At 41.1% G+C, this 55509-nt stretch overlaps 1 protein-coding gene across 2 annotated transcripts; it reads right to left on the bottom strand.

Annotated features, from left to right (window-relative positions):
* Positions 1-23422: 23422 nt before the first annotated feature.
* LOC100978318 (glycine N-acyltransferase-like protein 1) lies at positions 23423-37850 on the bottom strand. Of its 2 annotated transcripts, XM_034932668.3 has the most exons (6): positions 37727-37850; positions 32661-32780; positions 31861-31968; positions 24933-25059; positions 24476-24653; positions 23423-24219 (listed from the first exon to the last, which is right to left on the bottom strand). In XM_034932668.3, exons 2-6 carry the CDS (start codon positions 32736-32738, stop codon positions 23802-23804), a joined length of 909 nt encoding a protein of 302 aa, XP_034788559.1. In that variant the 5' UTR covers positions 32739-32780; positions 37727-37850; the 3' UTR covers positions 23423-23801. The 2 variants fall into 2 exon arrangements, with proteins under 2 accessions (XP_034788559.1, XP_057155137.1); XM_057299154.2 differs by lacking the exon at positions 37727-37850 and having other exon boundaries at positions 32758-32780.
* Between the last annotated feature and the right edge of the window lie 17659 nt (positions 37851-55509).

Genomic DNA, 55509 nt, shown 5'->3' with positions numbered 1-55509 from the left:
ACTTAGCCAATGATTTTTTTCCTCCCTAGGTGCACACACACACACACACACACACAAAACAAAGGGGGTAGAATACAAAAATCCCAGCGAATTGTCAAAAGTTAAATTTTATAACTCCTGTAAATTGCTGCTTACTACCAGTTTCTTTCTGACTGAGTGAGACATAAATGGCATCTAACTGGATCCAAGCCAGTTAATTCCCAGATCAAATCCGTTCCTAGACCCAGTCCATTTTCTGTTGCAACTCCAAACCCACTTTGGATCAGAAATTTGCTCAAAGAAACTCAGCTCCAAACACAAATGTGTGAAGCTCCAAAATGTGAGATTAAGCTTACCTGTGATTCTCAGCCACTCTGAGAGATCAATGGACACAAGTGGATCCTGCAGGTACCTTCCATGTTTACTAAGTGCTCCTGGGTATACTAGAAACTCCACTTCGGATTCGCTTCTGACATAATCTGATAAAATAAAAACTTCAGCTGAATTAAATTTAAAGGAATATAATTGAGCAATGAACAATTTGTGAATCCGGCAGCCTTCAGAATCACAGCAGATTCACAGAGCCTCCTGGGGTGCCTCATGGTCAAAACGAATTTATAGACCAAAAAAGGTAAAGTGACGTACAGAAACAGGAAGTGAGGTACAGACACAGTGAGATTGGTAACAACTGGGCATTTGCTTTATTTGAACACAGTTTGAACATTCAGCAGTCTATGAATGGCTGAAGTATGGCTGCTGGGATTGGTTAACACTCAAGCATTGTCACAAGTGCACACTACTAAATTAGGTTTTCAATTTTGTCTGACTATTAAGGTAGGTTACAGTTCCCCCATGAGGACTCAAATGCAGAAGTACAGAGTCCTTCTGAGGCCGTATTTAGTTTGCTTTAACACTTTGTGGCAAAATTCACTGAAAGGATTGTCTATACATGCTATCTCCAATCCCCCTCCTAAACTTATCTAATTGGGATTTTGCTGCTACCATTCTACTGAAACACTTTTTAAAGCCTATGTTGTTAAATCCAAGAGTCAATTATTGTTTCTCATCTTAATAGCTCATCCTTTAAAGAACTTTCTTCACTTGCTTTCCAAGAAAACACACTCTCTTGGTCTTCTTTTAGCTTCACTTGTTACTTCTTCTCAGTCTCCTCTGTGGACCCTTCTTTTCTCCCCAATTTCTTAATTTTGGATCACCTCAGAGTTCAATAATTGGCCCTCATTTTTATCCACACTTACTCCCTGGTTATCCCATCTGATCCCATGCCTTTAATATGAATCTACCTGCCAATGACTAATACATTTATATTATTACTCAAACTCATTTCCAAACTCAAAACATATTTATCTAATGGCCTGTTTGACATCTCCTGGATTCCCTCCAGTAGCCATCTCAAACTCATTATGTCTCAGATCGAACTCCTTATCCACCCTCTCCACCCAGCCTGCTTTACCTGTAGTCTTTCTCAACTTAGTTGATGGCAACTCCATCTTTTCCCTTGTTCAAATGAAAACATTTGGAGTTATTCTTAAGTATCTGTTCCCCTCCCACTTTACATCCAATCCATTATGACATCCTGATAATTCTGGTTGGGGGAAAATTCTTCATGACCTCTCACATTTCTGCATATCTTATGAGCAGAGACTTCGACAGTCTTTGCTCCTGACTAGCTTTTCAAGGATGTTTGTAAAGAGGACAGCTTGGAAGCTAGAGATACTGTTTTCTTCTGAAGCAGAGGGCAGGTTTGCTTACTGTTAAGTATAAAAAAGATAATGTCTTCCTCTGGAGCAAAGTTAAGATAGGTTTGTTTGCAGTTCATTATAAAACATACATGTTCCCTAAATTCAGGGTTCCTTGGCTGCAACACACAACTATTGCATTTGCAACATTAATCTGCTGTTCTGTATTACCTCTGCAGGAGTTGTGGAGCAAGGATGACTGACACAAACACAAAAATCATTCTGCCTGTTGAATGAATCATAAAATACTGTCTTTGATCCAGGAGGCTTGTGTCATCTGCCAGCATTTATGAAACTGTGCTCCAAGTAGGGTAAGCTTTTAGATACTTCAGAGTTCCTGGCAGTCTTTTCTGGATGGAGAATGTCTTTAGTCTTTTCTTAATGGAAAAACAGAATGTTCCTTTTAAAACAAAAGCCAGATTTTGTTATTCCTTTGTGCAACCCCTGCTACTGCAGGGGTAACACCCAGTCTCATTCAGAGAGACACAAATTCTTTGTAACAGCCCCTCTAAGTTCTCCATGACTTAGACCCCAGTCACCTCCCTGACATCCCTGAGTGGGAGGCACCTGGCGGTTTCGCGCTTTCCCCGCGTTTTGTTTGTGCCAGAGCAGAGCGCTGGCGGGAGCTGCAGGGCAAATATCCCGCCCCGGTGCCTTGGTGTGTGGCACTTGCTGCCATTCTGCCGCTGTGGGGTGAGCGGCGGTGGCGGGACTAACACCCAGGCGGGATCCGTTGGCAGCAGCAGAGAGAGCTCAATCCTGATGATGCAGAAGCCCAGACTCCAGCCTACTGCAAGTTCCAGAGCAGGCTGTACCCGCGCCTGCGTGAGGGCTAGAGGGACTTGGCCTGCTCCGCAAATGATCCAACTTCCCGGACGGGCTGGTGAACACAGACAATGCCAGCCTGGATAAGGAAGCGGCCAGCACTGCTTAGGCCGTGTTCTCAGGACGCGCATTACTGAGTGTGGAACTTTACCCTCCTGATGAAGACGCCAGAGTTGGGTATCCCCAACGTGATGATCAAAGAAGTGCTTTGCATGGGGCTTGAGAAAACATCTTACTGTTTAAGAACAGAACGTCTTACTATCTAAGAACCTGAATAGAAGGAGATGCCTTCAGTATTGGGTGTTTGAAAAGTTGGTCAAAGAAGGGGAGACGATGGTTGATTAAGGGGGGGATGGTGACAATTATTTTGTAACTCATGGACAGATGTTTATGTAAAAGTTGATGGTTTTGGTGGAATAATCAAGAGCATGTTTCTGAAATTAATGTAAAATATAGAGAGACCCCTGAAATCACTGCTTAAATTACACGGGTGTTGTGGTGCTTGGAAAGAGAAAACTTTGGAAGTATAATTGTAAAAATAATACTATACAGAAAAAGAGAAGAGAAAACTTAAGGACAGCTTTCTCAAATCGCTGTTATTCTTGAATCATCTGAAAGCAGTATAAGTGACTGGCACCAATATACATCGGAGAGTAAATCATTGCACAAGGAAACTTGATTTTCTTTTCATTATAGAATCTGGAGAAAAAAAGCTATGAAGAGCAAGAGGTGGTAGAGAATGGTGTTGTTGAAATTGCCTGACATCACTGGAGATAATTTGCCCTGGAAAGAAGCACTCCTTAGGGAGGAGCATCTGCACATTCCATTAGCATAAAGCACCTGGTCGGCCATATGAAGAAGTCTGGATTTTGTTTTAAATGTGAAATTTATTTTAAATGGAGGATTTGAAACAAGGGAGTAATATAACCTGACATATTTTAAAAAATCACTCTGGCAGCTGCGTGGGGGACAAACTCTGGGAGGACAAGAGGAGATGTGGAAGGGAGAAGGCGGCTAAGAGTCTGTCCCAGGATTGCAAAGATTTCGGAGCCCGGCCTCAGGTGGTAATGGTGGAGGTGTTAGAACTGGCTGGATTCCACATATATTTTGAAAGGCCAGCACATGGAATTTGCTTATGGATGGTCCATAAATAAGAGAAAAAGAGGGCTCAGTGATGATTCCTGGGCTTTTGACTTAAGCAACTAGAAGGATAAAGTCTCCATTAACTGATATGGGGAAGACTGAGGAAGGAGACGCTGTGTATGCCAGGATTGGGCTGTGTGTGTGTGTGTGTGTGTGTGTGTGTGTGTGTGTATCAGTAATTCTACTTTTGACCTGTTGACTTGGAGATGCTAATCCATGCCAGTTAAAAAATAAGGAGGGAAGTGGACATTCAACACGTGAGGGTGAATGCCCACGGAGCCTTAAGAAGGGGCCAGAGGGTGAATCTGGGAGAGAAGAACATAGATCAAAATAAAAGACACGTGGAGGGAGAAAGAGAGGGAAGCTAGGACTTATGATGGTAACAATGTTGTTCATTAACTGAGAAGTCTTTTTTTTTTTTTTTTTTTGAGACAGAGTCTTGCTCTATTGCCCAGGCTTTTTTTTTTTTTTTGAGACAGAGTCTTGCTCTATTGCCCAGGCTGGAGTGCAGTGGCATGATCTCAGTTCATTCGGGTTGATTCCATTCCATTCCATTCCATTCCATTCCATTCCATTCGGTTTGATTCCATTCCTATCCATTCCATTCCATTCCATTCGGGTTGATTCCATTCCATTCCATTCCACTCCATTCCATTCCATGCCATTCCATCCCATCCCATTCCATTCCATTCCATTCGGGATCATTCCATTCCATTCCAATCCATTCCATTCCATTCCATTCCATTCCACTTCATTCCATTCGGGTTGATTCCATTCCATTCCATTCCATTCCATTCCATTCCATTCCATTCCATTCCACTTCATTCCATTAGGGTTAATTCCATTCCATTCCATTCCATTCCATTCCATTGCATTCCATTCCATTCCATTCCATTCCATTCGGGTTGATTCCATTTCATTCCGTTCCATTCCATTCCATTCCATTCCATTCCATTCCATTCCATTCCATTCCATTCCACTCCATTCCATTCGGGTTGATTCCATTCCGTTCCATTCCATTCCACTCCATTCCATTCCATTCCATTCCATTCCATTCCACTCCATTCCATTCGGGTTGATTCCATTCCATTCCATTCCATTCCACTCCATTCCATTCCATGCCATTCCATGCCATTCCATTCCACTCCATTCCGTTTGGGTTGATTCCATTCCATTCCATTCCTTTCCATTCCATTCCATTCGTGTTGATTCCATTCCATTCCATTCCATTCCATTCCATTCCATTCCATTCCATTCCATTCGGGTTTATTCCATTCCATTCCATTCCATTCGGGTTGATTCCATTCCATTCCATTCCACTCCATTCCATTCCATTCCATTCGGGTTGATTCCATTCCATTCCATTCCATTCGGGGTGATTCCATTTCATTCCATTTCATTCCATTCCATTCCATTCCACTGCATTCCACTCGGGTTGATTCCATTCCATTCCATTCCATTCCATTCCATTCCATTCCATTCCATTCCATTCCATTCCATTCCACTCCATTCCATTCGGGTTGATTCCATTCCATTCCATTCCACTCCATTCCATTTGGGTTGATTCCATTCCATTCCATTCCATTCCATTCCATTCCATTCCATTCCACTCCATTCCATTCGGGTTGATTCCATTCCATTCCATTCCATTCCATTCCATTCCATTGCATTCCATTTGGGTTGATTCTATTCCATTCCATTCCATTGCATTCCATTCCATTCCATTCCATTTCTTTCCATTCAATTCCATTCGGGTTGATTCCATTCCATTCCATTCCATTCCATTCCATTCCATTCCATTCCATTCCATTCCATTCCATTCCATTCGGGTTTATTCCATTCCCTTCCATTCCATTCCATTCCATTCCATTCCACTTCATTCCATTCGGGTTGATTCCATTCCATTCCATTCCACTTCATTCCATTAAGGTTAATTCCATTCCATTCCATTCCACTTCATTCCATTCAGGTTAATTCCATTCCATTCCATTCCATTCCATTCCATTCCATTCCACTCCATTCCATTCCATTCCACTCCATTCCACTCCACTCCATTCCATTCCATTCAATTCCACTCCATTCCATTCGGGTTGATTCCATTTCATTCCGTTCCATTCCATTCCGTTCCATTCCATTCCACTCAATTCCACTCCATTCCATTCGGGTTGATTCCATTCCATTCCGTTCCATTCCGTTCCATTCCATTCCATTCCATTCCATTCCATTCCACTCCATTCCATTCGGTTTGATTCCATTCCATTCCATTCCATTCCATTCCATTCCACTGCATTCCGTTCCGGTTGATTCCATTCCATTCCATTCCATTCGTGTTGATTCCATTCCATTCCATTCCATTCCATTCCATTCCATTCAGGTTTATTCCATTCCATTCCATTCCACTCCATTCCATTCCGTTCCATTCCATTCGGGTTGATTCCATTCCATTCGATTCCACTCGATTCCATTCCATTCCATTCGGGTTGATTCCATTCCATTCCATTCCACTCCATTCCATTTCATTCCATTCGGGTTGATTCCACTCCATTCCATTCCATTCCATTCCATTCCATTCCATTCCATTCCTTTCCATTCCATTCCATTCCATTGTGGTTGATTCCATTCCATTCCATTCCATTCCATTCCATTCCATTCCAGTCGGGTTGATTCCATTCCATTCCATTCCATTCCATTCCATTTGGTTTGATTCCATTCCAATCCATTCCATTCCATTCCATTTCATTCCATTCCATTCGGGTTGATTCCATTCCATTCCATTCCATTCCATTCCATTCCATTCGGGTTGATTCCATTCCATTCCATTCCATTCCATTCCATTCGGGTTGATTCCATTCCATTCCATTCCACTCCATTCCATTCCATTCCACTCCATTCCGTTCAGGTTGATTCCATTCCATTCCATTCCATTCGGGTTTATTCCATTCCATTCCATTCCATTCCATTCCATTCCATTCCATTCCATTCCATTCCATTCCATTCCATTCCATTCGGGTTTATTCCATTCCATTCCACTCCATTCCATTCCATTCCATTCGGGTTGATTCCATTCCATTCCATTCCATTCCATTCCATTCCATTCCATTCCATTCATTTCCATTCCATTCCATTCGGGTTGATTCCATTCCATTCCATTCCATTCCATTCCATTCCATTCCATTCCATTCCATTCCATTCCGTTCTATTCCATTGCATTCCACTCCATTCCATTCGGGTTGATTCCATTCCATTCCGTTCCATTCCATTCCACTCAATTCCACTCCATTCCATTCGGGTTGATTCCATTACATTCCGTTCCATTCCGTTCCATTCCATTCCATTCCATTCCATTCCATTCCACTCCATTCCATTCGGTTTGATTCCATTCCATTCCATTCCACTGCATTCCGTTCCGGTTGATTCCATTCCATTCCATTCCATTCCATTCGTGTTGATTCCATTCCATTCCATTCCATTCCATTCCATTCGGGTTTATTCCATTCCATTCCATTCCACTCCATTCCATTCCGTTCCATTCCATTCGGGTTGATTCCATTCCATTCGATTCCACTCGATTCCATTCCATTCCATTCGGGTTGATTCCATTCCATTCCATTCCACTCCATTCCATTTCATTCCATTCGGGTTGATTCCACTCCATTCCATTCCATTCCATTCCATTCCATTCCATTCCATTCCTTTCCATTCCATTCCATTCCATTGTGGTTGATTCCATTCCATTCCATTCCATTCCATTCCATTCCAGTCGGGTTGATTCCATTCCATTCCATTCCATTCCATTCCATTGCATTCCATTTGGGTTGATTCCATTCCATTCCATTCCATTGCATTCCATTCCATTCCATTCCATTTCTTTCCATTCAATTCCATTCGGGTTGATTCCATTCCATTCCATTCCATTCCATTCCATTCCATTCCATTCCATTGCATTCCATTCCATTCCATTCCATTGCATTCCATTCCATTCCATTCCATTCCATTCCATTCCATTGGGGTTGATTCCATTCCATTCCATTCCATTCCATTCCATTCCATTCCATTCCATTCCATTCGGGTTTATTCCATTCCCTTCCATTCCATTCCATTCCATTCCATTCCACTTCATTCCATTCGGGTTGATTCCATTCCATTCCATTCCACTTCATTCCATTCAGGTTAATTCCATTCCATTCCATTCCATTCCATTCCATTCCACTCCATTCCATTCCATTCCACTCCATTCCACTCCACTCCATTCCATTCCATTCAATTCCACTCCATTGCATTCGGGTTGATTCCATTTCATTCCGTTCCATTCCATTCCGTTCCATTCCATTCCACTCAATTCCACTCCATTCCATTCGGGTTGATTCCATTCCATTCCGTTCCATTCCGTTCCATTCCATTTCATTCCATTCCATTCCGTTCCATTCCATTCCACTCCATTCCATTCGGTTTGATTCCATTCCATTCCATTCCATTCCATTCCATTCCACTGCATTCCGTTCCGGTTGATTCCATTCCATTCCATTCCATTCCATTCCATTCCATTCCATTCCACTCCATTCCACTTCATTCCATTAGGGTTAATTCCATTCCATTCCATTGCATTCCATTCCATTCCATTCCATTCCATTCGGGTTGATTCCATTTCATTCCGTTCCATTCCATTCCATTCCATTCCATTCCATTCCATTCCACTCCATTCCATTCGGGTTGATTCCATTCCGTTCCATTCCATTCCACTCCATTCCATTCCATTCCATTCCATTCCATTCCATTCCTTTCCATTCCATTCCATTCCATTGTGGTTGATTCCATTCCATTCCATTCCATTCCATTCCATTCCAGTCGGGGTGATTCCATTCCATTCCATTCCATTCCATTCCATTTGGTTTGATTCCATTCCAATCCATTCCATTCCATTCCATTTCATTCCATTCCATTCGGGTTGATTCCATTCCATTCCATTCCACTCCATTCCATTCCATTCCACTCCATTCCGTTCAGGTTGATTCCATTCCATTCCATTCCATTCCATTCCATTCCATTCCATTCGGGTTGATTCCATTCCATTCCATTCCATTCCATTCCATTCCATTCCATTCCATTCCATTCGGGTTGATTCCATTCCATTCCATTCCACTCCATTCCATTCCATTCCACTCCATTCCGTTCAGGTTGATTCCATTCCATTCCATTCCATTCCATTCCATTCGGGTTTATTCCATTCCATTCCATTCCATTCCATTCCATTCCATTCCATTCCATTCGGGTTTATTCCATTCCATTCCACTCCATTCCATTCCATTCCATTCGGGTTGATTCCATTCCATTCCATTCCATTCCATTCCATTCCATTCCATTCCATTCCATTCATTTCCATTCCATTCCATTCGGGTTGATTCCATTCCATTCCATTCCATTCCATTCCATTCCATTCCATTCCGTTCTATTCCATTGCATTTCACTCCATTCCATTCGGGTTGATTCCATTCCATTCCGTTCCATTCCATTCCACTCAATTCCACTCCATTCCATTCGGGTTGATTCCATTCCATTCCGTTCCATTCCGTTCCATTCCATTCCATTCCATTCCATTCCACTCCATTCCATTCGGTTTGATTCCATTCCATTCCATTCCACTGCATTCCGTTCCGGTTGATTCCATTCCATTCCATTCCATTCCATTCGTGTTGATTCCATTCCATTCCATTCCATTCCATTCCATTCGGGTTTATTCCATTCCATTCCATTCCACTCCATTCCATTCCGTTCCATTCCATTCGGGTTGATTCCATTCCATTCGATTCCACTCGATTCCATTCCATTCCATTCGGGTTGATTCCATTCCATTCCATTCCACTCCATTCCATTTCATTCCATTCGGGTTGATTCCACTCCATTCCATTCCATTCCATTCCATTCCATTCCATTCCTTTCCATTCCATTCCATTCCATTGTGGTTGATTCCATTCCATTCCATTCCATTCCATTCCATTCCAGTCGGGTTGATTCCATTCCATTCCATTCCATTCCATTCCATTGCATTCCATTTGGGTTGATTCTATTCCATTCCATTCCATTGCATTCCATTCCATTCCATTCCATTTCTTTCCATTCAATTCCATTCGGGTTGATTCCATTCCATTCCATTCCATTCCATTCCATTCCATTCCATTCCATTCCATTCCATTCCATTCCATTCCATTCGGGTTTATTCCATTCCCTTCCATTCCATTCCATTCCATTCCATTCCACTTCATTCCATTCGGGTTGATTCCATTCCATTCCATTCCACTTCATTCCATTCAGGTTAATTCCATTCCATTCCATTGCATTCCATTCCATTCCATTCCACTCCATTCCATTCCATTCCACTCCATTCCACTCCACTCCATTCCATTCCATTCAATTCCACTCCATTGCATTCGGGTTGATTCCATTTCATTCCGTTCCATTCCATTCCGTTCCATTCCATTCCACTCAATTCCACTCCATTCCATTCGGGTTGATTCCATTCCATTCCGTTCCATTCCGTTCCATTCCATTCCATTCCATTCCATTCCGTTCCATTCCATTCCACTCCATTCCATTCGATTTGATTCCATTCCATTCCATTCCATTCCATTCCATTCCACTGCATTCCGTTCCGGTTGATTCCATTCCATTCCATTCCATTCCATTCCATTCCATTCCATTCCATTCCATTCCATTCCACTTCATTCCATTAGGGTTAATTCCATTCCATTCCATTGCATTCCATTCCATTCCATTCCATTCCATTCGGGTTGATTCCATTTCATTCCGTTCCATTCCATTCCATTCCATTCCATTCCATTCCATTCCATTCCACTCCATTCCATTTGGGTTGATTCCATTCCGTTCCATTCCATTCCACTCCATTCCATTCCATTCCATTCCATTCCATTCCATTCCATTCCACTCCATTCCATTCGGGTTGATTCCATTCCATTCCATTCCATTCCATGCCATTCCATGCCATTCCATTCCACTCCATTCCGTTTGGGTTGATTCCATTCCATTCCATTCCTTTCCATTCCATTCCATTCGTGTTGATTCCATTCCATTCCATTCCATTCCATTCCATTCCATTCCATTCCATTCCATTCGGGTTTATTCCATTCCATTCCATTCCATTCGGGTTGATTCCATTCCATTCCATTCCACTCCATTCCATTCCATTCCATTCGGGTTGATTCCATTCCATTCCATTCCATTCGGGGTGATTCCATTTCATTCCATTTCATTCCATTCCATTCCATTCCACTGCATTCCACTCGGGTTGATTCCATTCCATTCCATTCCATTCCATTCCATTCCATTCCATTCCATTCCACTCCATTCCATTCGGGTTGATTCCATTCCATTCCATTCCACTCCATTCCATTCGGGTTGATTCCATTCCATTCCATTCCATTCCATTCCATTCCACTCCATTCCATTCGGGTTGATTCCATTCCATTCCATTCCATTCCATTCCATTCCATTGCATTCCATTTGGGTTGATTCTATTCCATTCCATTCCATTGCATTCCATTCCATTCCATTCCATTTCTTCCCATTCAATTCCATTCGGGTTGATTCCATTCCATTCCATCCCATTCCATTCCATTCCATTCCATTCCATTCCATTCCATTGCATTCCATTCCATTCCATTCCATTCCATTCCATTGGGGTTGATTCCATTCCATTCCACTCCATTCCATTCCATTCCATTCCATTCCATTCCATTCCATTCCACTCCATTCCATTCCATTCCACTCCATTCCACTCCACTCCATTCCATTCCATTCAATTCCACTCCATTCCATTCGGGTTGATTCCATTTCATTCCGTTCCATTCCATTCCGTTCCATTCCATTCCACTCAATTCCACTCCATTCCATTCGGGTTGATTCCATTCCATTCCGTTCCATTCCGTTCCATTCCATTCCATTCCATTCCATTCCATTCCATTCCATTCCACTCCATTCCATTCGGTTTGATTCCGTTGCATTCCATTCCATTCCATTCCACTGCATTCCGTTCCGGTTGATTCCATTCCATTCCATTCCATTCCATTCGTGTTGATTCCATTCCATTCCATTCCATTCCATTCCATTCCATTCCATTCCATTCCATTCCATTCCATTCGGGTTTATTCCATTCCATTCCATTCCACTCCATTCCATTCCATTCCATTCCATTCGAGTTGATTCCATTCCATTCGATTCCACTCGATTCCATTCCATTCCATTCGGGTTGATTCCATTCCATTCCATTCCACTCCATTCCATTTCATTCCATTCCGGTTGATTCCACTCCATTCCATTCCATTCCATTCCATTCCATTCCATTCCATTCCTTTCCATTCCATTCCATTCCATTGTGGTTGATTCCATTCCATTCCATTCCATTCCATTCCATTCCATTCCAGTCGGGTTGATTCCATTCCATTCCATTCCATTCCATTCCATTTGGTTTGATTCCATTCCAATCCATTCCATTCCATTCCATTTCATTCCATTCCATTCGGGTTGATTCCATTCCATTCCATTCCATTCCATTCCATTCGGGTTGATTCCATTCCATTCCATTCCATTCCATTCCATTCCATTCCATTCGGGTTGATTCCATTCCATTCCATTCCACTCCGTTCCATTCCATTCCACTCCATTCCGTTCAGGTTGATTCCATTCCATTCCATTCCATTCCATTCCATTCGGGTTTATTCCATTCCATTCCATTCCATTCCATTCCATTCCATTCCATTCCATTCCATTCGGGTTTATTCCATTCCATTCCACTCCATTCCATTCCATTCCATTCGGTTTGATTCCATTCCATTCCGTTCCATTCCATTCCATTCCATTCCATTCCATTCCATTCCATTCCTTTCCATTCCATTCCATTCGGGTTGATTCCATTCCATTCCATTCCATTCCATTCCATTCCATTCCATTCCATTCCATTCCATTCCGTTCTATTCCATTGCATTCCACTCCATTCCATTTGGGTTGATTCCATTCCATTCCGTTCCATTCCATTCCACTCAATTCCACTCCATTCCATTCGGGTTGATTCCATTCCATTCCGTTCCATTCCGTTCCATTCCATTCCATTCCATTCCATTCCATTCCATTCCATTCCACTCCATTCCATTCGGTTTGATTCCATTCCATTCCATTCCACTGCATTCCGTTCCGGTTGATTCCATTCCATTCCATTCCATTCCATTCGTGTTGATTCCATTCCATTCCATTCCATTCCATTCCATTCGGGTTTATTCCATTCCATTCCATTCCACTCCATTCCATTCCGTTCCATTCCATTCGGGTTGATTCCATTCCATTCGATTCCACTCGATTCCATTCCATTCCATTCGGGTTGATTCCATTCCATTCCATTCCACTCCATTCCATTTCATTCCATTCGGGTTGATTCCACTCCATTCCATTCCATTCCATTCCATTCCATTCCATTCCTTTCCATTCCATTCCATTCCATTGTGGTTGATTCCATTCCATTCCATTCCATTCCATTCCATTCCATTCCAGTCGGGTTGATTCCATTCCATTCCATTCCATTCCATTCCATTTGGTTTGATTCCATTCCAATCCATTCCATTCCATTCCATTTCATTCCATTCCATTCGGGTTGATTCCATTCCATTCCATTCCATTCCATTCCATTCCATTCCATTCCATTCCATTCCATTCCATTCCATTTGGGTTGATTCCATTCCATTCCATTCCATTCCATTCCATTCCATTCGGGTTGATTCCATTCCATTCCATTCCACTCCATTCCATTCCATTCCACTCCATTCCGTTCAGGTTGATTCCATTCCATTCCATTCCATTCCATTCGGGTTTATTCCATTCCATTCCATTCCATTCCATTCCATTCCATTCCATTCCATTCCATTCCATTCCATTCCATTCGGGTTTATTCCATTCCATTCCACTCCATTCCATTCCATTCCATTCGGGTTGATTCCATTCCATTCCATTCCATTCCATTCCATTCCATTCCATTCGGGTTGATTCCATTCCATTCCATTCCATTCCATTCCATTCCGTTCTATTCCATTGCATTCCACTCCATTCCATTCGGGTTGATTCCATTCCATTCCGTTCCATTCCATTCCATTCCTTTCCCTTCCATTCCATTCCACTCCATTCCATTCGGTTTGATTCCATTCCATTCCATTCCATTCCATTCCACTCCATTCCGTTCGGGTTGATTCCATTCCATTCCATTCCATTCCATTCCATTCCATTCCATTCCATTCCATTCCATTCCATTCCATTCCATTCGGGTTTATTCCATTCCATTCCATTCCATTCCATTCCATTCCATTCCATTCCGTTCCATTCCATTCGGGTTGATTCCATTCCATGGAATGAGCTATGGGTCCAGAGTAGAGCTCTAGCTTTGCGTTTCTCTTTGCAGCTGTGCTCTGAGAGATTTGATGCAATCCCACTGCAATTTGACATCAGCGACAGCGTACGGGTGCTCAGGGAGTCCTTTGAGCCACCAAGGAAGCCTCACTTCCAGCTAATACTTATATGGGGCTGTGGAAGTTGTCTCACAGTCCTGGGGACAGTGTTTGCCCTGAAAAGGAACGTTCACTTGCCACAAAGCATCTTGTTGGCTAGATTTGATTATAATGTGACAAGAATTCTTTTGGCCACATAACTGGTGGTTGGGTCATTTTGTGTTTTTCAAACCAATAAGAAGAAAAGGCCTCTTACATGGTCAGGAGAGGTGGGAATGGATGAAGCACTAAGGTCAGGTCTGGTGAAGTTAGGGAATAAGGCCAGCATTTATGGGAAGTGATTTCCCCATGAACTCCTAAAAGATGCTCCTGAACCCTAACAGTAGGCTGATGTCTGTATTTAGAGTTGCAAACAACATGTTCTGGGAATACAGAGGAAGGCACCACTGCCTCTAACTTGCGAGTATATCACAGAGAAAGATTTATATTTGGGCTTGATGGATGAGAGATGAGTAGGAGTTTGATAGAAGAGAAGAAGGGAACCATCTGGATGTACAATGGAAGAAGTGGCAGGAAGGGCTAAGGAGAATTGGCTTCTGGGGATGGGTTAGAGATAAGGGCCTGGGCACCACATTCTGGAGCTTGCAATGGGGTATGTAAAAGCTTATATGGGATGCTCGTTTTCTCTCCTCCCATGGGTTCATAGAGGGCTCACCTCACTCACTCTTGCTAACAAGCTGCCCTCATTTTAGAGAGAGCTGGAGTGGGGTCTCTAACCCTCCAGCAACAGCTTAGGAGCCAGACCTGAAGCCCTGGCAGCCAACACTTTCCATATAGACCCTGTTGTCCATCCTATCTTAGGAAGACAATGCACTCAAGAGGAAGGTAACACATACCTTCGGACTCCAGAGGCTCCAAGGAGCCTCTCTCTCTCTTCAAGACAGGCTTCACCTCCACCTTCATACAGTGGTACTGGGAGATGAACAGGGGTAGGGCGATCAAGATTTAGTTCAACCTGTAGTTCCAGTCGGGTGGTGCTTGGTAGTTGACTCATTTTGGTCCCATTTGATATTTGCAGCCACCTGCTGGGATAGGTGTAAGTGTTGCTCCTATTTCACAGATTAGGACAGGATAGTTTGCTAGAGGTCAGAGGACGAGTTGCGGGAGGGAATGGTTATCAGTTAGGTTTTTAACCTTAGAGCCTCATGTTTTCTTAGGATCTTGCAGGGAGACCTTGGGCAAATTCCTTTTCCTCTTGGGGGGTCTTCATTACCTTTTTGTAAGTTAAAGAGTTCTGCCAATTTGTGATTCTCTGTACTTTAATGTTCAAACTTATCACTTGGATAGGTTTTTTAAAATGGGGATTCTGGGTACCCCCAATATATTTAATTTCTCTGGGGTGAGGCCGAGATTCATCTTCGCTGAGCTACATCTGTAGAGATTCTGTTTTGATTCCGTTGGTTGGACTATGGCTCGGTAATTTGCATTTCTCTAAAGTGAGTCCAGTCAGCTGGTCAACCGCCCCGCCTGTCTCTCTGTGACCCCTTCCGGGCGTCCGCGCTGCTTCTGTACTTGCATCTTGTGGGAATGAGATTGGCGCAAGCAGCCCTCTTTTAGTACCGCCGGGGGCACGCTAGCCAAGCCTTTAAAAACCACGCCGAGCCCTCGGTTTGCAGGTATTCAGGGCAAGCTAAGGCGCGTTTCTGCGTTTGGTATGTTCCCGAGTGCGGCCAGCAGATGACGAGAGAGAACTAGCCAGCAGAATAGGAAGGGGCAAGGAGGCCAGGAAGAAAAGCGGTGGGTGAAGATTGACATTCGCTAAAACCAATGGTAGCTTCCGTTCTCCGACTCCCAAGCTTACCTTAATGGTTGACATCCATTAAGGCCAATGGTAGCTTCCGTTCTGTGACTCCCAAACTTCCCATTCTCTTAAGAGGCTGCGTTTGTGGCGCTAAATGGAAGGATGGGCGTGGGGACATGTGCTGGGACATGTGCTCGCTGAAGATACACCTGTTAGTCCAAGGTTGCTGCTGCTCGTAGTGGCTCAACCCTCTTTGACGATTAACCTTCCTCTCAGTTTACTAAGGCTGCCTCAGCTGTGTCTAGGCAAACCTACCCCCCATCACGCTGGGTTTTTGGAGTTTTTTAAAGCGTCGCAGGGTAAAGCCAGCATTGCACTTTTCGTTTTCTTAGCAGATAACTATTTCTGGTGCTAACAGCGAGGAGCTGCCGGGCGGGAGTAGGGGTGAAGAGAGAATAGGGTGAGAGATAACAGGTGTGAAGCGTCCCTTAATGCCAGGCATCCTGCTTTGGCACTTTTTATAGGTTTGTCTCAATTATCTTTTTATTTAATTCATTTTCTGTTTCACAGATTATGAAACTTCAACTAAATTGCCCAAGGACAGCCCTTGAATAATTTTAACTTCTGTCAAACGCCAAAGCCTAAGGTCTTTTATTTTGCAGAGGCTGCTTTGTCAGGATTTCAATGCATGCAGGTCCTGCGAATCGCTGTTCCTCACTCACTGATCCATCTCGCTGTCCACGCATTCATTCACCCATTCATTTCTTAGGAGCTCATCTGCAAGGTGTGGGGCTAGTTGCTACTAAAAATAAAAAAGAAAAGGGACTCTGCTATAAAGTAGAAGAGATTTTTTTTGAAAGATTTACACAGAATTCCGGTGCTCAGCATGGTTTCGATCTTTCCCCCCAACATACTACTGATACTTATTATGTTCCACATAATATGATGGATTCTGAAGATACAGAGATGGGTGAGATGTATCCTTGCCTATCAGGAGCTCCTTGCCATAGGCAAGAGTAATCTATGAGCTTTAATTTTACATACCTAATTTTTAACGATTTGAGCATCAACTATATATATATATATATATATATAGTTTTGAAATTAACATATTAAATAAATATCAGGCACATTTAATTTCTTATTTTTTAGATGAAGGTAAATCTAACTGGTGGTTCAAGTATGTTCTTTGTTCACCCTAGTGGACCATCTTGGGTGCTTCCTGGAGTGCTTCCTCAGACTGCAACCCTACCCCCCTGGTATGTGCTTGGCTCTCTTCATTCTGCAGCACTCTGTCAAATGCCAGGCTTTTAGGGAGGCCTGTTCTGACCCCTTCCTGTTTCCTCTCCCTTTTATCTTCTCCTATCTGGAGGCTCTTTTCCTATTTATTTGCTGTTCTTTCTCCCTCCATCATCTTCTCTTCCTGAATCATGTGTTGTTTTTTCACATACTACATCTCAGTATGTAGGAAATATGTTTACTGGGTTTTTTTTTTTTCAAATTTTTTTTCAGTTTCTGTCTCCCTGCTCCAGAATGTAAGCTTCAAGAGGGGCAGTGAAGAGTTCTTAACACCCCTCACTGACTGAGAAACAGTTGGGGATCGAGGGAGACAGCTTTGCCTGGTACATCCTGAAATCCCCTGAGGTGGGGGAGGAAGTTGAGGGATCAGGAAATGTCCATTCATTTTATGAACTTGAAGTTGGGTTAAACACTATTGTCTTCTGTGACATTTGTTGTTAATCTCAACCTGAAACCCTCATCGCTAGTCATCCACTTCTTACTAGCTTTGTGACCTTGAATGAAGGTTCAAGTTTTCCTTCTTTCTTTGCACCTCAGTTTCCTTATGTATTAAGAGAAAAAAATTAAATTTGTTAAGCCTAAAATGTGGGGTCGTAGGGCATCAATCCCCTGAGGGTAAAAGAAAAATATTTGTGGATATATAAGACTTCAGAAGTTATATTCTTGTGAGGATCAAAGAAAGGTATTTGTGAATTTGAGAGTCTTCAGCTATCATATAAGTAGCATAATTACACGCAGAAAATATTGGAGAAAGAATTTTAACAAATCAAATGGGAACAGAGATCTCAAATAGGAGCAGATAAAAAGGAGAAGAAACAGTGGTGAGCCAAAAAAAATCTGACAAATTTTATGTAGACAGTTAACTCTGAATGGACAATGATAGACTCTACAGGAATGTGTATAAAAGTTTTAAAGAAGAATTCTTTAAATAGAAGCGACACACCACAAGGAAAATTCTATGACACCTGGAAATAAAACATCCAGGGATTGGGCTCAGGGGGATGAGGGGTAAAAAAATAAAAGCATTTTGTATCACTTAGCACACTCATCTGGATGGGAGGAGGCAGCAAAACAGGGAAATGAATCTATTGGAAGATGGCATCTTATTGAGGTGTGGGAGAAAAAGTGGAATAGCTGGCACTTTATTTTATATAATAGTAAAGAAATTTGTGCTCAATTATGAGCAATAGAAGCATATACTAGTGGTTGAATAAAAAGTTAATAAGGGAATATGATGGATAAGTCAGTTAATAAGAGAATTTGGTGGATAAGTGAATTAGTAAGAGTCCACAGTGGAGGCAATTTCCCTGTTTATAAAATGTTATCTTTTGAATATACACAGGATATACTTTTCGAAAGAAAAAAATATATATGGGGGAAACAATTTTCACTCATCCTCTAGACACCCAGTACTTTTCCAGAGATAATAGGTTGCTATACAAGCATAATTCCTTTTCAATATATTTTTCTAGCAACTAAGAAATTCAGGATTTGTAATTCTAATAAAAAGAGTGCTGATCTGGGCTGAAATGAAAAGTTTTACCTTAGATATATGTCTCATAAATAATTTTTATAAAGTCAGGGAATATCCTTAAAAAGCAATTACCAAGGCTGTACAACACATGAGTTTGAAGGCACAGGGAGATTAAGATTTAGAATAAATTTAAGTGAGATCTAGGGCCAAAGAATAGCAGGATGGTGTGTTTGTGTGTGTGTGTGTGTGTGTGTGTTGGTTGGGGCAGGTGGGAGGCTTTGGAGTTTGCCTATAGACTGCTAGTGAGGTGCTATCATCTCTAGGCCTTGGTAAGTCCTTGCAAAGACACACAGTTCTGAAAGGTTGGCACCGGTGTAGGTTTTTAAATATTTTTGTTATCCACAGGGTGACCCTGGACACCATTACAAAAATTTAAAAATTTCACCCCTAGGCACACAGATTACCCTTCTCGTGGTGGCATGGCAAGGCTTGATTTCCAAGAGTTTCTTTTGGACTGTCGTTAATTTTTCCCTTTAAAAACAGGAGCTCCTTCGTGGTGACAAAGGAAGGAGGAAATCATCCCTTCTAACCTACTTTGTCGTCTTCATTCCAAGAACTCTAGAATGGCACAGCACGTTTGGTTTTGAAACCTGTGGAATTTTAGTGCTGTCCATTCTCCCAAGTGGATGCCTTTAGTGAAGGTAAAAGGAAAGACTGTTTTCTGTGTCAAGGGAAGATTCATATGCAAATCCCAAGACTCAGATGTTATTTCAGAAGAGTTGGTGTCCATAGTAAAGTAGAACTGGCCCAGGCTTATCTGCCTGAAAGGGCAACTGTTTGAGGTAGAGGGAACTGGCAGAATAGGAGGGGTGGAATCTTCCTGGGAGAAAGTAAAAAGAATTCTAGGTGGAGAGGAGATCAAGATGTGAACCAAACACATGTCTTCTAAATTACTATAGGAAATGTTGGAAAGGACTTTAGAACAAACAATAAATATGTCATAGGAGGAAAACAAAGAGAAGTCTTTGGGCCAGAAATAGAAACTGTTAAAAACAAAACAACAACAACAAAACATAAAAATAAAAAAAAAAACACCTTTAAGTTTGAAAATGACAGAAGTTAAGAAGTGGAAAGTTGCATGGGATATGCTTTTATTGCGGCCTCTCTGATAAACCATTCCCCAGTCCATCTTTGTATCCTTGCTTGTCCTAAGCAGCATGGTAGCAGCCGTGGCATTCATCAGGCTAAAGTGGTCATTTTTGGCACTTGGGCTAGAGATGGCAGTGAAGCAGAATCATTTGGGTAAATGCCAGAGGCTTTTTGTCTCACAATAAGGAAATTGAAGATGTAGACACAGAAGGAGTGGATTTAAGAGTGGAAGGTTAATAGGCAAAAGAAAGAAGAGAGAGTTCCCTGTGCATTGGAAGGGTGCCTGAGCGGGTTTCTGGGTTTGGGGCAAGTTGCGGCTGGTTTTATAGATGAGCTTGAGGAGCCAGTGTCTGATTTACACAGGGCTCAGAGGGTTGGTTGGACCAGGTGTGAATGCATGAAGAGGCTGGCCATCCCATCCTAATCTTTTATTATGCAGATGGGGTCTCTATCTGGCCAGCGCCATGTTGCCTGAACACTTGAAGGCAAAGAAAAGGGAAGAAGAGGCAGGGCGCCGTAGCTCACGCCTGTAATCACCGCACTTTCTGAGGGCGAGGAGGGTGGATCACGAGGTCAGGAGTTCAAGACCAGCTTGGCCAAGATGGTGAAACCTCGTCTCCACTAAAAAAAATACAAAAAAAAAAAAAAAAAATTTAGCCGGGTCTGTTGGTGGGCGCCTGAAATCCCAGCCACTCAGGAGGCTGAGGTAGAGAGCTGCTTGAACCCGGGAGGCAGAGGGTGCAGTGAGCCGACATCACCCCACTCCACTCCAGCATGGGCAACAGAGCGAGACTCCGTCAAAAAAAAAAAAAAAAAAAAGAAGAGGAAACCTCCATGTTGAACATGCGAGTATGCCTGGCTTCCAAGTATCCCTTTTCTATTGGCATAGGTGCCGGCATTCCCCTTTGCAAGTTTTAGCTTGCTTATCTATGCTTGCAGCTGATTTTTCAGGCTGATTGTTGTTAGAAAACAAAATTAGATGGGGGCTGCTTTTTTATTAAAAGGAAAACCTTACCAACGACTCCCTTACACACACTAACTGCCTAAATAATTGATTTTTTTAGCTCCTGTATCAGCAGTGCTTGCCCCTGATAGATGATGATCATGGGGGGACCAGGAGCCTCTAGACTTAGAGAACTTTCCCCACCCTCCCTGTGGAGTGTTTACCTCCCCAGCACCCCCTGCTGGTCAGTTTGACAAACAGATGAACAGAAGTTCTCAAATACACAGTAAGCAGATAACCCCAACATCACCAGAAATATCAACTTGTGATGGCATTTTGTCAAGTTGTCTTTGTTATCGGCAACATCTGTTGCTTTCTGAGGGAAGTATTTTGAGTTCTCCTACTGAGACTGTGGATTTGCCTATTTCTTTTTGTATGTCTGTCAGCTTTTGCCATATGTATTTTGTAGTTGTGTTGTGAGGAAGATTCATGACTTATCTTGTGGGAGAATTCTGTATTTAGCAGATTTTCGTCTTAAGTTCTGTTTTGCTTAGTATTGATGTTATTACTTTGCTTTTTCAGTTTCAAAATCATTTAGTATATCTTTTTCCTTTCTTTTAGCCTTTGTGTTTTTATTTCAGATGTACTTTCTTATGTACTGACTGTGATCCCCAAATTCATATGTTGAAGTCCCAACTCCAAATGTATTTGGAGGTGGGCCTTTCAGACGTAATTGAGTTTAGATGACGTCATGAGGGTGGAGCCCCCATGATGACACTAAGTCCTTCTAAGAAAAGGAAGAGAGTCTGAGCCCTCCTCTACACCATGTGAGGGCACAGAGAGATAGCAGCCATCAACAAGCTGAGAGAGGAGGACTGAGAATGAAACCTACCTCGCCAGAACCTTGTCATATCCCTTCCCGGTTTCCAAACGAGTGAGAAATCAATTTCTGTTGTGTAAGCTACTCAGTGTATGAAACTTTGTTATGGCAGCCAGAGCAGATTAATGCATGCTTCTTGGACTTTGTTTTTAACTCAATATGAAAAACATATGTTTTAATAAAAAAATTACCCCATTCATTTGTATTGTGTTTACTGATAATTTTGGACTTATTTTTGCCATATTTAAGAAATCCTCCTTCCTCTTTCCCATGCTTTCTTGTGTTTTTTTAATCCAAGTGGATGATAAGGTTTGGGAATCACTATCGTAACAGGACCATGAAGGGCTAGATAAGGGAAGCTGGCTTGCATTCAGGGAAGGGGCAGAGGAGGGAAGCTGCCAGCTGGGCTGAGCTAAGATGACCTGAGCTTACAGACCCTGGATGAGCATCCTCTTCTGGATACAGGACCTGCCTGAGGCACCATTTTGAAATAGGCAAATTTTATTTGCTTTGTCTTCTTTCATCATCTTTATTAGCTTTTGCATCTTGAGTGAAAAATATAGCTGTTTTCATATTACCCCAAGTTCCTGAGTTTATTTTTTATGTAAGAATGTTCCAACCTTTGAAATCCCAAATGACATGTTTCCTCTCTTTCTCAGACCATGCTTTCATTTCAGTCAATGTAACAAATCAGCCAGGTCTTAGGAGTTTAGAAATCTGATTGGATTGATTCATACTAAGCGGTAACAGATCTACCACAGCCTTCTAAGATGAAGTTTTTAAAAAATGCTCCATGACCTACACAATTCTTTAATTGCTGGAATTGCACACTTTAAAATTGCATCAAATATAAACATTCAATTTTGTGGAAGTTTTGTTTTTTATGGAGAAATGAAAATAGGTGTTTCTTAATACTGGCAGACTTTACTCCCAAAGCCAATTCTATTAAAGTATCTTTTCTGCTTCAAATCTAGACTATCAGAAAGAATGAAAATGCCAATTATTTATTTATTTATTTTTTATTTTTTATTTTGCTATAGCTGCAATTTTCACAGTAATCCAAGTTCCAATGGCAGGGTGGCAGAGTGGAACCAAAAGAGGCCAAGTTTTGTTGGTGAAGTGTAATTATTTTTTAAGATCAGGTATTCAGAATTGTAGTATCAGTGTTCAGTTAGGAAGTTCTTATGATAGTGCATGGCACATGTCCTTTCCATCATCTGCATTTTCTGCTTTTTTTGTCTGGCTCACTTCTACTCACTCTCTAATCCTCACCTTAGTGGTCACTTCTCCCCGGAATGTCCCTGACCCTTTATGATAGCAGTGGTGCAAACACCAAAGGCTGAACTTACAACCAGACTCGCAGGCAACACCTTGCCTTGTGCCACGCTTCAATCATGAAGAGGATGTGAGAAAGAGTAGGAGCAAGGAGACACAAAAAATGGCATTTCCATAGCAGAGGCCCCCAAGGCCAGTCCATTTGATTCTCTGGATTTCTTTTCTGTACAACAGTGATGGAAGGTAGCCTGGGAAAGCCATTCGTCTCAGGCTTCACCTTGGATACCTTTCTACTCACTGAACTAAGAGACTGATTCCATTCTTTAGTGTACCATTGCCTCATAAATCCAGAAATAGCAGGGACATTCATTTTTGATAAAGTATCCATACAGATTAGGTTTATTCTATTGAAAATTTTATTAAAATCCTTCATTTATCTTCCAGATAGTAGATTCTATTAACCAAGTTGCATAAAGAGTACTGATTCCCAGAGGTAAGAACTGAGCCTGGCTTTCTAGTTACATGTTTACTGGTAACCCCGTCTTTCCCTATAACACTTAAGCATATTTAAAGAATATACCCTCCCCTGCCTCCAGCCAGGATTGTAAGCTCCTCAAGAGCATGGCTGTGTCTTTTAACATCAAGGCTCCAGGTGAGAAGAGTTCCTGCTGTATTATAAGTGCCCAATATGCATTTGTAAGTGAAGAAATCTATTCTGTGGTGTCTGCTTTAATATTAAGAGATGGCTTGGCAGAGATTACTAAGCAGCTTCATTGTCTAAAATGGAACTAGATTCTGTGGGTAGCAGGTCCATTGGTGCCACTCACAGGAGGCTTCAAAGAAACCAAACTGCCCCACAAATCTGCGGGAGTCTTCATTTTCTTCCAACACAGAGATGTAAAATGGAATATTCTTCTGACGCAGATATTTCATGTATCGCACCATCACTCGTGCCATGTTGCCTGTCCTTCGGTATTTTTCCATGCTGTAGGCCATTCCTACTTCACAAGAAGGGTCCATGGTTACCCATGAGACCGGGACTCCCTCTGGGCCGAGCATACAGGCTGCTGGCAGGTCTTCTATGCAGCGCTTGATGTAATGCAGGCTCCTCTCATTCTTCCCTCGCTTCCAGTTGTCATTTACCAGCCCAGAATAAGAGACATCCAGCTGGGCATACTTAAAGTTGGGAGTTTCACTGTAGACAACAAAAAGAAAGACAACAACTTTCATCCCCAATCCTGTAATTTCTAGGTGCCATCCCAATCTAGAGATCCCAGGAACTCTTCTTGTTTAAAGACTCACCATTGCAAAGTTTTGGATCTTGAACTTTGACAACCTTTATTCATCCCAAGGAATGAATTCATCCTCTCTTCATTCCAAAACTGATTTATGTGAATTACAAAAATGTACAAGGAATCGCAATTATAAATGATCAGCACATGTTTTTGTACCTTTCAAATTCATCATCTGGGTGGCCTGTCTCAGCCCAGCTTCCAAGCTTGCTTTTACTGGAGGCATTGAGCTTCAGAATATCTTCCGTAACCAAGAGGAGTGCTCTCGAATGCTCTACTGTCACTGACTTTGAAAATGTAGCCACTCTTATCCCCTCACCTAAACTTTCTTGAAAACCTGGGAAGAAAGCCAAGAAAGCAATCTTGTCAGACATGGAGTTCTCTACTTACACTGCTCCCACCTGATTAATACCTCAGTGCTTAGCAGTTCTCAAACTTGAGTTTACACCACAGTCAGATGGAGTCCTTGTCACACCACAGATTGCTCCACCTCTCCCAGTCCCCAGAGTTTCTGTGAATTTACATTTCTAATGAGCCCTCAGGTGATGCTAATGCTGTTAGTTGAAGACACAATTTGAGAAGCACAGCTGCTTGCCCATTTCTTCAGACTCGTTACCTTGGATTTGGAGTCTCTGTTTCCAGTTTACGATCTCACAATTTTTCAAAACTTCTTCTGATTTTTGAGGCTCTTTGGAGAACATACGATATACGTTTGTGTATGAATCCATGTCATCAGTCATCTCCTGTATTGGATGATGTAAGATCAGGTCATTCCCTTGAACTTTTTCTTCACCTCTCACTGGTTGCAATTATCAGAAAAATGAAAGTTCAAAAGAAAATTTTAACTGTGGCCCATGATGGCTGCAGTTGGGCACATCGATAATAAAACCTAGGCCTATAAGCTACCGCTGACCTCTTACCTGTGTAACTGGAGTTTGTTAAATATTTAACACTGACAAGTATTGGTTATAAACCTCCTTATCACATGCAGAACTAAGACAGGATGAAATCAGTCACCCTCCACCAGGCCTTAAGATGCCTCACCTTTCTCCCTACCCACTCAACTGCACACTTACCTTATTTTATGTACAGCATCACCAAGCACCCAGCAGAATAAAAAAATGCAACAATTGCTTCTCTCCCTGCTTCTCTTACCACCTGTGCCAAACGGATACTCCTGTTATATATACTGTGCCCCAGGTAACCTACTGTGGGACACATTCTGGGTTGTACTGAGTTTGTGTTGTTAAGAGTTAAGTCCTTAAACTTGGCTCAAAATAAATTTAACTGTGATTTCTCTAATTTTTAGTGCCTACTGTTTCACCAGACACCTAGAGTCAATAGTGTCCTAGAATCTACGGTGTCCAGGGCTTGAGCAAGATACTTTAGTGAATATAAACATTAACGAGACCTTGCCTTTTCTCAAGCCTACAGGATATCAGCCTATTTGAAAAGTGACACTGGCTTTACACCCAGAAGCCCACAAAATAGAATGATGTAACTGAATTTTTTGGTAGCTCTCTGGGTAATTTATGTGGTGTTAGACTCTTGGGTTTGAAAGAAAGAGACTCGTGATCCCATTCTGGCATGACAGAAACTTCATTGGAAGATGAGGATGTTTCTCTGGGGAAATATAAACAATAAGTGTGAGCGTTTTAGCAGTGAATGTATTAATATTATGTTGGAAATTGTATTGCTAAAGAGTTAAAGAGAAAATAGTGTAATTAATTTAAAGAAACCTTCAAGAATTTCAGGGTGCTTTTATAAATGCAAGTTCCTGAATATGGTCAAACCCAAAACATCAGTGAATTTAGAAGAGTAGATGTTTTAAAAGACCTGATTTTAAAAGAATGACCAAAAATAGCCAAGTAAATAGTCAAGGAAATATATAAAAGAATATCAAAGTAAACTAGAAAATAACAAATGGAACAATTTGTAAAAATGAAAGCTATAAATAATGAAATGGAGAACAAGACATAGTGCAAAGGATATATAAAGCCAAAAGTTCATTTTTAAATGGCAAAAACAGAGAGAGAAGAAGAAAGAGAGAGATAAACTTCTGGTAAGGCATTTATTAAAAGAAATACAAGAGAAAGAGAAAAAAGCAAAAAAAAAAAAAAAAACAGACTGTAAGCTATGAGAACAGAAACAGAAGAAACAGAGAAAAGAACAAAAGACTTCTAATAGAAGATTACATACTACTCCAAGGCAAGATATTTACTGATATAAGAAATGGATGTTAACCCTCAAGAATAAACTATCAATATTGACTTGCAAAAAAATAGAAATCCTGAACAAACTAATAGAAAATATCAGAAATTAAATTAAACATCTACCTTTTAAAAAGTAGACAAGAGTTATGGCCTCCAGCTTCAGCCATGTTGCTACAAAGGACATGATTTTATTATTTTCTATTGGTGTGTAGTATTCCATAGGAATACATGTACCAAGTTTTTTTTATCCAGTCTACCTTTGATGATCACCTGGGTTGATTCCCTGTCTTTGCTATTGTGAACTGTGTAGCAATGAACATACAAGTGCATGTGTCATGTTGGTAGAATGATTCATTTTCTTTTGGGTATTTACCTAGTAAAGACATTGCTGGATCAGATGGCAACTCTGTTTTAATTTCTGTAAAAAATTTCCAGACTACTTTCCACAGTGCAATAATCCTAAGCAAATTACTGCTGTAACAGAAAATCAAATATCACATGCTCTCACTCATAACTGGGAGCTAAGCATTGACCACACATGGGCATAAATGTAGGAACAATAGACAGTGTGGACTACCAGAGGGTGGAGTAAAAGGGGCTGGGTTAGAAAACTACCTATTGGGTACTATGCTCACTACCAGGGTGATGGAATCTGTCCATACTCCAAGAATCAGCATCATGCAATCTTCCCATGTAACAAATCTGCACATGTACCCCCGTATCTAAAAAGAATGTTGACATTAAAAAATAAAATGTAGCCAAAATCAGATTATTTTACATTTAAATTCTACATAAGCCAAAAACAAACACATGATTTTAATAGTAGACTTTGGTAACAGATGAAAAGATCCTAATGCCAAATCTGGTAAGGAAATAACAAAAAGAGAGTTATGACCACATTCCCTTATGCATGCAGATACAAAAATTATGAATAAAATATTCAGTAGCATATACAAAAAATGTGAATATGAACAGTTGGTTTTAGAAAGGCCAGAATGGCTTTGATTGGAAGGTCTTTTAGTGTAATAAATTAGAGGAGAAAAAAATTACATGAGTGTATAAATTGCCAAATAGAAAAGACAAAAATTAAATAACATAAAATTTACCCTCCATTCTAAATATAAGTTCTATGAAAGTAGGAGCAACAGGAAAATGCTCTAAACCTGCAAATACATAATCAAATGTAATTCCAAATGTAAGCTTTTATAGCTATTTAAAATCAGGGATGAGACAAGTATAGAACTATTATTATTATTAGTTGGAATTGTTTCCTTAGGTTGCATATTATGCAATAATGCAAGAAACTAAAAACCCATACAAATACTGGCAAAGCAGCAGCAAATTACTTTGTTTGTAGATTACAGTATTACACATTTAGAAAATCCAAGAGACTTTGACAAAAAAACAAAACAAATAATGCCCCACACAAACAGGATTTTAAACAATAGTGGGACATATGTGGAAATCAAGACTACAAATACAAAGCAATAACAAAATAATAATGCTCCGAAATATAACAGGAAAATAATTTAATAATCTTAACAAATAGTATAAAATACCTAAGGGTAAACTTAATGGAAAAATCACTTAGTTTATCACAGGAAAACACTAACATTTTACCAGATGGCATAGAATGCAAACTGAAAAAAGTGAGAAAAAGACCATATTTCTTGATGAAAAAATTTAGTGTCACAAAAACATTAATTCTTCCAAAATTGTCGAAAAATGCTCCTCCAATACCAATCACAACTCCAATAGTTATTTGGGGTAGTTGGTGGGGAACTGGAATAATTAGTTTATGTTCATATAGCTATTAAGTTTATAAGAAATAGGAAAGTAAAAAAAGATTGGTGAAGGGTGATTTGCTTTATTAGATATTAAAATTTACCACAGAAACAATGAAATAGCATGAGGAAAGACTATAAAAAATATAGAAACAGATACAAAAATATATAACATGTTATACGACAAAATAGACATTTATATTTCAGTAGGGAATGACTTATTTAAGAAATGGTACTAACATAATTAGCCAGCCATAAGGAAGATTAATATAAAAGAATGTTAATTCATGCTATTCAAAAATATATTCCAAATAGAATGAAGTTTGCAATGTCAAAAGTAACAATTAACTCACTGTAAGACAAAATGAGAAAACAGTTGTATGATCTTCGAGTAGCAAAAATCTTCCTAATTATTAACTAAAAAAACCCAAAACCTCAGAAGTCATAGTGAAAAAGATAATATATTTGATTACATGAAAATAAAAAATTTCTTAATGTCAAAATCTCCATCAATAAAATAGAAAATAATTATAAATTGGGCAACAAATTTGTAGCATACACCTTTTTTTAGTATCCCTAGTATCCAAAACACTTACAAAATTTTAAGAATGACACAAAACCCCAGTGTAAAAGTGGTCAAAGAATATAAACAGGTCAAAAGTAAACACCAAATGACCGAGAAACATGAAAATATAATATGTTCAATATCACTAGTCAGGGAAATGCAAATTAAATCTACAATAAGATGCCATTTTTCACCCACCAGTTTGGGATAAATTAAAAGAGGGATAATATTCAGTGCTCTTGAGAATGTGGGGAAACAATTCTTCCATACATTGCTAATAAAAATAAAATTGTGGAATCCTTTGGGAAGGTAATTTGGCATTGCCTGCTTAGAATAAGATAAACTGTAACTTGCAGATATTCCTTTTGGAAATCAGTTGTACTGAGAAAAATTTCCAGGATATAAAGATATGTATATGAAGATGTTTATTGAAGCTTGTTTGTAGTGGCAAAGAAGTATGAACAGTTTGAACCCAACAGCAGGAGAATGATTGACTAAATAGCACTGCATTGACTCTATGAAATGCTGCAGTTATTAAAACGAATACTTTAGTACTGTATTGATTCACCCAAAGTGATGTCCATATGTTAAAGGCAAATTAAGAGTGATGACAAAAGAGATCATCAGTGAATATCCCTCTGTTTATTTTTTTGTTTTGTTTTTTTTAGACGGAGTCTCGCTCCGTCGCCCAAGGCTGGAGTGCAGCGGCGGGATCTCAGCTCACTGCAAGCTCCGCCTCCCGGTTTCACGCCATTCTCCGGCCTCAGCCTCCCAAGTAGTTGGGACTACAGGCGCCCGCCACCACGCCCGGCTAATTTTTTTTTTTTTTTTTTTTTGTATTTTTAGTAGAGACAGGGTTTCACCGTGGTCTCGATCTCCTGACCTCGTGATCCGCCTGCCTCGGCCTCCCAAAGTGCTGGGATTCCTTCTGTGTATTAATATGGGCAAGGACACTGATTACACCAAGGGGTAGGAAAGGAGGAGAGGAGGGGAGGGAAGGTAAGAGGTTATTAACTTTTTAAAATCATGTTGGATTTTTTTACTTGTATAATCAACATAGATTATCTTTGTGATTAAAAATCAACAATGAAAAAATTAATTTTTTTTCTAGATAAATTCTCCTGCATCCCACCCTGAAAAGCTCTTATTCAAAATCAGATTGACTTTCAATACTGAAAGAAACATGGTATGCTATGGAATCAGACTAGGTGAATGCACTTCCAAGTAAATTGCAGCATATTTCATTCTTTCCTTTTTGTTTTTTTTGGTCTTATATGTGTGGTGTGGGACTTTTATATTTTCATATTTTTGTTTATTGACTCACTATAAAAACTAACTTTGTTCAAAGCAATGCATACATGAAGGTATGGCTTGATGCTATAGTTACGTTGCTAAAATACATATAATAACTACAAAGTTACTGAAGTAAAAGGAACTATTTGACTTCCTACAGTTATCTAGCATACCACACTTTGAAGAAATTGGACCATTGATTAAATAAACTAAACATTAATCTTTGATCCCAAATTGTCAGGAAGCCAGGAGATCAAAAGAACATCCCTAAGGAAGGTGTTAGGCTCAGCCTGGTTCCCATCCCCTTTACCCCTTTGTTCCTCAAGCTAGGGTCACTTTGTCACTTTCTGCATCCGAATCCTGACCCAGTTTGCAAACTAGTCTTGACCTGGTGTGGCTTATTATTATTTGGGGGCTCAGCGTTTACACCTACATGAAGTTGGGCTGGCAATGAGGCTTCAGTTTACTAACCAGATGTGTATGAAACACACAAACACAAAGGGGAAGTATTTAGGAAAAAAATACACCTAGGTTTGTGTTACCATTTCAGCTCCATCATTTATTCCTTGTGTGTCCTCAGCCAATAATGGCTAATTATTGTAAACACTATTTACAGTTATGTGCTATGTACTAAGTGTTTAACATACAGTATCTCATTTAAACTTTGTGTAATCCTCTGAAGAAGATCCTCTTATTTTCCCCATTTTAACAGATGATGAAACTCACAGAAGTGCTATGGTTATATAGCTAGTAAAAGTGGTAGAGTCCACTGCACTTGAATTCAGACTGGGCAATGCTTTAACATCAGGAATCCAGCCGCTACATGACTTAATATTTCTCAATGTTGTTTCCTTATCTGTAAATTGGAGATATTAATGCTCACTTCATAAGATTGTTCTGATGATAACATTCACTAACGAGAGAAGTGCTTCCACATAGTTGACACACAGTAATTATGAGTCCCTTCCCTGGTTCCTAAGAAGTAACTTTTTTTTTTTGAAAAACAAAACAAAAACAACAGGGTCTCAGTCTGTTGCCCAGGCTTCAGTACAGTGGTGTGATCTTGGCTCAATGCAACCTCGACCTTCTGGGGCTCAAGCCATCCTCCCACCTCAGCCTCCTGAGTAGCTAGGAGTATAAACATGCACCACCATGCCCTGCTAATTTTGTTTATTTTCTGTAGAGATGAGGTCTCACTATGTTGCACAGGCTGGTGTCAAACTCCTGGACTCAAGTGATCCTCCTGCCTTGGCCTCCCAAAATGCTGGGATTACAGGTAGAAGACACCATGCCTGGCCCTGAGAGGTAATTTTACTGGTAGACTTATGCCTTGGTTTCTGTTTCTAAGCCACTGTTCTGATATCTCAGACACCCAACTTTCCCTGTAAATTGGCCTCCTTTCAGCCCCTGCAGGTGACCCCTGCCACCTCATAGGGCCCTTAATCTGTGAGTGTCAGCCTTGTCCTTTTCCTCCCCTTCCTCCTCCACCCCCTTTCCCAGAAGAGTCCTATGCTTTACACGAAGGGTGGGAACACGTCGCACTCATGCAAGGTGCCCAGTACTGAAGGAGTGTTTTAAAATACTCACGTTTCCTTTCACCCTATAAAAGCAGCCATGGTGTCTGAACTGTTCAGTTCCTCAGGCCCTGTGGACCTGCCTGGCTCCACCAGTCCCTGTCTGTGTGCCTACCTGCTTTTGAGGCCGGATAATAACCATCTGATATTCAGGCCAGGAATCCACGAGCACCTCCATGTTGAAGGGGTTCCCGTGATTGATGTGATACACAGAGCCATACACCTGAAGGAGGGATGAAAGGGACCAGGAGAGGTTGAGATCCCCAGAGATGAGGATCTGGTTGTGAAGAGGAAGATAAAAATGGAGATTAAGAGAAGGTACTGAGACCAAGTCAGTGATGGTGAGATGAGCAGTATGGTCCTGGAGAGGACCATACTGATGGACGTGAAGTTACCAGCAAGCAGGCAGAACTCACAGGTAGGACTGTCCTTGTGATACCAAAGAGCTACTGTGTACTAGCTGGGCACTTGGCAATGCTCTTAGCATTTATATTGTATAGATTTATTCAGTGTCCATAGCAACTTTAAGAGGTAGGTGCTAACGTTATTCCCATCTCATTGATGGAAAAACCAAACGTAAAGTCAGAGAAAGGGAAAGAAACATCCACAAAGCCATCTGACTAGAAAATGGCAGCCTTGGAATGCATATCCATTCAGACAGGCTCCAAACCATGTTCATAGCCACCATGCTCCACTGCCTCTCCAAATGAGTGGCAAAACCTGCAGAGTGGACCTAGCTGCCTCTTCCCAAAGAGAAGCAGCAGCTCTTGATATGCAGCCTGTGCCCCCAGTCCCATCCTGTTTCCCAGCTCCAACCCTCTGCAAACAGTCAGGAAGGACTAGAATCACAAGCCTGCTATTTTCTCATGCTCAACACCCCTACTCCCATACCCTGACCTCCCACTGTTCCCTGACCTTCAGGGACTCAGGGATGCTCCTGGCCAAGGATTTGTATAGGGCCAGCAGCTTATGGGAGTTATTCAGTAGGATCATTCTGTGGGATGCTTCAGACCTTGAGACCTTGAAGAAGAAACTCTGAAAAGATAAGAAATGAAGGGAAAATGTTAAGGAAACAAATGAATTTAAAATGCACTTTATACATCTCCATTCAAGTAACACCAAATCTCAGAGGGACTAAGTAAATTTCTCAAGTTCTTAGAGATAAATGCCAGAGTCAGATTTTGAAACCATATATGAATGGCTCCAAAACCCATGCCCTTCCTCCCTTGTGGAAAGAATTAAAAGTGAATATTAAGAGTTCTGTGAGCTTCCCAAATGCCTGTAACAGAACACTCCACCACTACCATCATAAGTTTTTTCCTGTATTTTGGTCATTATATGCCTGAGAATTCTTCTTTCATCTGCAATAGAAAATATCAGCCCTCTAAGAACAGGTATGACTAAAAAACTTGGAGCAGGAGTAGGCGTAGATTTTCTTTAGTTTCTCAGGGCCAAATATTTCAAACCTACGGCCATTTTGGAACTTATCCCAGTTTCATTACAAAAATTAAAAACAGATAGAAAAATTTTAACACATATCTGTAAACTTTTGTTGAAATATCATTCAGAATTCTTAGAAATGTGCCAATAATTTAACAATAACTTGGAGAAGGTGATCATCACAACTGATAGGTTCAAAGCTTAGGCTGATTTCAAATTTTAGTTCCATCTCATACTTCTTTGTTAAGTTGCTTAACCAATCAGAACCTCAAAGTGTTTTCTCACAACTTTGGAACTGGAAATTAGAATGCATGTTTTCCAAAGGATTGAGATTACACAATGTAATATGTATAAAATGCATAGCATTATGCCTGGAATAAAGTAAGAACAAGTTTTAATATATGTTAGTTTTTTTAATTGACTTCATATTAATCAACATGTCATATAGAGATTTAGCAATTATATTCAATGATGTAAAAATAATTAAAAATGTGAAGAACTTACAACAAAATTAATGTAAGAGAAGGAACCCACGAATCAGATATTTGAAACAATCATTTGCAAATCAGTTAACACAGATTTTTGAAATTTTTTATCCATGAAGTTAAAATAGTTAACAAATATGTGTTAAGTAATAGGCAAGGTGAAACATATTTTATCTTGTCTGGGGTCAAAGGCCTCAAAGTTAAACTATGTTCTGTAGCTAGATGAAGCAATGTTTAAACAAAGGCATCCTTTTGCAAGATCTCATAATTTCAGAATGTTTGAATACCCAAGGAACTTTTAGTAAATAAAACTGGATCTCTGACATGAGCCTATCCCCTGTCTGACTCTGCTGTTCTTGTAGCTGTCAAAAAAAAATGGTCTTTTTCTTCCCCCCATCTCCAAGTGCTTTCTTTGCTCTGTTTCTCACCTGATTTAACTAAAATTGCCCTTTCCCATACCCATGTGTTTCACTATTGTCTTCTCCTTTGAGCTTTTGGTCAAGATTTTAAAAGTTTTAATTCAAGATCTACCATGCTATATCACTCCCCGCAAAAAAACTTGTGTTCCATTTGCCCTGGGAACATTATATCCTGGGCTGATACATGAGAACAATCCCCACACCTATCAGCTGCCAATCTTTGTCCAAAATACCCCTCCTGTGCATTCCCTACTCCATCCCCTTGCAATGATCTTTGTTGAGGGCCTCTCCTCATACTTAATATTGCTCTTGTGACCCCACCCTGGCCTCAGCTTCTAACATCTACCCAAATAAAAGTGTTCTCTACCTGTATTCCTACCATCAACATTTCTTTTCTAAATCAGGAAGCTGCTAAAAACCTGGGGAGACCCCTCCCCACCTTCTTTAAAAAATCGTTGTAAAGGACACATAACACAAAACTAACCGTTTAACCATTTTTAAGCATACAATGCAGCGGTATTATATACATTCATGGTGCTTATCCATTTCCAGAGCCTTTTTGTCAACCTAAATGGCAACTATACCCATGAAATCACAATTACTCATTCCCTCTCTCCCTAGCACCTGGCTAGGGGTATATATATATATATAATATATATATATATATAAAATATATAATATATATTATATATATTTATATATTATATATATATATATTATATATTATATATATAATATATATATATTTTATATATATTATATATATATTTTATATATAATATATATATTATATATATAATGCCCCTATATATAATATATATATTTTATATATATATAATAACTTTTATTTTACTTTATTTCTCTAGGAATTTGCCTATTCTAGGTACTTCATATATCATGGAATCCTATGATATTGGTCCATTTGGGTCTGGCTTATTTCACTTAGCATAATGTTTTCAAGGTTCACATCTGTTGTATTATGTATCAGAATTTCATTCCTTAACTAAAATAATTTTTCATAATATATGGAAAATAAGTTTAATGTCCACTAAAGAGAAATTATAAATTTGTGAATGACAGTCTGTAAATATGAGTAGCACACAGTCAGTGGTCACTGTGAAGACTACAGAAAAGCAATTATAATGAATAATGGGTAAAAAATCAAAATATATAACTTTTACATATGTACCCAAATTATGTTTGCATGTGGACAAGGACTTGAAGGGAATAAATAAACATGAAAATTGTTTTTGGGTGGTGAAAGTATGTGTGATTTATTTCTTATTTAAGAATTTTCTGTCTGGGAGGGAGGTGGGGGGGTCAGCCCCCAGCCCGGCCAGCCGCCCCATCCGGGAGGGAGGTGGGGGGGTTAGCCCCCCGCCTGGCCAGCCGCCCCATCCGGGAGGTGAGGGGCGCCTCTGCCCGGCCGCCCCTTCTGGGAAGTGAGGAGCCCCTCTGCCTGGCCAGCCGCCCCGTCCGGGAGGGAGGTGGGGGGGTCAGCCCCCCGCCCGGCCAGCCGCCCCGTCCGGGAGGGAGGTGGGGGGGTCAGCCCCCCGCCCGGCCAGCCGCCCCGTCCGGGAGGGAGGTGGGGGGGTCAGCCCCCCGCCCGGCCAGCCGCCCCGTCCGGGAGGGAGGTGGGGGGGTCAGCCCCCAGCCCGGCCAGCCGCCCCGTCCGGGAGGGAGGTGGGGGGTCAGCCCCCCGCCTGGCCAGCCGCCCCGTCCGGGAGGGAGGTGGGGGGGTCAGCCCCCCGCCCGGCCAGCCGCCCCGTCTGGGAGGGAGGTGGGGGGATCAGCCCCCCGCCCGGCCAGCCGCCCTGTCCGGGAGGTGAGGGGCGCCTCTGCCCGGCCGCCCCTACAGGGAAGTGAGGAGCCCCTCTGCCCGGCCAGCCGCCGCCTCCGGGAGGGAGGTGGGGGGGTCAGCCCCCCGCCGGGCCAGCCGCCCCGTCGGGGAAGTGAGGGGCACCTCTGCCCGGCCGCCCCTACTGGGAAGTGAGGAGCCCCTCTGCCCGGCCAGCCGCCCTGTCCGGGAGGGAGGTGGGGGGTCAGCCCCCCGCCCGGCCAGCCGCCCCGTCCGGGAGGGAGGTGGGGGGGGTCAGCCCCCCGCCCGGCCAGCCGCCCCGTCCGGGAGGTGAGGAGCGCTTCTGCCCGGCCGCCCCTACTGGGAAGTGAGGAGCTCCTCTGCCCGGCCACCACCCCATCTGGGAGGTGTACTCAACAGCTCATTGAGAACGGGCCATGAAGACAATGGCGGTTTTGTGGAATAGAAAGGGGGGAAAGGTGGGGAAAAGATTGAGAAATCGGATGGTTGCTGTGTCTGTGTAGAAAGAGGTAGACATGGGAGACTTTTCATTTTGTTCTGTACTAAGAAAAATTCTTCTGCCTTGGGATCCTGTTGATCTGTGACCTTACCCCCAACCATGTGCTCTCTGAAACATGTGCTGTATCCACTCAGGGTTGAATGGATTAAGGGCGGTGCAAGATGTGCTTTGTTAAACAGATGCTTGAAGGCAGCATGTTCGTTAAGAGTCATCACCACTCCTTAATCTCAAGTACCCAGGGACACAAACACTGCGGAAGGCCGCAGGGTCCTCTGCCTAGGAAAACCAGAGAACTTTGTTCACTTGTTTATCTGCTGACCTTCCCTCCACTATTGTCCTGTGACCCTGCCAAATCCCCCTCTGCGAGAAACACCCAAGAATGATCAATAAAAAAGAAAAAAAAAAAAAAAAAAAAAAAAAAAAAAGAATTTTAGTTTGTACCATTGAGATGTTTTTATTTTTATGCAAGATTGAAAAAAACATGGAAGGCAATGGAACCATAGTTAAATATGAGAATTATGAAAACAGAATAAATGCTATATATTTTTTTCTTTTTTCCCCACAGTCCCATCAGCTATCAAGTTTCTTTATTTGTAGGGAGAAGGAAAAAGCTCCCCATGTCCCACAATTCTGTACATGCCTCATCCTGTCACCCAGAGCAGTCAACAGAGTGCAAGGCAGATTATTCCAAAAAGAATAGCAGTTGACATCCAATAGTGCCAAAACTGTTTTTAGTCAAAGAGACTTTACTGAGAGCCCTCATTTATAAATGTACTTGGCATTGTTGTTTAAATGCATTGGCATTGTTGTTCATTTGGAATGTTCCACTCTAAGTACCTTTAGTAACATTCTGCCATTTCTGTAAGACTTGGTATACAGTCCTAATGTATAAGCCAGAAGGAACTCAGTTTTCCAGAAATTAAGGATCCCATTTTTATCTAAAATATTGTCTTTATTCTTAGGTTCTCTTGATGAACTTAGCCAGTGATTTTTTTCCTACCTAGGCGCACAAAAAAAAAAAAGAACAGAAAAAAAAAAACAAAGGGGTAGAACACAAAAATCCCTGTGAATTTTCAAAAGCCAAATTTTATAACTCCTGCAACATTACTGCTTACTACCAGTTCCTTTCTGACCCAGTGAGATGTAAGAGGCCTCTAACTGGATCCAGGCCAGTTAATTCCAAGATCAAATCTGTTCCTAGACCCAGTCTGTTTCCTGTTGTGACTCCAAACCCAGTTTGGATCAGAAATTTGCTCCAAGCAACTCAGAGAGCTCGAAACACAAATGTGTGAAGCTCCAAAATGCGAGAGGGAGCTTACCTATTATCCTCACCCACTCTGAGAGATCAACGGACACAATTGGATCCTGCAGGTACCTTCCGTGTTCACTTCGCACTCCTGGGGATACTAGAAGCTCCACTTCAGATCCTGCTTCTGACACAGTCTGATAAAAGAAAAACTTCAGCTGAATTAAACTTAAAGGAGTTTCATTACGCAACAAACAATTCGTGAATCCGGCAGCCTACAAAATCACAGCAGATTCACCGAGGCTCCGGGGGTGCCTCGTGGTCAAAATGAATTTATAGACAAAAAAGGCAAAGTGATGTACAGGAACCAGAAATCAGGTACAGAAACAAAGAGATTGGTTACAACTGGGCGCTTGCCTTATTTGAACACAGTTTGAACATTCAGCAGTCTATGAGTAGTTGAAGTATGGCTGCTGGGATTGGCCAACACTCAAGTATTGTTACAGGTGCACACTACTAAATTAGGTTTTCAATTTTGTCTGATGATTAAGCTACGTTACAGTTTACCCACAAGGACTCAAATGAAGAAGTACAGAGTCCTTCTCAGGCTGTAATTAGTTTGTTTCAACAGTTTGTAGCAAAATTTATTGAAAGGATTGTCTATACATGCTATCTCCAATCCCCCTCCTAACCTCATCTAATTGGGTTTTTGCTGCTACCATTCTACTGAAACACTTTTTAAAACCATCAGGGATCTCTGTGTTATTAAATCCAGTGGTCAATTATTGCTTCTCATCTTAATAGATCATCCTTTAATGGACTTGGTTTCCAAGACAACACACTCTCTTGTTTTTTCTTTAACTTTACTGACTACTTTTTCTCAGTCTCCTCTGTGGACCCTTCTTTCCTCCCCAATTTCTTAATTTTGGATCACTTCAGAATTCCCGGTGATCCCATCTGGTCCCATAGCTTTAAAATCAATCTACCTGCCAATGACTAATACATTTAAATTACTACTCAAACTTTTTCCAAACTCAAGGCATATGTATCTAACGGCCTGTTTGACATCTCTTGGATTCCATCCAATAGCCATCTCAAACTCATTATGTCTCAAATCAATCTTCTTATCCACCCTCTCCACCCAGCCTACTTCACCTGTAGTCTTTCTCAACTTAGTTGATGGCAACTCCATTTCTTCACCTGTTCAAAGAAAAATTCTTGGAGTTATTCTTAAGTATCTTTTCCCCTCCCACTTTACATCCAATCCATTATGACATCCTGCTAATTCTGGCTGGGAGAAAATTCTTCATGGCCTCTCACATTTCTGTATGTCTTATGAGCAGAGACATTGACAGCCTTTTCTCCTGACTATCTTTTCAAGGATGTTTCTAAAGAGGACAGCTTGGAAGCTAGAGATATTGCTTTCTTCTGAAGCAGAGGGTAGGTCTGCTTACTGATCAGTATAAGAAAGATAATGTCCCCCTCTGGAGCAAAGTTCAGACAGGTTTGCTTGCAGTTCATTATGAAACATCCAGGTGACCTAAATTCAGGGTTCCTTGGCTGCAACACACATCTGTTGCACTTGCAACATTAATCTGCCTTTCTGTATTTCCTCTGTAGGACTTGTGGAGCAAGGATGACTGACACAAACACAAAAATCATTCTCCCTGTTGAATGAGTCATAAAACTCTGTCTTTGACCCAGAAAGCTTGTGTTATCTGTCAGCATTCATGAAACTTTGCCCCAAGTAGGGTAAACTTTTATATGCTTCACAGTTCTTAGCAGTCTTTTCTGGATGGAGAATGCCTTTAGTCTTCTGTCAATAACAAATGAGGATGCTCCTTTTAGAACAAAAGACAGATTTTGTCATGTCTTTGTGCAACTCCTGCAGCAACTCCCAATCTCATTTAGAGAAAGAGATACAAATTGTTTATAACAGTTCTCTAAGTTAGACTCCAGTCACCTCCCTGACATCTGTCCAGTCAGGTCCTAGACCTCACTTTCTTTGGCCTTTCTGCTTCAGGCACTTGGCCGTTCTTTTTCTTCTGCCTGCATTCTGTTTTCTTATTAGACCTATAAAAACTCTATTACCTTCTTTAAGTCTTCACCTAAAAGCCACCTGCTCAATAAGGCCTCCTTTGGCCATCCTATTAAAAATTACTACTCCTCCCCTTTGGGTATATACCCAGTAATGGGATGGCTATAAATCATGCTGCTATAAAGACACATGCACACGTATGTTTATTGCGGCACTATTCACAATAGCAAAGACTTGGAACCAACCCAAATGTCCAAAAATGATAGACTGGATTAAGAAAATGTGGCACATATATACATCATGGAATACTATGCAGCCATAAAAAATGACGAGTTCATGTCCTTTGTAGGGACATGGATGAAACTGGAAATCATCATTCTCAGTAAACTATCACAAGGACAAAAAACCAAACGCCGCATGTTCTCACTCATAGATGGGAATTGAACAATGAGAACACATGGACACAGGAAGGGGAACATCACACTCTGGGGACTGTTGTGGGGTGGGGGGAGGGGGGAGGGATAGCATTAGGAGATATACCTAATGCTAAATGACGAGTTAATGGGTGCAGCACACCAGCATGGCACATGTATACATATGTAACTAACCTGCACATTGTGCACATGTACCCTAAAACTTAAAGTGTAATAATAATTAAAAAAATTACTACTCCTCCCCTAGTCTCCCTGCAATGCTTCTGTGCCCCATTGTCATTCTCTGCCTCTATTTGTCTTTTTGACAGGGTCTCGCTCTTTCACCTAGGTTGGAGTGCAGTGGCTGAATCAAGACTCACTGCAGCCTTGATCATTCAGGCTCAAGCAATCCTCCAATCTCAGTCTCCTGAGTAGCTGGAACTACAGGCATGAATCACTGTGCTTGGCTAATTGTTTAATTTTTACTTTATAGAGATGGGGGAGGGGGTCTCTGTTTCCCAGGCTTATCTCAAACTCCTGGTGACAACTTTATAAACTTCTGTGCCAAACTCTCATACCTCAAAATATCTAGCAGAGACAAATACAAAACCCAGACAAAAATGTATGCTGACAACTATGATGGCATTTCTAGTTTTATTTTACAAAATTTTAATGCTAGCTTGCTAAAGATTTACTTAAGTAGCATGAACATGAAAAATACTTTGGACTTGTTTACTTAATCTATGAGCACTCTTTTATTTATAAGCCAATTGGGTAGTCACAACATTTAACGTAATACATATGCCTACACATTAACACATCTAGACATACATACACCCAAAGACACATCTAGACATACATACACCCAAAGATCCAATAGCTTTTACCTTGGAACTCTAGCTATTGAAATAGAAACTCATCAGTCTGCAAACATGTTCACATGGCTGAACTTTGTTAGCCTTGATAGGTAATCCAGTGAAGGCTGTGAACCAAAATTTTCAGTAAAACAGTTTCCGTGGCAGTTTAATTTTTAAAGTCCAAACTTCTCCAGACTCCAAAGAACACTGGGGTCAAACAGCACCACAGGAGAATATCACATACTAACTTGGCCCAACAGCAGCACAAAAGCCTGGATACATGGAACTCCAACCCACTTTCCCATTCAAGGGCAAATACCAGATTCCAAACTATACTGGGGTCAAACAGTGTTACAAAAGAGTGTCAGTTTATTAAATTCTGATTTCCGATGACTATATCAGACACTTGCAAACAATCACTAAAACAATCCAACTGTTGCAGCATCAAACAAGCCCCAAAAGTCTACAAACTGAAAGAGTTGGGGTGATTCCTCTCTCCATTGGTTGGGCTCAATCAACCTGCAAATCAAAATTCCTTCAGAATTTCTCAAATGGAGAGGAGCTGATCCCACTATCTGGTACCCACAAAAGACACTGACTTGCCTGGACACACACACAATGACAAACAAGCCCCCAAGAATGTCCATACTGAAACAGTCAGGGTATTTTCCTCTCTTCATCAGTTGGGCTTATTCAACCCGCAAGTGGAAATTCCTTTAAAAATTTCCCAAACTGAGAGGAGCAGATCTTTCTGTCTGGGCCCACAAAGGACAGTCACCTATCTGGATGCCGATGTCAAATTCCAAAGGCAGTTCTTCCAAGGCAATCAGGACCATGGTTGGGGCCAGCTGTGGTGGCCCCAGACAGAGGGTACTTATCTCTCCAGCCAAAATTGGGTAAGCAGCTGCTTAGTAGTTCTGTGAGACTCCTGGCCCATGGCAGCCGAGCCAAAGTGTTCCTGGTCGGGAAACCAAAAGCTGTTACTGAAACACCAGGGGTGTGGTCTAGGTCCTGCAGCTCACCACACAGAAAGCCAATCAATATAACCAATTGCCAAGGAAGAAGGCTGAGTTGGATGCTGTAGCAGAGGAGATGCAAGCTCGGTCTCAAATCCGTCTTGCTGATCAACTAAAATTATGAGTTTTCATAGCAGTGAAGAAATGTAACAATGTGTAGAAAAACAGGAACTCAGGAGACCTAAGGAAGCAATCATAATTTATGAGGGGTCTGGTGTCCCATTGTCTGGATGGGATCATCTGGTGAGTTTCAATTCTTTGATACTTTTTGAGGGACCTAGGGGTCCTTTACTAAGGATGAAATTCATATAAAACAAATAAAAGTTTCAAGCATTAAGATCAGAAGGGTCAATTTCTATGTTTATACAAAAAAAATTCTCTATGGGACTACAGGGGAGGTTTCAATTCCACTGCCAGTGCTAGCTCCAGTCGGCCTCAAGTCTGCCTATGATTCTGGCAAACTGAATCAGGACCTTGGCCAGGAGAATAGCTTCCTCTCCCATCTCTGGGCTCCTCACCCATCTGTAGGGCTGCTGAGCTTGCCAGTTTCTTATAACACTTCAGTTCCAGAGCAGACTCCTTTGCATCAGCCTTTCAGACCAGCTCTGGAGTCTCTCTAGAACTCAGCACGTGCATATGGGGTGCAGAGGGATACGGCTGGAACTAGAACCCCTGTGCTTTCCTCTCAGAAACACATGCTATCTGACAGAGTGGTTACTCTCTAGGACTCCAGCAGGGGATTCTCCAAGTCCACTTCTCTGATGTATCTACTCTGTGGATCAAAACTCAAAGGTTTAGCCTTATGTGTCACAACCTCAGGGCTCTCTGGGCCTAGCTTAGTTCTGATATCAGTCCCATTGTACTCAGTATTAGTCATAAGTGACTTCATGAAACACCGGTGGCAGCTTGGATTCTGACATGAACATGGGATCTCTGAATGGAAGCAATGAATTCTGGTTTCACAGGTGCTGAGGTTATGCTCATCTGCTTTGGGCTTTTCAGGCTGTGTGAGAGATCTCCGATTCTAGGTCTCTCCAGCTGGCTACCCCTGAATGTTCTTCCATCTTTGGGACTTTGCAGGTCCATCATAGGGTCATGGTGGAAGAGACAACTAGGATACCATTTAGGCATGGCCCCACTTTCAAAAAAGTTCCCAAATTTGAGATTCTAGTGTTATCACCCAATGGTACAGAAACACAGACAGAATGGAGAACACATGCACCATAAATTACACACTGCCAAGAGTCCACTCTGAATTAATGCTTTATAATTCCTGCACTGATCTTGTAAGTAGAACAATAATATTGCATGGCATTTTTGAGGTTGTAAGCATACATTTATACACATTTTAAAGCTATTATATTATCAATGTTTAGCCTACCTTTACGTGTTGGTATACTTCATACTACAAAGAGTGGCAATGAGTTGGCCACCTTTGAACCCCTGTGAGGCCCTGAAACTCTTGCTCATGGCAGGGAATGGGAATGGTATGGCTGAGTGTCTGTGGGAGGTTGATGGAGCCCCACCCTCTGTGTACTCTCACAATGTGTCAAGGGTCTCTGGGATGCTTCTTTCATATCAATGTCCTTCATTAACCCTTAGCAACGTGAAACTGGGATGCAGCAGCCATCATTGGAAGACATCTGATAGCTGTTGGCACCTATTCATAAAATCTGAAAACTTCCTAGGGAATCTGAGGAGAGTTGCCTTTGCAAGATCATTTGGAAAACTTTGGAGACTTTGCCTCCTAGGGATAATAAAATTAATAAGATTATGGATATTAATCACGTTTGTTTCAGGCACGGACCGAACAGTCAAAGAATCACTCTATCTCAATCTAAGTCATAATAAATTCAAAGTTACTTTGAGGCAGTGACTAGATGCTTGTACATCTCTTCTGTGTACTAGTACTTTTCTGATTTCTGTTCACCAGGGACCTCACCATGAGACTCTCATACTCTCAAATCTTGGGGAATTTTTTTCTCTCCAGAAGTCTTTCTAGGGAAGAAGGTTTCTTTACTGGCTTCTGAGATGACAGGAGGACACTGGGACCTGTGGTTCCCCAGCAGTGCTTGCTCTATCTCAGAATTCCTAATGAAGTTCCTCCTGAAGGTCCAAAGGAGCATCCTAACTCTTAATTCAGGAGCTTTGGTGATTGAGCAGATTCTTCATATCTGGACACTCAGGGAGGGGTTGTTAATGCAGTCAGAGGACCTTGCACTGCTGGTGGCTTTAGATGTGGCTGCACCTCTCTGTAGCAAAAGAAAGCTGTTTTAACTGACTGGTGGCTGGTGGCAAGACATAGAAGAGCCAAGTAAACACAGGTTCTTTATGGTAGAAAAGACTGATAGCACCAACTTAAATAAATACCAGAAAAGGATGAGGGTTTCTGGAGTTTGATATAAACAACAATCGGCCTCTGTAGAAAAACTTGACATGAAAGTGGATTCTTGAAGCTTTTAGAGAGGAAGAAGGGGGATGTTTAGGGACTTCATGGAGAGAACAAGTCATGCTAAACTGTTCTGGGTTGGTGATGAGGTTTCAGTGCCTCCAGAGAAATCAGCAAGTGGTATTTGGTTTTAGCTAGATCAGGGAACTGAGAAGGTGTCGGATCCACAGGACATGCTTTCTTGGCGTTGGCATCCTAGAACATTTTAAAGCTCTCTGATGTCTTCTAGTCCTCTAAGAGTCTAAGGAAGAGAAAAACAAAAACTTTGGCTATACTACAAATCAATAGGGGACTCTTTGTTGCTCCTTAATATTTTCTTTCTGATTCTTTCATCTCCTGTTCCCCATTTTTCTACCCCGAATTCAGCTTTCATTATTTGCTTAGTCCCTGCTAATGCATTCTCTAAAGCCATGTCCCAAAACTGTGGTTAAGAAAGACACCTGCCTTCTTCCTTCATCCTTTGTGACCAAAAAGCTGATCTGAGCACCTGCCTAACTTCCTGAAAGGGAGGAAAATCAGATAGGAGGTTTAGTAGAGATTGTCTACTTTCAAGAAACTAAGTCCTGGGAAGTGGACACATGATTGCATGTGCAAAACCAAGACCAGAACCCAGATGCTCAGAATCCCAAGCCATTGTTCTTTGTATTGTAAGATGCTGGTTTCCACTTTGTGATGAATTTTGCACATTGTGACTCCAGATATCTCATCATGAATCTCTTCCTCTTGAGACTTTAGTTGAATTAGTTTACACAAATATTTGATCTGGAAACTTTCTCTCACTCTAGCCTGGTACTGGCTTGAATATGTTGAACAATAAGTCCTATTATGTTATGAAAAAATTTGATTGATTCATCCTCAAATCCTGCATTTTTGTCTTTTCTAGCCTAACATATTATTTCTCTTATTATACTTATCATCAGAAAATCTGGAAGTTCAGTAACCATCAGAAACCTGAAATAGAAGTCATACTTCATGGAGAAAGAGGCCAAAAGTATTTTTCCTCTATGGTGTTTATTTATTTTTTTGTAGAACTACTTTATGGAGGTATAATTGACATACAAAAAGCTGTATGTGTTTAATATATAAACCTTGATGAATATAGAGGTGAATACATACTCATGAAACTATCACAACAATAAAAGCCATAAACATATTCATCACCTCCTAAAGTTTTGACAGCTCTATTTATTATTATTATTGTGTGTACATATGTGTGTGTTTGATAAGATCATTTAACATAAGATCTGCAATCTTTCTTTCCAAATTAGCAGGAGACCTGTCTCTGATGCTGCTGAGCCACTTTGACAATCGTTATATAGAAATCTGATTGGATGCCGTGAAACTGGACATCAGCAAAATGTCAGAATGGGACTTTCTAGCATTTTTCCTCACACAGAAACATCAATTTAAACAACTATCTGTGCATTAAAATACCTTCAGAAGAGCTAAGAAAACCAGGTGAAAGGTTACAGAAACGTTGTGTAGCAGAGAAATAAGAAAAGATTAATTGAAGAGCATAGGAAGAACAATTTTTCATTTCCTGTGTCACCCCTCCCACAACACCAGGCAGCAGGGCACAGAGAGAGGCAATCTCTGTGTCAAAGAAGAAAAGTGAAGTGAGCACTGAACTTTGCCTTGGACTCCAACGCAGAGCCTGCTTCAGTAAAATCCAGTAATGGGTATGCGACTATTGCCCGAAACTCCAGGCTAGTACCTGCACACTAAGCCAGACCAGATCACACAGCCCAGGCTCCAGGCTTGCCTGGTGGACTTGGTTTCTGGGTATATCCTCATGCCAGGTCTACCCCAGTGCCTTGGATGTCAGGTAGTCTTTGGGACCAGGCCAGCCCCAGTGACTCCAGGCTCCAGACTGCTCCCAGAACAAGGCCGGCCTCGACAACTCCAGGTTTCAAGCCAGCCCCAGGACGAGGCTAGCTCCTGCAACTCTAGTCACCATGCCAGTGTCCATATATCCAATCCCTAATCTGGCCCCTGTGGATACAGGCTCGAGGACTGCCTAGCACAAGGCTAGCCCCTGTGGTCGCAGACTCCAAGTCCACCCTAGGTTCCAGACTGGCCCAGAACTAGATTGGCTCACACCAATCCAGGATTCAGGCCCACCCCATTTCCAGGTTGGCAGCCCTAGCCATAGGCCTTAGTCAGGTATCTGGCAAGCATCTGCAGACCCAGGCTCCAGGCCTCCCTAGGCCTAAGCCAGTTTCTGCCACCCCACTCTCCAGGCCAGTTCCTATGGTCCCATCCTCCAGCAGACCCAGGGTCCAGGCCCATCACAGTTGACTCCAGTATTGGGCAGGTGCCTACAGACCCAGTATCTAGTACTGCCTCTGTGGACCTAGGTTCCAGTCCAGTTCCTACAGCCCTAGGACCCAAGCCACCCTTTGTGGCCCTAGTGTCCATGCCCACTTCTGAATGTGTTGGTTCTAGGACAGATCTCACACAACCAGCCTCCAGGCCATTCCACAATTCTTGGCCCACCCCTGTGGCTACAGGCACCAGTCTAGCACCTATGGTCTCAAACTTTAGACTGGCCCCATCTCACCACAGCCCTAGGCCAGCATCAGACTCCAGGCTGGTTTTTGTAACCCAGCATCCAACAAACTCAGGGCCCAGCTGTGCTCTAGCAGACCCAGGGTACAGGCCGACTTCATTAGACCCTGTTGCTAGGCTGGCCATCAAGGACCAAGTCTCTAGGACCATCTCTGAAGACTCAGGCTCCAGGTCTGCCCCCGTCTACCAAGATCCCAGGCCCATTTCTCCAGATTCCAGCTCCAGTCCTGCACCAGTACCAGGCCAGTCCCCATGGACTCAGATGCCAGGCTTATCCCAGCAGACTCAGACACTATGCTCATTCCAAAATCTGGCCAGCCCCTGCAGACACAGGCTCAATGTTAGCCCCTGTGGACCCATGCTCAGTCCAGCACCTACTGTTAACAGGCTCTGTACCTGCCCTTATAGAAATTGGCTTTATGTTCATCCCCACATACCCAATGAAAAGATCCACCCCGGTTGATCCAGGCTTCAGGCTCAACTCTACAGACCCAGGAAACAGGCCTACCACCTGCTAACACAGGCACCAGGCCAGCCTGCCTGAGGACTTTGGCAACAAGTTCACCTGCAGACCACACTAGACACCCTACAAAGAATTGCTGGATGACTAGGAAAGGGTTTTTCCAGACAAAGCCGGTATGCAAGAACTAGAATAAGTTTCTTGTTTTTCAAATGTGCAGACACTAATGCACTGCCTAAAAATCAAGATCAAGAACAATCAGAGAAAAATGATACCACCAAAGGAAAAAAAAATAACCAATAGCTGAACCTAAAGAAATAATAGTTTATGAACTGTCTCATAATGAATTTAAAATAATTGTCATTGAATAGCTTGGTGAGCTATAAGACAACCCAGATAGATGACTAAAAATAATCAGAAAAATAATACATATTCATAACTCAGAAGGAAATCATTGTGAAGCCTGAAGTATTGGATCTAATCTATATAAATAGAGGAATAAGCCTGGAGGGAGTAAAATCAGGAGGGACAGCTGGGCTTGGATCATTTAGTAGGTAGGTACAATGGAATGAGCTGAGGTTATAGGAATAGTGATTTCCTTTTTATCTTGATGCTCTCCCGTCACCTCATGTTTTCAAATATTTATTGCTCAAATCTATCTCCGCAGCACTGACCTCTCATCTAACCTCCAGATATTAATATTTTGTTGCCTCTTTGACATCTACTCTTGGATATGTCAGAGGCATTTCACTCTTAACCCCTTCAAAACCAGAGTCATAAAATTTAATTGTGCCCCTCTTCCTGTGTTTCTGAATCTGACAATGGTGTCATTATCCATTTGACTACCCAAGCTAGTATCCTGTGAATACTTCTCAGCTTCTTCCTTTACCTCTTATACACTGTGTTTTTAAAGAACTATGAAACATATTCTACATTCAAAAGCAATTTATGACAGCCAATATTTCATATAATAAACATCCATGTATCTCTTTCCCAACTTAAAAAATAGCACACTACAAATCATTAGAGGCATACAGTGTGTCCCTCCTTCATCTTATCTCCCTTTCTCATTCTCAAGGACAACCACTAAGTCTAAATTTGTTTTAAAATTAGTAGTGTCTTACACTTATTTAGAGACATATATATGTAGTAAAGGTATAAATAGTAAATTTTTGTTGTGCTTGGTTTGATTTTATATAAACACATCCAGCTGAATATGTTCTTCTGTGATTTGCACTACTTTTTTGAGGTTCATTGTAGTTGATGAAATTCTCTATCCACTTTTACAGTTAGAGAGAATTCCCTGAAGAATCAACTGCTTATGCACATTCAGGGGTTTTCTGCTAAAAGCAGTGGCAAGTTTTTCTATGAATATCTTTGAATATGTTTCCTGGTGCACATATGCAGGGGTGTCTCTCAAGTGTAGATGTAAAAGTGGAAATGCTCAACTTCAGAAATAGATTTGAGCAATAAATATTTGAAAACATGAGGCAACAGTAGAACAAGAAGAAGAAAATGCATAATCTCCCTTATTATAATAGATATTGCCCTACTATTTTACAAAATGGTTGTACCACCTTGCACCTCAACCAGTGAGAAATGAGAGTTCTCATTATTCTATGTCTTCATCAAAGCTTGAAGCTTGGTATTATCCATATTTTAATGTTTGCCAATTGTGTGGGTGTAATAGGGCATCTTATTGAGGGTTTCAACAGTAGTTTTCTAATTACTAATGGAATTGAACCCTTTTTCCTTTTTCATGCTTCAGGTTCTAAAATGTTTATGTCTTTTTTTTTTTTTGAGAAGGGGTCTCTTCTGTCCCCTAGGCTGGAGTGCAGTGGTGTGATCTCGGTTCACTGCAACCTCCACATCCCGGGTTCAAGCAATTTTCCCACCTCAGCCTCCCAAGTAGCTAGGACTACAGGTGCATGCCACCACGCCTGGCTAATTTTTGTACTGTTTTACTAGAGATGGGATTTCACCATATTGGACAGTCTGGTCTGGAACTCCTGACCTCCTGATTTGCCGGCCTCTGCCTTCCAAAGTGTTTTGTAAATTTTTCTACTGGATTATTTTTCTTTTTAGTATTAATTCTAGAAGTAATTTAATATTGTAGACATAAATTGCTTATTCATCATACGTGTTAAACATGTATTCTGAGTTTCTTCTTGATTTTTTATTCTCAGGTGTTGTAAAGAACAGGAGTTGTTCATTTTATTGTTGTCAAGTTTATTAATCTTTTTATGTTATTACAACATCTTTCAAAGGATGTATTCTGTTGTTTTCTAAAAATTGCAAATGTTTGCTTTAAAAATTGCAAATGTTTGCTTTTACCATTCAAGTATGTCATCTGGAATAATTTTTTGTATATAGCTTGAAGTAGGTATCACTTTTTATTTTTTGCATATGGATAAGAAATTACTCCAGTGATGCTGACTGAATTGTTCATTTTTTCTCCACTGATCTGTACTGCCAGGTTTGCAACATAAGATTGTTATGGGTTGAACTGTGTCCACTCATAATTCACATGTTATAGTCCTAACCCCTAGTACCTCAAAATGTGACCTTATCGGGATATACATTTCTTCTTGATAAACTTAGTTAAAATGTGATCACACTGCAGTAGGATGGGCCCCTAATCCAATACCCCTGATATCCTTAGAAAAGGGGAAAATTTAGACATAGAGACAGACACAGAGGGAAGATGACGCAAAGACCCATAGGAAAAACATGGCCAACTACAAATCAAGGAGAGAGTCCTGGAACAGATCTTTCCCTCACAGCACCAACAGGTTCCAACTCTGCTGACATCTTGACCTTGGACTTAGAACCTCCAGAACGATGAGATAATGCATTTCAGTTGTGTAGGCCATATAGTCTGTGGTACATTATTACCCCTAATAATCTGTCTAGTCTGAACTTTTCTAACAAAATACATAATGTAGAGCCCTCATGATCTAATCACTCAACAAAGACCCATCTCTTAATGCCATCACCATGGAGATTAGGATTTAAACATATGAATTGTGGAGGATGCAAAGATTCACACCATAGCACAAACTAATACAAAGATATTTTCTTATAATTCGTGAGTCTGTCTCTACTCTCTCTGTTCTGTTCCAGTGGTATATTTTTCTGTATATTCACCAACTACTGTCTTAATTTTGAGATTTCCTACTCATTAGTATACCTTGTCATTGACTTATGTCTAATTTTTGTGTCTTCAACAAAATAATTTTCTCCATAAAAGGTTAACAAATCATTTTTACATTTATTTCTAGGTAAATAATATTTTTCTAGGCATTATAAAATAATTTCGGGGGCATTACATTTTCTGATATTGTTGACTAAGCTAAATCCAATGTTTTGTAAATATCATTCTTAAACCTAGCCCATTTACTACTTTAAACTCATTCTAATATTTTATCTGTAAATCTTTTTAGTTTCAAAAATAGGTAATGATATTATCTGTGGATATTTCATGAATATGCTTTGTTCCTTTCTTTTCAATCCTCAAATATTATCTTTTACTAATTTTTCTTATCACACTGCATTGGCTAAAATAAATTTTATTTACCAGCTAAACAAAGGCAGTAATTGTGAGCACTCCTGTATTCTTCCTCATTGTAAAGGAAATACTTATAACGATTCATTATTTCACATTATGTTCCTTGTGAGATTTTGAAGTTGCCCTTAATCTGGCTAAGAAACCTTCTGGTATGTTTATATTTATATATTTGATAGTAATAGGGGCAGCCAAGATAAAGTAAGCCCTTTATAGCCCATTATTTCCACTAATTAAAACTAAAGACTTTGGAAAAAAATTTTTTTTAGAAAGCAGCATCCTGAGCTTCTACTCTGGCCACCATGGAATAACAGAGAACTAATTTACACTCCTGCCTGAAAAACCTGGAGAAATAAACAAAATATTCAAAATGGCTTCCAAGACATTGAGCATTAGTCAAAGAAGGACAGTGATCCTTGAGAAACACAAAAAAATGATCCAAACTCTAAGACTGCCCCAGCTTACTGCCTGAAGAGAGGCTCTAGGCCATGATGCAGGTGAAAGAATCCAGGCAAAGCTCATTTGCAACTGAGCTGAGGAAAAGGAAATGAGTTCAGGGAAGCCAATGAGTTTAGCTTTCGAAGGGCAGGAGAGGACTGTACAGAGAGGGTCCCCATGAGTCTTTAGATGAGTAGTGATCTGTACATGCATGTGAGGAAATTACCTAGGTCTGAGAAACCAGCTAACTAAAAAGAGTAGAAGGAACAATCCCTGGAGGTCTTACAGAGCTGGGAATATTGCTGTTCCTGTCAGACCTAGAAAAAAACATCATAATTTGGGGGGCATTGAGTACAATACCAAAAAGAAGTTTGGCTCAGCAATAGGGAAAAATTAGCTCTATAATATACGGGTGAAACATTACAAAAAAAGAAAACTGCAGGCCAATATAAAGATAAATGCAAGAACTAACAGGTAAATACCAGTTATGCAAGGTTGGTGTAACTTTTGAAAATTATATCACTGTAATAAGCCAATTAGAATAATTAAAATTTCTATATATACATAGAATCATCTCAATAGACATAGAAGAAGAGTTTGGTAAAGCTGATATCTATTTCTAATAAGAATATCAGCAACCTAGGAATAAAAAGGAACTTCTTAAATCTCATGAAGAACACTTATGAAAAACTTAGAGGTAACATCATACTTAATGGGATAGGATTGAATGCATTACCAAGACTAGAAAAAAGTCAAGAATGTCTGCTCTGGCAGATTCTATTCACCATTGTGCTGGATTGTTGGGATTCACACAGGATGGTGGCAGAAGTATTAAAGGAAAATATTAGGGAAAGTTATAGGGAATAGTCACAAAACTTTTTGAAAGGTTGAAAGGTTATAAAGCTTGTAATAATTGAAAAGGCTGAAGGCAGCCATTTCTTACCTTAGCACATTAGGTCATAGGGTAAATACTAGGGACAACACAGGCTTCCCCAGTTAGATCTGTTTACCCTACCTCCATTAAGTAACCTTTGAGACAGATGGCCCTCTTGGGGGTAGGTTGACCAAGGATATTGCCCCCTAATGGTATTTACTTTAAACCAGGGTACCTGAGTTTTAATCATTCCTAGAACTACTCTCTTAACCATGTTAATTATCCACAAGTGTGTTTACTCAAATCTTCTGTTGTTAATTCTACACTAAATAAACTCCTGGAGTGTGAGCTACTCAGGGCAAGCTGCAGTGACAAACCTCTTTTGGTTTACAGGCGGTCAGAGACTCAGCAGGACTGGCAAAACAGAATATCTGTGTGTCAGTGTACATTTTATTCATCCGTCGTTTGGGTCAGGGTCTGCGGGCAGACACAGGTAGCTACTGCCGTGTTGTGAGAAGCAATACCTCAATTGGTGCCCCATGTGAGGAGAGCTGTGTGAGGACAGTCAGGGGTCTGCAGAAACAGACCTTCCGCAGTTGGAGCCCCTTGTAAGGCAAGCTATGAAGGAAGTGTAAGGACCGCTTTCATGAGGAAAGCTGCAAAGGAAGCCTGAGGAATGCGACGGGCCCCCGGAAAACAAAGGTGAAGAAAAATCGCGTGGTCAAGTCAGTGAGTAATTAGTAAGTCATTGGTGCCCACTTGAGGTTACCAAGTTCTGGGGAAAGTTGGTTCAAGCTGAGATTTCATCATGGGACAAGAGTTATTAGCACAGCAGAAACATTATATAAAAGTATTACAACAGCTGCTTAAGGCTAGTGGAGCTTCAGTTTCACAGGCTCAATTAAGGCACCTAATCATGCATGCTAGACAAATTGCTGTAATGCAAACTGTTAAATCCCAAAGTCCATGGTTCCCAGAAGAAGGAACGCTAGACATAGAGCTCCGGGAAACAAGTGGGGAGAGATCTTAAAAACATCAGTTGCAAAGGCAGCAAGTCCCAGTAACAGCTTTAACGTTATGGGCTTTAACTAGAGCAGCCCTGGCTCAGTTACACAAGGAAAAGCCTAAAAAGGGGGAGGAAAAGGAAACATTACCTGCCTTATCACCTCGTCTTCCCTGGGCCCTAATCACCAGGCGGAATTAACAGAGAGGAAAAGGAGGTCTTACCTGAGCTTCCTCCAATAGATAAGAAAAAAGGCAGAGGATACACTACAGTTATCAGTTCCTGTCTTAAGCAGGCTGAATTAAAAGAAGATCTCTTATCCTGCCCAGTAACGCAAAATTGGCAAAGCGATCAGATACCTAAAGGGTTAAAAAAGGGCATTAGAAGCTAGAGCTGCATTGCCAAGCAAGCAGTAAGAAAAAACTAAAACTCCGCCCACATGGCAGCAGAGGCAACGAAGAGCTAAGCCACCATTGGAGCTAGCCTGCAGGGGAGGGGCGAGAGGCACATGCAACAAAGTCAGCCCAAGGGGAGGCTGGGGTCCACCCTGGCCAGGAACAGCCAATGGGTGCCTGCGGGAGGGAGCCAGCACAGGCAAAAAGCAACGCTTTTACAAGTGCAAAGCAGCCAAAGCCCCAGGACGCACCTGCCTGACTCTCTAGCTTTGCAGACAGCCCACAGCAAAATTTCCTGTGCTCCTTGTTTACAAGTGACATCCCAAATTATAATTCTCTGCTAAAATTTAAGTAAAATGTAAGAATTTGAAAAACCTCTTTTCAGATAATAGCCACTGCTGTTATCTCTTTCCTACCCCCGAGGTAGCTCTACAAATCCAGTTTAAGTAAAACAGTAGCCTCTGAAGGGAGAGAGATTAAGGAGGGCCCATGAATTAGTTAAAGAGTAATTAAAAGTTAGGCAGGTAAAACCACACATTACCCTTTAGAGGAGAACTTTAAACCTAATTAAATGATATTTGTTCAATTAAAAGGTAAAAATATTGTGCCCTTCTCAAAAGGTGAAGAAGAGTTATATGTAAGTGTAGCCAAAACATGCATGAATGACTGTCTTAACCCACTGATTACAGATAGTCTTTGATTCATACTTGCTAAAAGAGTCCTAAATTAAGTTCCCCAGTTAGTGAGTCACTGTTTTCAAGACTGTTTCCCAGATTAAAGTCCATAAACTTGGTCAGCCTGAGAACTCCATTGCAACATTTAAGCTATTCTGCCTGTGGCTTTAAGCACATGGTTAAAATATATAATTTAAGTCTCTGCTTCTAAAGATGCTTTCAGATTTTCTTTTTAAACTTCACGTTACTTATTTCAGCTTGCCATCTTAATGATTAATGCAGTCAATTGCTAAGTTATGACTCTGATATCATCAAAATTCCTTTAAGTAAAATGCAATTCGAAGCCGTATTGCAATCCCCCATACCAAATGCTTTAACACTGTTTACTGATGGGTCTGGTAAACATGGAAAAGCAGTAGTCTAATAGAGACCACATAATCCAATCACTGGATCTAGGTTTACTGGCACTCAAAGAGCTCAGGTTACTCTGTGTATTTGTTAAAGAACTTTTACAGCCTCAATTAAGTTTACTCTGGTGCACACTCTGTGTACTCTTTTTCTGACTTCGGCAATTGCTGGACCAACGTACACATCCTGTTTTTATTACACATATTCAAGCCCACAGCTCACTGCCTGGCCCATTGGCTTATGTCAATGAACGAGCAGACCTTCAGGTGATGACATCACTGCTAGGCCTAGCCACCCAATCGCATCAATTTTTCCACCAAAATTGGAGAAACTTATCTAAACAATTTCAACTTACTCAGAGGCTGGCTAAAAAAATTATCCTACAATGTCCAGATTGCCAGCTCACAGGCACGTCCCCTCCTTCAACAAGTGTTAACCCTAGAGGATTGGAACTTAAGCAGTTATGGCAAACATATTACACACATGCCTAAATTTGGAAAACTAAGATATGTGCGTGTATCCATTGATAATAACACTCATTTAATTAATGCACATGCTCTGCCTGTAGAGTCTACTCAAGATGTCATTAAACATCTTTTAACTTTTGCATTTATAGGATAGCCCACAAAGATTAAAGCTGATAATGGACCAGCTTATGCCAGCTGACAATTTCAACAATTTTATCACACGTCGAATAT

Source organism: Pan paniscus, chromosome 9 (genome assembly GCF_029289425.2).
Source record: "Pan paniscus chromosome 9, NHGRI_mPanPan1-v2.0_pri, whole genome shotgun sequence".
Lineage (NCBI taxonomy): Eukaryota > Metazoa > Chordata > Mammalia > Primates > Hominidae > Pan > Pan paniscus.
The sequence above is the reverse complement of the archived record's forward strand: the minus strand, read 5'-3'. Positions and strand labels throughout refer to the sequence as shown.

Excerpts from the sequence above, each read along its gene's own strand:
- LOC100978318 (XM_034932668.3), bottom strand. The coding sequence starts at position 32,738 with ATGATCCTACTGAATAACTCCCATAAGCTGCTGGCCCTATACAAATCC. Across the intron at positions 25,060-31,860 it reads TTATCCGGCCTCAAAAGCAG|GAGATGACTGATGACATGGA; the intron begins GTAGGCACACAG and ends CATCCAATACAG. Across the intron at positions 24,220-24,475 it reads CCAGATGATGAATTTGAAAG|TGAAACTCCCAACTTTAAGT; the intron begins GTACAAAAACAT and ends TGTTGTCTACAG.